The 72,089-nt window shown below is 42.6% G+C and overlaps 7 protein-coding genes across 7 annotated transcripts in view; 4 read left to right on the forward strand and 3 right to left on the reverse strand.

Moving 5' to 3' along the window:
- Window positions 1–299: 299 nt before the first annotated feature.
- LOC311034789 (endonuclease domain-containing 1 protein-like) lies at window positions 300–1,966 on the reverse strand. The gene is made up of 2 exons (XM_084042771.1): window positions 1,487–1,966; window positions 300–1,238 (listed from the first exon to the last, which is right to left on the reverse strand). Exons 1-2 carry the CDS (start codon window positions 1,784–1,786, stop codon window positions 642–644), a joined length of 897 nt encoding a protein of 298 aa, XP_083898897.1. The 5' UTR covers window positions 1,787–1,966; the 3' UTR covers window positions 300–641.
- A 1,265-nt stretch (window positions 1,967–3,231) lies between these two features.
- On the reverse strand, window positions 3,232–4,683 carry LOC311034888 (endonuclease domain-containing 1 protein-like). Its single transcript, XM_084042919.1, has 2 exons — window positions 4,366–4,683; window positions 3,232–4,065 (listed from the first exon to the last, which is right to left on the reverse strand). Exons 1-2 carry the CDS (start codon window positions 4,678–4,680, stop codon window positions 3,484–3,486), a joined length of 897 nt encoding a protein of 298 aa, XP_083899045.1. The 5' UTR covers window positions 4,681–4,683; the 3' UTR covers window positions 3,232–3,483.
- Window positions 4,684–18,864: 14,181 nt separating this feature from the next.
- LOC311034416 (uncharacterized protein) lies at window positions 18,865–30,049 on the forward strand. The gene is made up of 6 exons (XM_084042297.1): window positions 18,865–18,935; window positions 19,948–20,479; window positions 21,113–22,336; window positions 23,780–23,808; window positions 26,718–27,249; window positions 27,926–30,049. The coding sequence occupies exons 2-6, from the start codon at window positions 19,956–19,958 to the stop codon at window positions 29,205–29,207; spliced, it is 3,591 nt and encodes a 1,196-aa protein (XP_083898423.1). The 5' UTR covers window positions 18,865–18,935; window positions 19,948–19,955; the 3' UTR covers window positions 29,208–30,049.
- Window positions 30,050–32,802: 2,753 nt separating this feature from the next.
- Window positions 32,803–50,334, forward strand: LOC311034417 (perforin-1-like; the record flags this gene model as incomplete). Its single annotated transcript, XM_084042298.1, has 3 exons — window positions 32,803–32,899; window positions 33,114–33,645; window positions 48,789–50,334. 3 exons carry the CDS (start codon window positions 32,803–32,805, stop codon window positions 50,068–50,070), a joined length of 1,911 nt encoding a protein of 636 aa, XP_083898424.1. The 3' UTR covers window positions 50,071–50,334.
- A 2,738-nt stretch (window positions 50,335–53,072) lies between these two features.
- On the reverse strand, window positions 53,073–54,994 carry LOC311034418 (endonuclease domain-containing 1 protein-like; the record flags this gene model as incomplete). The annotated part of the gene is made up of 2 exons (XM_084042299.1): window positions 53,073–53,705; window positions 54,701–54,994. The coding sequence occupies 2 exons, from the start codon at window positions 54,992–54,994 to the stop codon at window positions 53,073–53,075; spliced, it is 927 nt and encodes a 308-aa protein (XP_083898425.1).
- Window positions 54,995–59,308: 4,314 nt separating this feature from the next.
- Window positions 59,309–60,801, forward strand: iapp (islet amyloid polypeptide; the record flags this gene model as incomplete). Its single annotated transcript, XM_084042300.1, has 3 exons — window positions 59,309–59,388; window positions 60,019–60,144; window positions 60,633–60,801. 3 exons carry the CDS (start codon window positions 59,309–59,311, stop codon window positions 60,799–60,801), a joined length of 375 nt encoding a protein of 124 aa, XP_083898426.1.
- Window positions 60,802–65,537: 4,736 nt separating this feature from the next.
- Window positions 65,538–72,089, forward strand: part of pyroxd1 (pyridine nucleotide-disulphide oxidoreductase domain 1) — a 19,748-nt gene continuing 13,196 nt past the window's right edge. The window contains exons 1-7 of the mRNA XM_084042920.1: window positions 65,538–65,706; window positions 66,655–66,735; window positions 67,571–67,690; window positions 68,812–68,940; window positions 69,378–69,451; window positions 69,869–70,065; window positions 71,778–71,872. Coding sequence (XP_083899046.1) covers window positions 65,629–65,706; window positions 66,655–66,735; window positions 67,571–67,690; window positions 68,812–68,940; window positions 69,378–69,451; window positions 69,869–70,065; window positions 71,778–71,872 — 774 coding nt within the window. The 5' untranslated portion in view covers window positions 65,538–65,628. The remainder of the gene's footprint in view (window positions 65,707–66,654; window positions 66,736–67,570; window positions 67,691–68,811; window positions 68,941–69,377; window positions 69,452–69,868; window positions 70,066–71,777; window positions 71,873–72,089) is intronic.

Raw genomic sequence — 72,089 nt, forward strand, 5'->3', positions numbered from 1 at the left:
TCATTTGAAACAAGCTCTGTGCTTTTATGAGTCTTCCAGTTTAGTAGACCTTGTATTGTGAATTTGTACTTCCATGTACTGTTGTTCTCATGTCTTACTAAATAAAGTACATCAATCAATCAATCAATGTGATAATAATAATAAATAAAAACAATATTGGTATACATGTATTGGATATATATATTGTATTTTCATCAGAATTTATTTTACTCCAAATATTGACATCTGTATCACACCCAACATTCCTGCATTGGTCAGCTCTAGATTGAATAGAATGAAAAAATACACAATTACAGGGATGAGTAAATCAGCTTTTTATTACTGCAGATGAGGCAAGGCAAGCAGCAGTTAACTCTGATAATTTTGTTGTCTTCAACTCAACTCAAAGTTTATTCATAGATTCATGATTACAGATCATAACATGACATGACACACACATGACACATAGCTGAGAGATATTCTGAAGCTCTGCACATTACTTAACCACTTGACCCCTAGCATCCCTAAACTGGGCATGTCATAATAGGCAAACATTCAGCGAGAATTGGCAAAGAGATTTGGTGTATAGAGGGAGAAAATGAGAGGGCAAAGGATAGACCCCTGGGGTACTCTGCTTAATAATGTATAATGGGTTTAAGTGATTAATGGCCTACACTGATGGATGATGGTGGTACACAGTCATCCATGAAGATCTGAAAGTTTTTCTCCACAAAGGTGTTCTTCTTGAGGAACTCCTCCAGCTTCTGGATGGAGACTTCCAGCACCTGATTGTTCTCCTTCTCGTTCAGGCCGTAGTGTGCGAAGGCTGGGAACTTGTACCGCTCATCATAGGGCGCATTGTGGTCATAGTTTGTACAGCAGTAAGCTGACCACACGTAGGTGGGCACCGCCACACGCTTGATGTTCTGCCGGTGGATCATTTTACCTGAGGTGGTGATTCCTGAGACCACATAGGCCGTCCCACGGCAGTAATTGTTCAACCGCTTGCGAATCACGTGCTCCTGTGCCTTCCAGGCGCCGGCACAAAACTCATGGACCAAAGGGACAACATTGGTCAGGGTGTAAGTCGACGCCTTGTCATCAGGCTCAGCCTGGTGTTCGTCTGGGTTGAGGCTGCCACGTTCATAGAGGATGGCGTTTGCATAGTCGTCTAGGACTGCCTGGGTGTCTTCAAAGTTCATGTGCGTGTAGCCGCGTGGAAATGGCTGCATCTCGCCTGTATCTGAGGAGGTGGATAGCTGTGCAGGAGAGACAGATAGATAGATAGATCAATGGCAATGGTCATCACTAAGGACCTGATATTATATAGGGCCCATGTATTGTATACAGTGGGCCCAACATAATTGAAAAAAAATTGGGACCCTGCCAATTTGCAATACAACGATGAAAACGTACTGTATGCCCTCTGAGAGTTACAGTATTAGGCCTACAACCTTTGGCAAACATGTGTACCTTAAGCTTTTTTCTAGCATCATATTTGTTTTACCTGAGGCTCATACATCCAGGGGACATCCACTCGCTTCTCCCCGTCCGAGCGCTTGAAGGTGTAGGCAGAGTAGACAGGGACACGGTCCACAGTGTTGTACAGTGTCACATAACGTGCCTTGTTGTTGTAACGCTGACAGATGGAGCGCAGTGAATGGTGATCCAGCCCTGATGGCGGGGCTCCCATGTAGACAAACTCTCTACACTCGGGGGACAGCACTTTCTCCGCCGTTCCCTGCACTACTGCTGTTATCATGATGACCAGCAGTACAATTGCCTGTGTCCAGAATGAGTAGGCCATGGGTTGAGATAATGAGGATGGTCTCACCGTCAAGAGGTTACTGCAATTGAATCCCGAATGTGTGTCCAAAACAACAGAGATGTTCTTGAAGCTTCTTGTCTATCTTGGTGGTGCTCTTTGTATAATTCAATGTATTTCTACATTTGCTTCTATGTCTCAAATGCTCACACAGCATTTGTATTGAATATCTGCTCTGTCTAATCGGGACCCAGTATGCAAATCCTTGCTACACACCTCAGCTGGTCCACTCACTCACCATTGGTTTCCTGAACAACCATACAGCCACACCCTGACAACTTTGCATTGACAAGCACTGGCTATAACTGGAAATAAAATAATGGAAGTCATTTCAGCCCTGTGGAGCCCATATAGCTCAATGGTGCATCCCACTTATTTCTGGCCTATTGCATTACGCCTCTTGTGATTGGACAATTTAAACAGCCTGTTGCATTTCCCCCTTTTCTAATGATTGGTCAATAAACAGAACTTGTAGCATTGTCCAGTCACTCCTCAACGTCACCAGATCTCCCCATGCATCCTTCTGCCTGGAAGCTCTGGGTACAAGATAGATACAGCCAATAGCAAGGCTTCATATTGCATATTGAATCAGCATGCTGCTTCATAAAAGAGCAAAGCCAGGCAGGGGACAGAGAATAGAAAAGTTCATTGATGTTAAACTGTTATAGTGGCTGCACAGACAAAGCTGCCTGCTCTATGCTTTGTAAGTGTGGGACACTTTGGAGAAATTCTGCTAACACGCACGCACGCACGCACGCACGCACGCACGCACGCACGCACGCACACACACACACACACACACACACACACACACACTAACACACACATTGTGGGTGGTGAAAATTGCTCAGCGTATCATAGGCTCTTCCTTACCATCAATCGAGTCTATCTACAAACAACGCTGTCAGTCTAAGGCCCTTAGTATTATCAAGAACGTTTCCCACCCCAGCAATAGTCTGTTCCGCCCCCTCCGCTCACAGAGACGAAAGGGCTACAGATATCTCAAGACCTCAACCATGTATATATATATATATATATATATATATATATATGTGTGTGTGTGTGTGTGTTAGTGCGTGTATGTAGGCCTATATATAATTTTATGTATATAAAATTTAAAATTATATATATATATCTATATATATCTATATATATATTACAGTCGAGACAAGGAAGTGGGGAGGAAGTACGACAATGATGGGATGTGGACAACAGTGATAGTCCATGATGATTTATCATTTAAATAACCTATACCCGAAGTATATAAATTATTTTTTAAATCTTATCGTCCACTTATAGCGAATAGTTAGAAATTCCATGCCATTCCCAAGGAAGTTTATTGATTCACAAATGCATGTTCTATAGATACAATTACTGACCTCATTACAAAAAGGACACTCTGTTAAACATAAAATTATTTTCAACTTTACTGTTGAGCAATCACATAAACAGCATTGCATCAAGTCATGGAAAATGTGTACGTGCTTACCCTACCACTGTCTGTCTTCCTGTGGCTACGCCTACACTCTAAAAATTCATCTGTCTTGCTGTGGTTATCACCTCACCTCACCATATCTACATCTCACCATACATCTACTCTAACAAGTCAGATCTGTCTTCCTGTTGTTGTTATCACCTCACCACACATCTACACCTTACCATACATCTAGACTGACAATTCACACCTCAGGAGCACAGTTTCCATCAAACAGTTGAAAGTTTTGATCAACCCCCATTTCTTTCTTCACCAGCGCCTCGATGACCTTTGTCGATGTCTCTGTTACTGTGTTGTCTGTGACATCGTTAAGGCCATACGCTGCATATGATGGGAACTTGTACCGGAGCTCGTACGGTGTGGAAGGGTCAAACTTGGGACAACAGTAGGCCGACCAAAGGTGCTTTGGCACAGACAATCGGTCAACATTGTCTCTGCGTATCATCTGACCCATGGTGGTCATTCCTGTGACGATGTACGCTGTGCCTCTGCAGTAGTTATTGAGCCGCAGGCGGATGTGGTTTAAGAACGGCAGCCAGTGAGAATGTAGGAATTCGCTGGCCAGAGGCACCACGTTGGTCAGGGTGTAGGTAGAGGCCTTGTCCTCCGGGCTCAACTGATGCTGGTCTGGGTTCAGCTGGCCCCGCTGGTTAGAGACTGCATTTGAATAATCGGCCAGCACCGCCTGGCTCTCCTCCAAGCTCTGCAGCGGCACAGCTGCCGTGGGGAAGGTCTGCATGTCACCTACAGCAGAGCCACTGGATAACTGGAGGAGGCAACAGTGATGGAGGGTGTTATTGATCAAAATAGACCCAAGAGTGGGAAAAGGAACATCACTGACATTGTGATTTGACTAAACTAAATGTAGAGCTCTATCTACCACACACAATGGAGTCTATTCTTTACATAGGCAGTGTAAACACCACAGCTATTAAGATCCTAGCAGTAGTAGTCATAGTCAAAGTGTCATTGAGCCTCCATGCAAAGCTGTCATTAGCAGTCTTTTCCACTGACCCGTAGCAGAGGCACAGCCTGACCATTGACACAGACAGAAACACGCATATACCTGTGGTTCATGCATCCAAGGCAGGCCGTCTATGGTGTCCCCTGTGGAGCCCTTGAACGTGTAGGCCGAGTACAGGGGCACCCTGTGGGCGCTGTCGTACAAGGTGGCATAGCGTGGTTTGTTGCCATAGCGCTGGCAGATGCTCCTAAGCCCTGGGATCCTGATACCCGTCGGAGCCTGTTGGCGGTACAGGAAGTGGTCACAGTCCCTGAAAGAAGAGGGGTCAACGCTGGCGGTCGCGGGGTTCACCAAACAGATCAGCAGTGACAGCAACAGATTCAACATGCAGCAGGACAACATGGTGTGCAAGCACATGCTTTTCCTCTCTCTTTCCCGGTAAGGGATCGATGAGAGAGGGAAGGAAGGAGGGAGCAAGAGAGAGTGGGGGGAGGAGCTGGAAGGGAGGTGTTCAGGGTGCAGCGAGTGGTCATGGTAGAGGACATCCTTATCAAATGACCATTCCTGATGCTTTTAATTAACGTTGATTCAAGATTCAAGAGGTTTTATTTGTCACTCATGCATACAGGTACTCGCAGCAGAATGTTGGTGTGGTACGCTCCGATGACTGTGCTAACAATAATTATTATACAGTAAGATATCTATAACACCTAATAAAGTAAATTAAAACAAGATGAGATAGACAATAGTACAGGTATAGAAAGACACGTACTGTAAGGGTAAAAACCTTAGGTAGAACCCTGGGTTAGACAGGTAGCTACAGTATCAGTCCATGATGTACAGTAGTCATCTTTATCTGTTGCTTCTGTGCTGTGAGTGAGGAACCAGTAGTGGTTCCATTCACTCTCATTGTGTGAGAGAATCACACTCACGCACATAAATGAACGCAACCAGTTTCTGACAGCATTGATTACCTATCAATTTTAGTTTTGAGATTTTCCATCAAGGGTAATATATATAACATGAAGGTGGCCATTTCACATTCCCTAAATTAAAGGACCACTTCACCTATTTTCAACCATATCTTCATATAATTGGTCCTCACTAATGCCCATTATAAGATGGCACTATTTCTGTCTGTATACCCACTGAGTCTCAGAGGAGGGCCGTGGACAGTTTATAAGAAACCTGCCTACCAGTGACATCATCGGTAGACTGGTTTGACAATTTCAAATGCAAGAACAATGGCGTCTATTTCAGCATGCTAAATTTCCAGGAAGAGAAAGGCTGTAGTTTCTGTTAGCTTGGAATCCCCATCAATGATGTCACTGGTAGGCAGGTTTATGAACTGTCCATGGCCCACCAATGGGCCACAGAATGAGATGGAAATTGCGCCATCTTATAATGGTCATTAGTGAAGACCAATTTTATGAAGATGAGGTTGAAAACGGGTGAAGTGGTCCTTTAAGTATAACAGGACTCACCCAAAGATGCTCAAGCTAGTTGGATGTCACACTCAACGGACCCTTAGCCAAATTCTCAGGGTCCTTCTCTGGCCTCTGGAACCATGAATCAGTCACATCGCCCACTCCTCATCCCTCAGCCCCTTTGCTTCTATTCCCTCACTCATACTCCATCCATCTCTCCTCCTTTCCTCCCCCCTCATACCACCTTCCCTTCAGGAAGAGGAGAGGAGACCAATCTATAACTGATACAGATGCAAAGTAGTAAGTGAGTAAGGTTCACTGTAATAAATTAAGTCACATGTTTATATTCAGTGGTTACAATTAGTTATTTAGCAGACACTCTCATCCAGAGCAACTTACAAAGTGCAAGATCAGAGTAAATTACATGAACCAGAGTCAACAACTATCTGTCTGGGACACCAGGTAAACATCAAACCGAGTATCTTTCTAATTAACATGTATTCTAAATAGCATACAGTAACATACAGCATTTGTGGACAAGCTAAAAGTATGTATTTTTATACCTATCATATGGGGGGGGGGGGGGGGGGGGGGCTGTTAGGTGTTAAGTGTCTTGCTCAGGGACATTTCGACACATTGCTGGGGGCTGGAAATCGTATCTGGGACCTCCAGGGCCTCCTAGGCGGGCTCACAACCCATTCAGCTATGGCCGTCCCTATATGTCATATATCTATATGTAAATAATATAACATTTATTGACAAGTAACCAACTTACATCTGCATGGTCTAGCTGCTCTTGATGCTGCTAGTGAGCCCAATGTGCACCCTATGTCTTCCATAGGGTGATGGTGACAGGATTTCCTTCCTCCTGGTGCAGCAGTATAGGACATGGTTTTGTGAATAATTGGGACCTTTCAGGTTTATCTTGAGCCTTGGCCTGTATCAGTTGTTCTCTTGTTCCGTTATACAATCGTTTGGCCTTTTACTTGTTTCTGTCTGTTAGTGTTTTCATACAGGACACCTGTAATAGAGTACACTCTTAGAGCTGACGTTGTTTTGTTTATCTTCCAAGAGATTATTATGAGACTTATGTTGAGGGATCCTAGTGGTGATCCCCCTATTATTTAGACCCTGTTTAAACAAAAAACATTTCATGTCCTATACTGTAGCATGTCACTGTGTCTCCCCCCCCTTTTGTCTTTTGAGTACCTATTATATATATTTACTAGAGTTTCGGGGGGCTACGCCCCCCTCAACCCCAGCCGCGCACGGGGCTTTGCGTTTGTTGGTCCCTCCGTGTCCCTGTGTCTGTATCCGTGTAGCTGCAGCACAGAGTGGGCAGTATAGATGGGGATTATGGCTGTTACAGGCATGTACGCGCACGGGGCCCGCGTGGGCGTGTGTATATGGGGGTAGACAAATTGTCTAAGTAACATTTGCAAAAAGGGAAAAAAAAGAAAAAAAATTGTAAGAAAGTGTAATGTAAAAGTTACAAAATGATGAAAAATAAGTAGAAGAAATTATATTTTGTATGTTTCGCGGACCACCAGGGGGTCCGCGGACCCCCTGGTGGTCCGCGCGGAAATCGTGGGATGAAAATTTCCAAAAGGAAAAAAAAAAAAAAAAAAAAAAAAATATGAAGGTGGTTGCTTGTTTTTCTGAAAGCTGGCGAATGGCAGCCCTTTCTGCAAGATGGCGGCCGCCTGGTGTTGTTGTGAGTACGTGTAGTGAGTACTGTAGTTGCTGTGGAGCTACATAGTTCTCCAGAAGACACACACAAACATACACCATCTACAATGGACGAACTGAGCAGCAATATAGACATTCACCACACGAACGTGCATTGTTGACAAAGTGATTGCACAGCCGCTGCAGGCATGACAACCAGGTTAGCGTTAGCGACATGGCAGCTATCACAGCGCCCTGTCCGTCGTGCTGCAACTGCCTGTGATGGCTACAGCAGTAACAGCAAGCTGTCTGCGATGCCATTGTCTGGAGACTGCTCTTAGCGTGACACGACCAATGAGAGTGAGCGCTGTAGTTGTTGCTAAGATACGGTGGCGTCTCTGCCCCATAGCTTGTAGATCTCTCACACATGATTGGCGTAGGCTGCGTTGCCAGGTCTGACTTTGTGTCTAAGCAATGGTCGGCTTATTTTTGCGCGCCTTTGGGCTCGTTTGCATTGTGCGCACGGCAGCGCTTGTTTAGCGTACGTCAGCGCGACGTGGCAACGGACGTGGCAACGTGAAAGGTGATTGGCTGGTGAAAACAAACACCCGACGTTACACCAGAAATGGTGCCTGGAGAAAATGGTGACCAAAAAAAAAGTGTGGAAAAAAAGGAAAAAACCCCCGCAGCGGCTGCCTGCTGTTGTGGTGATGAGGTCGTGCGCACGGTAAACGGTACGAAGCTGCCTCCCCTTCCGTTTTGTCCGACATTTGGTGAGTAGAATTAATTATGTTGCGCGGTGGAAAAGGTGTAGTGAACAGTGAGATGTCCCCTACGCGAGGCGTAAATTCAGTGCGGCCGCCGTGGCGAGTCAGTAGGCGACATGTGGTCTGGCGGTGCGTTGTTTATCCGATAACAGAGCTGTGGGGTGTCACCACCGAGGGTGCAGAAGTTGCTCGCCATTTATATAGTTAGATAATTAAATGTATTAATCTTGGGAAACTTTAAATGTATATTTGTTTATTGCTAGTTTGGATCCTGGGATGGGTGCACACGGTTTATTTCCAGATATTCTTGACTTTATGCATTAGCCAACCTCCTGATTGAGTTGACTGTGACCTCACTTACCCTATTGGGGTGAGCCTATCATTGCATAGTGGTACCCTGTATAAACGTGTGTATGCCCTTTTCCATTATATATGTCCTGATGAAGGTCTGAACAGGCCGAAACGTTGACGAGCAATAAATTACCAAGTGGAGCTTTTTGCAACTTTACCAGTGTGCAGGCTCTATTCTTTTTTTCATGATACTTTGGTTGTCTAGCACCTGGGCCACGGATGTGCGTGCACTACCCTTTTCATACCAAGCTGCTCTTGCACCTTTCAAAAAATAGGCAACAGGAAGTGGTTAAAGATTGACTGGTTTGTTGCAGGGGGGGGGGGGGGGGGTCGGTACTGTTGCTTGCAAAGGGTACAAATAGACATGTCCGTTCGCGACGGAACGAACGGCCGGAAGTCCCATCCACTCCCATGTTAAAAAAAAACGGATAAAACGGACGCGATCCGGTCCGGAAAAAGCACATCCGGTTTCCGCAACACATTTGTATACATAACAAAATTGCCGGATCCGGAACAAGAGCTTCCGTTTCGTAGCGACCCGTTTTCCGCCAGCAAACGGAGATGTCTGTTTGTACCCAAAGCAGACATTTCAGTTCCATTTGCTTGGGTCTTTAACATGATCAAACGGCCAGTTTCAGAAATGGTTTATACATTAATTCAGGAATAACCCTCCAATGTGGATATGGTAGAACATTTAGAGTGGAATTAGGCTACATTTATTTGGGTCAGTTCTGGGATTTATATAGTATCCATATTCAGACTCAGAACTCTGCAAAAACACATGACAGGGTAAATGGTCGAGTGCAAAGAAAACAGTTAAGTTGTACAAAATATTATATAGGATACCAGGTAAACATCAAACCTAGCAAGCGAACACAACAGTATTTATGTCTATCTAAATAACACGCATAGCATGTGTGAACAAGTAACCAACATCTGCATAGTATAACTGGCATCTGGCAAAGTAGACAACAAGAAATGCTAGCAGCTATGGGGCATTAGAAGATACAATAGAAGCCAATTAGAAGTTTCTATCCTGTTTTTGTGCAAGCATGGTGATGCACGCACACAGCTGCAAAATGTAGCACCTTATTTGACACTGAACCCACCCTTCACACCATCCTATGTGGTACGTAGGTGACATGCTATTGTTTCTCATACAGATTTTTCTCAGGTTTGAAAACAAATGCATTTTAGTTCCATTTGTGTGGGTCTCTAACATGATCATGTTCGCAAACGGTTTAAACCAGGAATAACCCTCCAAAGTGGATATGGTAGAACTAGTTCTAGGTTTTATAATAGCCATATTGAGAACTATTTTAGAATTCATCCCAACCATGAAATTAATTTAATTTGTGCTGTGAGTTTGGACTTGGAAGGTTGTCAATATTTGTTACTTTTAAGATTCAAGGTTTCTTTATTCTTATATCTTATGTAGGTACATAACATCATTTTGTTCTGGTTCCTCAGACATTGTAGCAGCATTAAAATAATGATAAAATAAACCTATATTGATTTTGTGGTTCCCAAGCTTATTTTTCTTTTCGCCCAGACAAGATCGACCAGATCGTTCATATGTCTGATGTCCGGGTGAAGAAGCTATTTAGCAATCTACTGCAAGTGGCTACGAAGCCACAAGCCCCTTGGTAGCATCTGTAAAAGTCTGTGTGGTTGGGATGGCTAGAATCTTATATTTTCAGATTTGCTGAACTTAATCTCACATTGCTTTGTGGTTGAGGTCAGTACATTTCCCTGACTAGGCAGTGATGCGGCCTGGTATAAGAGCCTGACATTCACTAAGATGGTGACATACTGTATGTAAAAGGAGTACTTCTCCATTAGAAAGGAGACACAACCTCAAGCAAGTACAGGCTAACTGCAGTCAGGTGAGTAATTAAATCACACAATGTTTCTTCATGAGTGAAAGTAGAATTACTGATTTTAGAGTGCACAAAATGAAGTACATGTAAAAGCTACTGAATTACAGTAACAAGAGTGAAGAATATCAAATGCAAACCTGCACCCTTGAAGACGAATCATATCACAATCCCAATATGAAGGACCGACCTGAAGTCTTTGCATTGGTTCTGCAAGGCAGTTATTTTTTTCCCAATTCCTGTTGGTTTCCATCCAGTTCTAGCCCCTAGATTGTATTTAGATTTCATCCGTAAGCATACATCTCTGATCTTCTGGCTACACGAGAAATCAGACTTTTTATCGTCATTGCACAAGTACAACGAAATTGAAGTAGAAGCAGCTCTCAGACGTAAAAAAAAGCTCCTTATAAAAACATAGCAAAAACACAGTTAAAACATACAAATTTAAAAACTATGAAAACAACACCATAATATGGTGTTGTTTTCATAGTTTATATATACTAGAAGTTCGGGCCGCTGCGCGGCCCTCACATCTAGCGTCCGCGCGACGTCGCACTGTGTAGGTGTGTACATGTAGTGTGCAAGGAAGTAGTAGTGTTGAGTAATGTGATTGAGGCAAGAGAAGTATTGGGTATGAATGTAGGCGGGTTGTTGTTGATTGAAATGAGATTGCATTGTTTGTTAGATAGCATGGTTTATTGGCATGGTGTGATGTCGGACAGTGTTGGTGGCAACATGTAAATGTGAGAAAGGCAAAATAGCAGTGAAATGAAATGACATCCAGAATAACATTAACAGTGAAGCATTAATCAGGAGCAGGTGTACAGTATGTTGCATTGGGGGGAGAATACAAACAAAGGCAATGGCAATTATGTTGAAGAATGAAGGTCATTTGTCACTATGCAATCAGGGAGTAGCAGCACATGCAAAGTGTTTGAATGAGCATGTTTGGATTAATAAAAGAGTTCGGGATAAACAACGTTGTCAGTAATTCCCTCATCATTGTTCACAATGAAAACTTTGACGGCGCTGGCTCTCTTTCCCCTGGAGAAGGCTGTGTAGAGTTGGCCATGAGCGAACACAGGTTGAGGCAAGTAGATGCCAACTCGTTCGTTCTCTTGCCCCTGCCCCTTATTGATGGTAACAGAGAAAGCTAAGCGGATAGGGAACTGTCGTCTGATGAAGGTGAAGGGAAGCTCCTCATCTCTGTCATAGTGAGGTATCCTTGGGAGGAAGATTTTTTCACCCCTGTTTGTGCCAGCTGCAATCTCACACTCAATGATTTTGTCCATCATCTGCAGTACCACCATTCTGGTGCCATTCTTGAGAGTGCGGTCGGGACCTGCTTGCAGGTTTCTCAGCAGCATGACTGGGGCTCCTACTTTCAACTTGAGGTTATGATCAGGCATTCCAGAGGGTGTCAGTGAATTGAGGAATTCCACAGGCATGGAGTCCTTGTGGTCGTCCTCCAGAAGTTTTGATGTTTCCCAGGGGAACATGACGGCCTTGCATGAAGTGCAGATACAATCCATTGCAGGTGTGGGAAAGGCAACTATTTCTGTGAGTTGTTGTGGCTGTGTCCACGCTCTTCTGAAGTGTTTATCCTTTGGTTTTGTCCTTTGTGATGGATGAGAGTGTGTTGTGTATTGATGGTCCTCATAGCGGCGTTCTGCGAAGAGAGAGATGGACAGCATGCATGATTAGGCAGTTGTGAAATGTGTGCGTAACATAGTAATTGTAATATTCTGTGTAGATGTAAGGAAAAGGAATGTGAGAGATTGGGTGATAGAATGCATTGGAGGGATTATGGGGTAAATCAAAGCACTTACTTTTGGCGGGGGGCGTCTGTAAGGAGCGAGTTGTCCTTCTGCTGGCGCGGTTGCTGTCACTGCGGTTAGCTGAGAAGTGGAGACAGTTGTGTGTGGGCAAAAAGGAATTAGCCGGGATGTTGTGGTATGCAGTTTGTGGTTGAGAGTATTTGTGACATTGAAGAGCGTTTGCGGCTGCATTTGGGCAACAACACGTGGACGTGTGTGGCATTGGTAGCGTCGCTGAGGACACTGGCATTGGCCAGGGCATCCAGGTCCTTTATAGTGATGGCTGTGCCCCTGTCATTATGGTGATGTCAGATAGTGTCAGACATCTCCATATATGGAGCTGCCTAATATCAGTTATGCCCAAATATGGGACCGTGATGGCTGTGCCCCTGTCATTATGGTGATGTCAGATAGTGTCAGACATCTCCATATATGGAGCTGCCTATATCAGTTATGCCCAAATATGTGGGTTCTCTGATGTCAGACCAAAATAAGCACCCGGAAGTGAATTTCGCGCTGGGGAAGAGATTTGCATAGTATTGGGGCATAATGCGTTTCATATTTATTGTACATCATGGAAGTAGAGTAACGGTATGGGAAGCAGCCGGTTCAGAGGCAGAATATTGAGGAATTTTGGGGTAAAATGTGGAGTTAGTTGGGCCATGTGTGTGCGTGGAGACCGCGCACACACACATGTGTAGCCCCATGAGTTTGGCCGTCAATTATAGGTGCAAGATATATATACTAGAGGGTCGGGGCGCTGCGCGCCCCTCCCCCCTAGCCGCTGCGCGGGGCTTTGTGTTTGTTGGTCTCTATAATATATAAAGCCATAATAGGAGATGTTCCCAATGGAGCTATGCCCAAATATGGAGTGTGTTGTCTGACCTCACTTGGGTCTCGTTGGGCGGTTATATAAAGCCATAATAGGAGATGTTCCCAATGGAGCTATGCCCAAATATGGAGTGTGTTGTCTGACCTCACTTGGGTCTCGTTGGGCGGTGGTCGGCGATGACGCTAAGGAACAACATGGCCGACTGTAATGTTGTGAGTTTGTGTTGGCCGCAATTAATTATGCTGCGAGGGGGCAGATGTGTGCTGAGCAGTATGAAGTGGCCTACAGACTGCGCGTAGTAATTCTGCACGTTGTGGCGTGTCTTGTTAGTGACATTGATATGTTGTTTTTGTGTTTAGTCCCACACAGTGGCAGGGTTTTTTTGGGGGTTTTGGGTTTAGAAATGTATATATATAGTGGGTGACCATTGACTTTGTCGTTTTTTTTCATTCTTCTCATGCGTTTCATGCAGGGCATGTATGATTTCCACTCTGTGCCACTAGGGGCAGCAGCGGTCTACTGCCTACAGCTGCCTACAGCCCACAGCAGACAGCAAGAATATATTTGTTACTAGTTACTGTATATCCTCTCCAAACTGTACATACATTACTTTACACTTTTGTATTATGTTTTGACACTTGCTTTGGAAAATGTAAACGTATGTTTTATCATGCCAATAGCTCATTTGAATAGCAAAATTGTTTGTTTTGGGGTTTTTAGGCACTGTTTTTCCTAGAAAGACAGAGAAAGATCCTGTCTGTTGCTTACAGTACAAGATGTGACATTTATATTAAGCAAAATATTAAGCAAATAAAGTTAGATAGCATGATGCTGCGCTTAACATTAGTTTAATTTTAACGTCTTAATTGATAAAACGAGACGGGAAAATAAACGTATTTTTTTCTCTTGCCAATAGCTCATTTGAATTGACAAATTGTATTTCTGTGGTGGTGGTGGTTCAGTGGCACTATATATATATATATATATATATATATATATATATATATATATATATATATATATATATATATATATATATATATATATATATATATATATATATATATAATATGTACTGGGGTCATACGTTCTGTGCTTTCTGTGTGTGCACTTATGCCGTGTGTCTCTTTCTTTGAGCGGGGGGGGGGGGGTCTATCAAGGCAGGCTATTTGTTCAGATGCAATTTCAGCGTGGCTATTAAATAGGCAAAAAAAAAGCTGATCTACAAGCTCACAAAGAGTCGCGATGCAACTCTATTTTCTAACATTTTAGTCTATTTTTGAGAGAGAGAGAGAGAGAGAGAGAGAGAGAGAGAGAGAGAGAGAGAGAGAGAGAGAGAGAGAGAGAGAGAGAGAGAGAGAGAGAGAGAAATTAATATAATATAGGCCTACTATATATACTTTAGGTACTCGTAACAGAGTAGGCTACTTCTACATTGCAGTATTGCTATTTTTACTTAAGTAAACTGCAAACCAAAAAACTCTTCAACGACATGTGCTCTTTGTCCAGTCTATTCATCGCTAAACCGGTTATGTTAATTATCTCTCTCTCTCTCTATACAAAGACAAAGTCTCTTTTTTTATCCAGATGCGCTCTCTCTCTCTCTGTACAAAGACAAGGTCTCTCAGAGAGAGAGAGAGAGAGAGAGAGAGAGATGCATCAAAGTAGGGGTTCTCAATTTTTTTCAGGCCATGACCCCCCAAAATAACCATATTGGGGACCCCCATTTTGCGTGTGCGGCTTTCATCATCAATTTAAAAATAAAGATGATCGGATCATCTGTGAAGCATTTTATGAACATTGAACCTCATAATAACATCACTCCGTTCGCGACTGCATACAGAACGTGTGTCGGCTCTGATGTTTATTAGACAGCATGGACCTCCGCTCATGGACCTCCGCTCAGGTCCTGGAATCCAGAGCCTTATGTCAAGACTTGGCTGCGAGCACATCGCACGGCAGAAAGCACAAAAACCAAAGTGGCACAGCCTGTCATGTCAGATAACCCCGACCCATTTTGGCAGTTTTTATAAGACAGGGGTTATTGGCGTCTTTTTGGTTTGTTTTATTTTATTTCCTCGTTTATACTTATTTCCTCCTCAATATTGTTTAAGAATTAATGTGCTATCCATGACATGCTGTCACCAACCAGTTCACTGTCTGTTATTTAATGATGATCGAATATTGGCTAAATGTTTACAATTTCTGCGGTCCAAACAATGAAAAGCACTAAGAAAAGGCAAGTGAGTCTCTCTTTAATTAAGCATGATGAGCCATGTGTTTTCCACAAAACAATTGAATATCATTGAATATAATTGCACCCTTGTCATACTACTATGTTATTATAGCTTTCAGTTGGCCACCACAGGCACAGACAGTGCGTTTTAGCGCAGCGCGGCCTGGCGCAGTGCAGCGGAGTGGTTGCGTGCGGGGGGTCGGGGGGCTTTCGTGGGAGGGGGGGACGGGTGGATCAGAGCTTAACCCTAAAACCGAAATAAAGTAACAACAAAAAAACTCCAATCCGCTCAAGAACCGCGCTCCCCCACTTCCAAAATTAGCACTAGCCTACAACACTGGCCCAGTCTCTTGCCAAACCGGTTATGTTAATGAAATGCAGCCTATTCCAAATAAGCCAAGTGAGGAACTCTGCTATCAGGTTCCCCCTCCCCCTACAGTACCTCTGTAGGCCTATCTCTTCTATCAAAGTATTTGTTCAGATACAAATTCAGAGCGGCCAATTTTGATATTTTTAATGCGCCTACATGAAGTTAGATGGGCAGAAATGGTGTAGGCCAGTGGTTTTCAACCTTATTCCCATCAGGACCCCCAAATTGACACATATTAGCCCAGGGACCCCTATTTGAAAAGATATGCCAGGGACTCAACCATTTAGATTTCTTGGGCGTCCCAATCTACACTGTATCATCATCATCAGTGTTCATTTAACTCTGAGAGTGTACAAATGGAACCAAATGGACCCTGACGGGTCCATTTGGTTCCATTTGTACATTAAGAGTTACAGACACATAAGGGTCAATTTGGTTGCTAACTATTAATTTGGCTGGGGACCCCCTGGAACCCCCTCAAGGACCACTGGTGGTCCCCGGACCACTGGTTGAAAACCTCTGGTGTAGGCTATTTTCAACTGTTAATGGGTTTTTCTTTCTTCACAAATGAATTCTACTTTGTTGTAACAGTGTCCCATAAAAGTAGCGAAAATAGCCGATCTACAAGCTCACAAAGTGTTGCATCATGATTTGAATTCCGACTGAAAACGCCACCCTTGCGTCTCCGTGTGTACAACCAAATACGCATCTTTCCTGCACCGATGACGCTTGGGGCTTTTACAGCGCTGCTCCTACACTACCACCGTCAGCAACAAGTGGACATGGAGTAAATGTACTTAGTTACTTTCCGCTTAGTTACTTTCACGTGCATATAAATGAGCCACGCGGTCTTATAAGAATGAAAACAAACGCCTCGCTGTTGGCCATGGATCACATGACGGTCGTCTGTTACGGTCATGGATGAACTCAAAATGTTACTTGAGTTCAATCAAAGTAAAAGTACAAAAGTATTGGCAAATACACTTAAAGTACTGAAATGTTTGAAAATAGCTGATCTACAAGCTCACAATGCGTCGCAATGCGTTGTGAGCTTGTAGATCAGCCATTTTCAAATAGACTATGTGAAATAGGGCAAATAATGTATGTTTTATAATGTAATGATTTATATCTGCAAAGTAACTAGTAACTAAAGCGTTCAAATAATGGTAGTGGAGTAAAAGTACAATATTTTCCTCTGAGATGTAGTGGAGTAGAAGTAAAAGTAAAAATAACAAGTCAACATGTTCATAGCGTGGGATTCGAACCCGGGTCGTAAAATCACCAGACTTCAGTTTTAACCGCTACACTAACTGCACTATTACATTTATAGAGGAAAGAGGTAGAATCCTACTATACAGAAATTGATGCGAGAAAAAAAAAACATATAAGACGTCTGTCTGTCTGTCTCTCTCCACGGACTTTTGAGACAGACAGACAGACAGACAGACAGACAGACAGACAGACAGACAGACAGACAGACAGAAACCAATGTGTGTCTGAACATTTTAAAATGACAGAGATGCGTTCCTGACTGCCCGACGCTGAACAGAAAACCCAATTTAAACGCTCTAAGCACACGTAATTATTGCTAGTTATTATTATTATTATTAATAATAATATAAGACATCTATCTGTCTGTCTGTCTGTCTGTCTGTCTGTATGTCTGTCTGTCTGTCTGTCTCTCTGTCACAAAAAAAGTGACTCCAAAGCGGCACCTTGTGGTAGTATTTGGAACTTAAATTTACTGCAAAGCGGGTGAGGCAAATGAGTGAAGTGATTCTCTTATGAAAAGCGACAAAGTCAATGGTCACCCACTGTGTATATATATATATATATATATATATATATATATATATATATATATATATATATATATATATATTGCACAGGCTATGCGTGTATTGCACTTCACCTCATTATCATATTGAACCAAGTCAGGTAAAAATAAATGTTTTCAGGTTTGTGCAATAACAGCTCTGGGGTAGAAACTATTTTTTAGTCTGTTTGTTTTGGCCTAAAGCACATCCCTGGGGGCAGCAGTTCAAAGAAGGTAGTGACCTGCTGCGTGGGATGATGTGGGATGAGGAATCCTTTTGGCTCTTCTGAAACTATGTTTCTTGCAGACGTCCTCGAGATATGGAAGAGGGCATACAATGATTCCTTGGGCTGTATTTATGACACCCTGAAGTGCCTAAGTAATAAAATAATAATTCTAAAAATAACAAACTTTGGTACTCAACAACCTTTTCTCCATAGGGTTGTACAGTACATGATGCTTGCTGCACTGTGGCTGTTGCTGGCAGTGTGGCCACCCACTGCCCAGCTCGCCTGCACCAAAGGCCATGCAGACCAGTGCAAAGCTGCTATTAAAGGAGGCACCCGGCACCAATCTGGCCAGCAAGGGCTTTCATGTGGTCACCATGGAACGCAAACAGGCCTACGTCATCGACATGGACACCTGGCAGCAGCAGAACGACTCCTGCACCCTCTGTACAAATCCCTTTATGGGTCCTAAACCCCAGAGGCTGCCTGTGGCCGTGGTGGACTGGAGAGCCGTGCACATGCGCAACATGCAACTGACGAGTAAAGTGTATGACTCCAGTGAGGCCTTCATCAAGGAGAGTCACACAGAAGTGGAAGCCAGCTGGAAATCTACATCGACTACTGATGATACTTTTTTGAGTACCTGGGATCTAACTGTCATTGTTTTTTTTTTTTAAAGTGAATATCTGTCATCACAAATGGAATTGCATTTTGCACAAAATTGTGGGCATTTTGTGTATTTTCACCTTTGATCATGTTCACTATGTTGGGATGTACTGTAGGTACGGATAAGCAGGAAACATAAAGCATAAATACATACAACAAGCATAAAAAGGTGGCAGGTTCCACCAACTCTATAGTCTCCTACTGTATGTCTAGGCAGTTAAACTTAATTCATCATATTGATTGGAAATGGGGGGAAACAGCCTCACTCTTTACAAAGATAACAAAAGCTCAAAAACAAGAGTTACAACTTGTGTGTGTTATGGATTTGGGGAAGGGATTATCAATCTTACAAATGAAACTCAGAACTCACCATCAAAAGGCTGAGAGCCTGTGTTGTTTCCTGGTGGCATAAATGAGGTTGGGGGAACGTAGCTCTGGCTATGAATCAGAGCAAGGGGGAACATAGCTGTGTCAGGTGAAAGTGAAAGGGTTTATACTCCCCCCACCCACACCCTTTAAGAGCCTGACATTCACTCTGATGGTGACATTTGTAAAAGGGGTACTTCGCCATCAGAAAGGAGACACAACCTCAAACGAATACAGGCTGACTGCAGTCAGGTGAGCTATTAAATCACACAAATATTTCTTCACGAGGGAAAATAGAATTACTGATTTTAGAATGCACAAAACTAAGAACAAAAACTGAAGTACTGAATTACAGTAACAAGAGTGAGGAATTTAGCAAATCTTGTCTGTCTGCCTGTATCATAGACTGTATAAGGTCTGTATTATGTATTATTGACACAGCTTGTGTTTTAGCAAAATGCATCTGCTGTAAATGTAAATGCTGTACACTGAATGCCAACACCTCATTTATCATGAGCAGTGGTGTAATGGTGATTTTTTTCCCAGTGGAACGGTATTTTAATGATGTCACATGCACGAGTGCACACACGCATGCACTTTGGTGGAGGCATTCTCGTTGCGTGTAGACAGGATACCACCACAACAGAACTGAAGCCATAATGCTGTGTTGCTTTTATACCGTGTATAAGGAGGACGCTCGACGCCACCGGTAAACCTGTTATGCATAGTAGCCATTTGGGTAGCCTACTTGGCTGGTAAATGAATCACACGGAGTACCCCCCGTGGTGCTCCGTGTGGCCCCCATGACACCACTGATCGTGAGTGATTAAAAAATATAAAACAGGAAATGGGCCCACTTCTCCCTGCCAATCATTCCCAGTTCTTTTTTTTCCTAGCTTTTCTGCCTTTAATTGATAGTGTACAGTGGATATGGACAGGAAACAGGTAGAGAGAGATGGGGAGAGACATGCAGCAAAGTTTGTTAGGGAACGTAGTCAAACCTGCAATGCGCTGTCAGGCTAAACGACAGCCTAAGTGCCCAGACACGCTGGGCCAGTGGTCCGGGCTAGTTTTTTTTTTTTGTGCCCAGTTATCCAGTTGTACCTTGTACCATTGTCACTTTCTACACCTGGATATTAAATAACATTATGATTGTTGAAAGTGCTGTCCTGGACTTTGTTTATAGCTTTCTATGGGCTGTATTCATGACACCCTGAAGTGCCTAAGTAATCAAACTCAAAACTCAACAACCTTTTCTCCATAGAGTTCTACATGATGCTTGCTGCACTGTGGCTGTTGCTGGCAGTGTGGCCACCCACTGCACAGCTTGCCTGCACCAAAGGCCATGCAGACCAGTGCAAAGCTGCTAAGGAGGCACCCGGCACCAATCTGGCTGGCGAGGGCTTTGATGTGGTCACCATGGAACGCAAACAGGCCTACGTCATCGACATGGACACCTGGCAGCAACAGAACGACTCCTGCACCCTCTGTACAAATCCCTTTATGGGTCCTAAACCCCAGAGGCTGCCTGTGGCCGTGGTGGACTGGAGAGCCGTGCACATGTGCAACATGCAACTGACGAGCAAAGTGTATGACTCCAGTGAGGCCTTCATCAAGGAGAGTCACACAGAAGTGGAAGCCAGCTGGAAAGTTAACCTTAACATAGAAACCAAAAAAGCTAAAGCATCAGTCACTGTGGGAGGAACACACTCTCGTGATGCCCAGAATGTCATGGAAAAGTCCAAGAAGGACAAATACAGCTTTATTAAACAAGAGGTGGACTGCTCCTACTACAGGTATGAAACAATTACCTATGAGTATACTGAATGGCTGGTTCAGGATCAGTAGCCAAGGAGCAGTGACCAATCACCAGGTGCTCGTTGAGTAGGTGGCGCATGGCGATTGGTCACTGCTCAAGTACAACTTCAGCCTTTTGTACAATACCTCTTTAATGACCAATTAACATATAGCCTGTCTAGTAAAAGCTCAGGGCAATAATATAATTTGGCAGCTCAAGTATTACAAGTAGGATGATAACAATTACAGTACAATAATTTTAAAATATCATATCTGACCTTGGTAATTAGGACATAAGAATAACATACCAGAATGCTAATTTCTTTCAGAAAAAAAGTTAAAAGGTCTGGAGTGCAAGAAAGTGTCATAAATGCCCAAAAGTACTGCAAAAAAAAAAACAACAACAACAAGGCACTCTTCTGGTAATAAAGTTTAAAAAGCCTTTATCGGAGTGGCCTTCTTTAGGGTGTCAAACCCTGAAGAAGGTTGTTGTTCTATTACGTGTGGGTTGTAGCCCTTTTACCATGCATTGTTTTTAATATTTTTAAACTTTTTCACCAGAAGAGTGCTTTGGATTTTTTTTTCTTTTTTGTGTTTTTCCATATTAATTTCTTTGTCTTCTTTTCCCTTAGTTATCGTCTTAGAGGCGATCCTCCACTGCATCCTGAGTTTATTCATGCTGTAAACGCACTCTCCCCCATGTACACCGATCAGACCAGAGATGTTTACAGGAATCTCTTGACCACGTTTGGCACCCATTACATCCACAAGGCTCGTCTGGGCGGCAGGGTGAAGAGTGTCACCTCTGTGCGCGTGTGCCAGGCATCGCTGGAGGGCTACACCGAGACACAGGTGAAAGATTGCCTGGACGCTGAGGTGACTGCGGGGACACACACAAATACTGTGGATTCCAGGGCTGAGGGACATTATTGCAAGAACGAGCTTGAGAAACGCCGCGACAAGCAGAGCTTCAGCAATATGTTCCGCGAGAGGCTCACCCAGGTGGTGGGAGGCCGGACCGAAGGCACGGCCGACCTCCTCTTCACGGCCAAGATTGACCCCACTGCCATCCAAGAGTGGAAGAAAACCCTGATAACCACACCGGACATCAACAACTATGCTCTGCAACCTCTCCACATGTTGGTGAAACACCCTGAGAAGAGACAGGGACTGAAGAAGGCCATCGAGGACTACATCCTCGAACAAGCTCTCATCCAGCGCTGCTCCAGCAAGTGCCCCGGAGGTTCCACCCGTAGCTCCCACGATGTCTGCAACTGTGTGTGCCAGTCCAGTGCACAGATGACCAGCCAGTGTTGTCCTCAGCAACGGGGCCAGGCTCGCCTCAAAGTGACTGTCAGACATGCCAAAGGACTTTGGGGGGACAAACACTCCAAAACTGACGGATTTGTAAAAGTGCTTTTTAAAGACCAGGCCCATCAGACAAGAGTCATCTACGACAATGATAACCCTAACTGGAACATGCAGTTTGACATGGGCTTTATCACACTGTCCCAAGGCAGCACACTGACGCTGGAGGTGTGGGACGAAGATAAGCAGTGGTATAAGTCATGGAACGACCTTCTGGGAAAGTGCAACAAGCCAATTACATTTGGGAAACATGATAATGTAATGTGCCCCTTGAATCATGGCACCTTGTTCATCTCCTATGAGGTGAGCTGTGCCCCGGGGCTGACAGGCACCACCTGCACCACCTATGCCCCCTCCGTCATGAGTCCTGACCTCCGTGACCTCTACGTCTCCAGGAACAGCCTGAATGTCACCCAGGAGTTGCTGGCTCACCTCAGGATGGGCCATCATGTGGAAGACCCCCTGACCTTTGTCCTTAAGCATGAGAAGTAAAGAAGCAAGTGGGAGAGAGGCAAGGTCAAGGGTAACGCTTAGCCGCCTGACTGACTTATAACCTCCAATGCATCAGCAATTATGTTTTAGCAAATACATAACTATGTCAGCATTCTATCATTTATACAGACATACTGTATTGTAACCTAATAAAATGTCTATCCTTATTCCTTTTCAATACACGTCTAAAGCATGGACCAGTTTGTATGTGTTATTTCTAGTTATTTTCAACTTTTACCTCTGCAACTGTGCTTTATGGCAATTAGAAAATAAAGTTAACAGCAGAACAAACGTCTACTGATGTCACTTTTTTGAGAACCTGGGAACTTAGTGTTATTGTTTTAAAAAACGTATTGTAAAATACGCAACAAGATGTTATACGAGGATGAGGACTTCAGTGCTACCAGCTATTAGGGGCCTTAGAAGCTTCTATCCTTGTACTGCATTATGGTCATGCACACGCACAGCCACTAGATGTAGCAGGCTTTGACACTCGACCTCAACCATGCTTCACACGTAGGCTACCACACATTCTTTATGACAGGTCTATAGCGGAAATCAGCTAGGTGTGATGTTGTTTCTCACAGATGCTCACAAACCATTTTAACATTAAGTGACATTTGCAAACCAATCAGACATTTAGTTCAATATATTTGGATCTCTTACATGATCAAAGGGCCAGTTTCTGAAACGGTTTACATTAATCCAGGACAACCCCTCCAAAGTTTATATGATAGAACATTTATTGCATGGTTTGAATGTAGTTGGTGATGAAACGATCGATAACTACTTACAGCTCATGTTGTTATTGTATGCGGACGACACGATCGTCATGTCAAATACGAAGGAGGGTTTACAGAAGGCAATTGACCACATGTGTGGCTTCTGTGAAAAGTGGAAACTAAAGATCAACAGTGAAAAAACAAAGGTAACAGTATTTGGAGGTAGAAAGGCTGACTCCAGCAGATTAAAGTTTTCCTGTAATGGAGACAATCTAGAAGTCGTCCATAGCTTTAAGTATCTCGGAATCACTATGAATTATAATGGTTCATTTAAGATTGCTATTGAAGAGCTGCATAAGCAGGCCTCACGTGCCATGTATTCCCTCCTTTGTAAATGTAGAAATTTTGATTTACCAGTAAATGTTGCACTAGATCTTTTTGACAAGTTGGTTTCACCAGTCATGTTGTACACTTGTGAAGTCTGGGGGTTCGAAAAAATTGAAATATTAGAAAAATGACATCTTAAATTCCTTAAGTATATCCTAAAAGTAAAAACAACCACATGTAGTAATATGGTGTATGGAGAGCTGGGGAGGTACCCAATTTGTATTCTAGTTAAAAAAAGACTCATTGGCTATTGGGCCCGGTTGCTTGAAGGGAAAGAGAGCAAATTGAGTCGTATAATGTATGACTGTCTGCTTAACCTGTTTAATACAGGTGTATACACGTCACCATGGGTTTCGCAGGTAAAGCACATATTGGACGACTGTGGTATGTCTTACATATGGCTGACACAGAATTGTAATAACAGTGAATGGTTGAAACGAACAGTCGAACAAAGGTTGAAAGACCAGTTCCTGCAAAAGTGGCAAAGTGAACTTAATAATATGACATCATGTGACATTTATGTTGAGTATAAGCAATAGTTTAAGTTGGAAAAATATCTGTTGTGTGACAACCAGAAGAATAGACAGGCCATTTGTAATTTCAGGGTGAACAACACAAGAATCCCAAAGATCATTGGTAGATATAGAGGACTTGAAAGAAGCCAGAGGCTATGCAATCTATGCAATGGAAATCAAGTTGGAGATGAGTTTCATGTTATATTTGAGTGTAAAAACACTACCATTATGAGTCTCAGACAAAAATATCTGCCAAAGTACTATAACTCGCCCATCTATGCAGAAATTAATTCTACTATTGCAATGTGATAAGCAAAGAGTTATTTATAAATTAGGTGCTTTTCTGAAAAATGTTCTACCTCTGTTTAAGTAAGGCTCGCCTTTTGCTATGTATGTATGTATGAATATTATGAAATGAAAATGTATGATATCTGTGCTCCATACCATGTGAACATGGTCGTGAGTTAAATAAATGATGATGATGATGATGGGGTTAGTTCTGGGATTTAACAATAGGCCTATTCAGAATCAAACATGGAATATTTCTTCCATACCTTGAAATGAATTTAAACAAACGGGTAATTTGTTTTGCTTCAGTGAGTTTGAACTTGGAAGAACTGACAATAAGAAAAGGAGCATCATTGACATGGTGATATTAGTAGGGGCTGCTAAGTGAAAAATCGTTACGCGGCGGATAAAAGCATGACATTTGCTACAGATGTCCCTTGGGTCATCCCAAAACATCCTAGAAGGGGTGCCCAAAAAAGTCTTAAACAGGAAGTGAGTTATGGACAAAATCCAAAATTAATCAGAATATGTACCAGTTTGCATTTAGATCTAAATGGAGCATGTGTTATCTGTCTTTGCTTAGTAGCCTATTTTCACCTTTTACCCCCACAACTGTGTTTTTTGTCAATCAGAAAATAAAGTCAACAGCAGAACAAACATCTACTGATGCAACTTTTTTGAGTACCTGGGACCTAACTGTTATTGTTAAAAAAATGAAGAAAAAGAAATGCTGTGAATATCTGTCATCACAAATGGAATTGCATTTTGTGGTTAAGATAAAGACATGTTTGGTGCAGTGGCGTCCCCAGGAATTACATTTAGGGCAGGCGAGAGTTTTTTTTTTGCCCCCCCCCCCCTATTATCCCCATAAAAGGAATTTCAACTCAATCTAAAATTGGCGATCGAAAACCGGCGAAAGTGGCCGTTTTCAAGATGTTTTGGCCAATATCGCTTGAACGAAAGGTCCAATATGCTCAGTTAAAAGCTTGTTGGATGCATGACTTTGAGGACATTAAGCACGCTATGACACCTTTTCGGGTTATTTGGGTTTTCTAGGGGAGGCGAGATCTTAGTTGGGCGCCACTGTTTGGTGATGTCACAATGACATTGACCTTTGACCTTTTCGACACTTATCAAGTGGATGTTTGAGCCAAATGTCATGAAATTCCCTCAAGACATTCCTGAGATATTGCGTTCAAATGATTGGGATAGACAACAGGCCATAGCGACCTTGACCTTTGATCATGTTCACAATGTTGGGGTGTACTGTATGTGGATAAGCAGGAAACACAAAGCATAAATACATACAACAAGCATAAAAAGGTGGCATGTTCCACCTACTCTATAGTCTCCTATATAGGCAGTTAAACATAATTTATCATATTGATTGGAAATGGGGGAAAACAGCCTGACACTTTACAAAGATAACAAAAGCTCAAAACGAGATACAACTTGTGTATGTCATGGATTTGGGGGAGGGATTATCAATCATACAAATGAAACTCAGAACTCACCATCAAAAGGCTGAGTGCCTGTTGTTTTCTGATGGCATACATGTGGTTGGGGGGAACATAACTGTTTCAGGTGAAAGTGAAAGGACTTATACTCCCCCCACGGCACCCACATCCCCTATAAGAGCCTGGCATTCACTCAGATGGGGACATTTGTGAAAGGTTTACTTCACCATCAGAAAGGAGACACAACCTCAACCTCAAGCGAATACAGGCTGACTGCAGTCAGGTGAGTTATTAAATCACACAAATATTTCTTCATGAGTGAAAGTAGAATTACTGATTTTAGAATGCACAAAATTAAGTACAAAAACTGAAGTACTGATTTACAGTAACATGAATGAGGAATTCAGCAAATCTTGTCTGTCTGTCTGTCTGTCTGTATCATAGACTGTAAAAGGTCTGTATTACGTATTATTGACACAGCTTGTGTTTTAGCAAAATGCATCTGCTGTAAATGCAGATACTGTACACTGCACCTCATTTATGAGTGATTAAAAATATAAAACAGGAAAAGGGCCCACTTTTCCCTGCCAAACATTCCCAGTTTTTCTTCTTTTTTTGGGGGGCTTTTCTGCTTTTAATTGATAGTGTACAGTGGAGATGGACAGGAAACCGGTAGAGAGAGATGGGAAGAGACATATAGCAAAGTTTGTTAGGGAATGGGACTCGAACCCGCAGTGCGCTGTCAGGCTACACCAGAGCCTAAATGCCCGGACCGCTAGGTCAGTGGTCCGGGTCAGTTATTTTTTAATTTTTTATTATTTGTGCCCAGTTATCCAGTTCACCTTGTACCCTTGTCACTTTCTACACCTGGATATTAAATAACATTATTATTGTTGAAAGTGCTGTCCTGGACTTTGTTTATAGCTTTCTATGGGCTGCATTCATGACACCCTGAAGTGCCTAAGTAATCAAACTCAACACTCAACATCAACAACCTTTTCTCCATAGGGTTCTACATGATGCTTGCTGCACTGTGGCTGTTGCTGGCAGTGTGGCCACCCACTGCCCAGCTCGCCTGCACCAAAGGCCATGCAGACCAGTGCAAAGCTGCTAAGGAGGCACCCGGCACCAATCTGGCTGGCGAGGGCTTTGATGTGGTCACCATGGAACGCAAACAGGCCTACGTCATCGACATGGACACCTGGCAGCAACAGAACGGCTCCTGCACCCTCTGTACAAATCCCTTTATGGGTCCTAAACCCCAGAGGCTGCCTGTGGCCGTGGTGGACTGGAGAGCCGTGCACATGTGCAACATGCAACTGACAAGCAAAGTGTATGACTCCAGTGAGGCCTTCATCAAGGAGAGTCACACAGAAGTGGAAGCCAGCTGGAAAGTTAACCTTAACATAGCAACTCCAAAAGCTAAAGCATCACTCACTGTAGGAGGATCACACTCTCGTGCTGCCCAGAATGTCATGGCGATGTCCAAGAAGGACAAATACAGCTTTATTAAACAAGAGGTGGACTGCTCCTACTACAGGTATGAAACAATTACCTATGAGTAAGTATACTGAGTGGCTGGTTCAGGATCAGTAGCCAAAAAGCAGTGACCAATCACCAGGTGCTCGTTGAGTAGGTGGCGATTGGTCACTGCTTGAGTACAACTTGAGCCTTTTGTACAATACCTCTTTAATGACCAATTAACATATAGCCTGTCTAGTAAAAGCTCAGGGCAATAATATAATTTGGCAGCTCAACTATTACAAGTAGGATGATCAATCTTGCAACAATTACAGTAAAATAATTTTAAAATATCATATCTGACCTTGGTAATTAGGACATAAGAATAACATACCAGAATGTTAATTACTTTCAAGTTAAAAGGTCTGGAGTGCTCGGAAGTACAAGAAAGTGTCGTAAATGCCCCCCCCCAAAAAAATGCAAAAAAACAAAAAAAACAAGGCACTCTTCTGGTAATAAAGTTTAAAAAGCCTTTATCAGGAGTGGCCTTCTTTAGGGTGTCAAACCCTGAAAAGGTTGTTGTTCTGCTACGTGTGGGTTGTATCCCTTTTACCATGCATTGTTTTTAAACATTTCCATTATGAAATAGCCACTGAATAAAGGCTTTTTAAACTGTGTTGCCAGAAGAGTGCTTTGGATTTTTTTTCCTTTTTTGTCTTTTGCCATATTAATTTCTTTGTCTTCTTTTCCCTTAGTTATCGTCTTAGAAGCGATCCTCCACTGCATCCTGAGTTTATTCAAGCTGTAAACGCACTCTCCCCCATATACACCGACCAGACCAGAGTTGTTTACAGGAATCTCTTGACCACGTTTGGCACCCATTACATCCACAAGGCTCGTCTGGGCGGCAGGGTGAAGAGTGTCACCTCTGTGCGCGTGTGCCAGGCATCACTGGAGGGCTACACCGAGACACAGGTGAAAGATTGCCTGGACGTTGAGGTGACTGCGGGGACACACACAAATACTGTGGATTCCAAGGCTGAGGCACATTATTGCAAGAAGGAGCTTGAGAAACGCCGCGACAAGCAGAGCTTCAGCAATATGTTCAACGAGAGGCGCAACGAGGTGGTGGGAGGCCGGACCGAAGGCACGGCCGACCTCCTCTTCACGGCCAAGATTGACCCCACTGCCATCCAAGAGTGGAAGAAAACCCTGATAACCACACCGGACATCAACAATTACGCTCTGCAACCTCTCCACATGCTGGTGAAACACCCTGGGAAGAGACAGGGACTGAAGAAGGCCATCGAGGACTACATCCTCGAACAAGCTCTCATCCAGCGCTGCTCCAGCAAGTGCCCCGGAGGTTCCACCCGTAGCACCCACGATGTCTGCAACTGTGTGTGCCAGTCCAGTGCACAGATGACCAGCCAGTGTTGTCCTCAGCAACGGGGCCAGGCTCGCCTCAAAGTCACTGTCAGACATGCCACAGGACTGTGGGGGGACACAACCTCCAAAACTGACGGATTTGTAAAAGTGCTTTTTAAAGACCAGGCCCATCAGACAAGAGTCATCTACGACAACGATAACCCTACCTGGAACAGGGAGCTTGACATGGGCTTTATCACACTGTCCCAAGGCAGCACACTGACGCTGGAGGTGTTTGACGAAGATAAGCAGTGGTGGAAATGGTGGAACGACGATCTGGGAAAGTGCAACAAGCCAATTACATCTGGGAAACATGATAAGGAAATGTGCCCCTTGAATCATGGCACCTTGTTCTTCTCCTACGAGGTCAGCTGTGCCCCGGGGCTGACAGGCACCACCTGCACCACCTATGCCCCCTCCGTCATGAGTCCTGACCTCCGTGACCTCTACGTCTCTAGGGACAGCCTGAATGTCACCCAGGAGTTGCTGGCTCACCTCAGGATGGGCCATCGTGTGGAAGACCCCCTGACCTTTGTCCTTAAGCACGAGAAGGAAAGAAGCAAGCAGGAGAGAGGCAAGGTCAAGGATGACACTTATCTCCCTGACTGACATGTAACCTCCAATGCATCAGCAATTATGTTTCAGCAAATATATAACTATGTCAGCATTCTATCATTTATACAGACATACTCTATTATAACATAATAGAATGTCTATCCTTATTCCTTTTAAACACACGTCTAAAGCATGTACCAGTTTGTATTTAGGTCTACATGGAGCTTGTGTTATCTCCTTTGCTTAGTAGCCTATTTTTAGTTATTTCTAGTAATTTTCTACTTTTACCTCTGCAACTGTGCTTTATGGCAATTAGAAAATAAAGTTAACAGCAGAACAAACGTCTACTGATGTCACTTTTTTGAGCATGTGCAAGTGTTATTGTTTAAAAAAACGTATTGTAAAATACGCAAAACAAGAAATTATACTAGGATGAGGACTTCAGTGCTACCAGCTATTAGGGGCCTTAGAAGCTTCTATCCTTGTACTGCATTATGGTCATGCACACGTACAGCCACTAGATTTAGCAGGCTTTGACACTCGACCTCAACCATGCTTCACACGTAGGCTACCACACATTCTTTATGACAGGTGTATAGCGGATATCAGCTAGGTGTGATGTTGTTTCTCACAGATGCTCACAATCCAATCAGACATTTAGTTCATGTATTTGGAGCAAAGGGCCAGTTTCTGAAACGGTTTACATTAATCCAGGACAACCCCTCGAAAGTGGATATAGTAGAACATTTATTGCATGGTTTGAATTTAGTTGGTTTAGTTAGTTCTGGGATTTAACAATAAGCCTATTCATAATCAAACATGGAAGGTTTCTTCCAAACCTTGAAATGAATTTAAACAAACGGGTAATTTCTGTTGCTTCAGTGAGTTTGAACTTGGAAAAATCTGAAAAGGATATTTTCAACTTTTACCCCTGCAACTGTGCTTTATGGCAATTAGAAAATAAAGTTAACAGCAGAATAAACATCTACTGATGCAACTTGTTTGAGTACCTGGGACCTAACTGTTATTGTTTAAAAAAACAACAACAATAACTGCTGTGAATATCTGTCATCACAAATGGAATTGCATTTTGTGGTTAAGATAAAGACATCTTTGGTGATGTCACAATGACATTGACCTTTGACCTTTTCGACACCTTTTCGACACACCAAATGTCATGAAATTCCCTCAAGACATTCCTGAGATATTGAGTTCACATGACTGGGATAGACAACAGGCCATAGGGACCTTGACCTTTGATCATGTTCACAATGTTGGGGTGTACTGTATGTATGGTTAAGCAGGAAACATAAAGCATAGATACATACAACAAGCATAAAAAGGTGGCAGGTTCCACCTACTCTATAGTCTCCTATATCTAGGCAGTTAAACTTAATCTATCATATTGATTGGAAATGGGGGAAAACAGCCTGACACTTTACAAAGATAACAAAAGCTCAAAAACAAGAGTTACAACTTGTGTGTGTGTGTGTTATGGATTTGGGGGAGGGATTATCAATCATACAAATGAAACTCAGAACTCACCATCAAAAGGCTGAGTGCCTGTGTTGTTTCCTGGTGGCCTGAATGAGGTTGGGGGGAACATACTGTAACTGTGTCAGTGAAAGGGCTTATACCCCCCCCCCCCACCCACCCACATCCCCTATAAGAGCCTGACATTCACTCAGATGGGGACATTTGTAAAAGGTTTACTTCACCATCAGAAAAGAGACACAACCTCAAGTGAGTACAGGCTGACTGCAGTCAGGTGAGTTATTAAATCACACAAATATTTCTTCATGAGTGAAAATAGAATTACTGATTTTAGAATGCAAAAAATTAAGTACAAAAGTACTGAATTACAGTAACAAGAATGAGGAATTCAGCAAATCTTTTCTGTCTGTCTGTCTGTATCATAGAATGTAAAATATCTGTATTATGTATTATTGACACAGCTTGTATTTTAGCAAAATGCATCTGCTGTAAATGCAAATGCTGTACACGGCACCTCATTTATGAGTGATTAAAACATAAAACAGGAAAAGGGCCCATTTCTCCCTGCCAAACATTTCCAATTATTATTTTTCTTCTTTTTTTGGAGGGGCTTTGCTGCCTTTAATTGATAGTGTACAGTGGAGATGGACAGGAACCAGGTAGAGAGAGATGGGAAGAGACATACAGCAACGTTTGTTAGGGAACGGGACTCGAACCAGCAATGCGCTGTCAGGCTACACCAGAGCCTAAGGGCGGTTTCACACTATGGTCCCGGGTGCGCACTCGAGACCCCTCCGTTCCCGAGTGCGCTTGGCTGGCCAGCATTCACACTGGCCAAGGCTCTAACGCGCCCGAATACACTTGCATATATACCCCCGATCCTATAGGTGGCGGCATGCACATAGTGCTTCGCCAGTGGACACAGACGTCATCAACTATGCGACAATGTTTGTGCTGGTCGCGCATAAATATAGGGTTGCCGCTGGGGAGAGAGTCAGGAGCGCACTGAGCGCACAGAAGTCAAGGCACAGACTGCTGTGTTGTTGACAGACAACGGATGCACGCTTATGAGAAACAACACAAATAAAACCTGGTGAAACACTTGTGTGCATTAGCGCAAGATGAGGATACAGGAAACATTCAGTCTAAATGTCCAGTTTGCTAACCTTCACAACCACTACTACTTTTGTATTTGAAACTTTACATTTCTCTAAATATTATAAACTTTCACGACAGCTTAAGTACAAAAATATATCATTTATGAAAAGGCAACTAGCCTATACAGTGAAGTCGGACTGAATGACTGAAACCTTGTATTGTGAATTGTACTTCCATGTACTGTTTCTGATGTCTTACTAAATAAAGTAACGTCTTTTCTTTTTTTACTCTCTTTGTGTGGGGATTATCTGGCACATGTATGCATCTGTTATGAAAGAGAAATTGCATCATGAGTGAAACGGCTATAGTCCTTGGGAAACCATAAACCTACGTAGGCCTACATCTAAATGAGTTACCATATTTACTTATACATTTCAAATTACAAAGCCTTATAAGCTATATATTTCTGGGATGCATAGTAGCTGAAACTCCACAAGATATCCATATATATATATATATATATATATATATATATATATATATATATGGCCTCTCTCTCTATATATATATATATATATATTGCTGCTGTCATTATATGGCCGTGACACGGCCTCTCTTTCTATCTCGCGCTCTCATTCTATTTCTGTATGTAATGTTTTATATAAATAAATAAAAAAGTTTTATATATAAATATTGCGGGTTTTAGCGCATCATCCCGCGGGTTCATTTGGTCATTTAATGATAAAATTAACCCGCGGGATGATGCGGTACTAAATCTTTCATCATCCCGCGGGTTCATTTTATAATTTAATGATGAAATTAACCCGCGGGATCCGGCCATGGTTGAACCCCTGTGGATTGATCTGCGACGTGTTTTTGTTGACTGTCTTTGTCGAGTTTACATACCGTCACCTATTACAAATAGCGGGCCACTTCCGTCAAACGATACGCTTGCTTTCACATTGCAGTGTACCGTAACCGAGGACGCAAGAATCGCACCCGAGACTACCTCTCGAGGTGGTTTCGGGTACGGAGCGGCGATCCGTTTCGGGGAACGATGCGCAACATTCACACTAGCGCGACACCTGCCAAGCGGCCTGGAGTGCGCACCCGGGACCATAGTGTGAAACCGCTATGCGTCCCCGGAACACTAGGCAAGTGGTCCGGGCCAGTTCTTTTTCTTTTTTGTGTCCAGTTATCCAGTTCACCTTGTACCCTTGTCACTTTCTACACCTGGATATTAAATAACATTATTATTGTTGAAAGTGCTGTCCTGGACTTTGTTTATAGCTTTCTTTGGGCTGTATTCATGACACCCTGAAGTGCCTAAGTAATCAAACTCAACACTCAACAATCGTTTCTCCATAGGGTTCTACATGATGCTTGCTGCACTGTGGCTGTTGCTGGCAGTGTGGCCACCCACTGCCCATTTTGCCTGCACCCATGCCCATGCAGACCAGTGCAAAGCTGCTAAGGAGACACCCGGCACCAATCTGGCTGGCGAGGGCTTTGATGTGGTCACCATGGAACGCAAACAGGCCTACGTCATCGACATGGACACCTGGCAGCAACAGAACGACTCCTGCACCCTCTGTACAAATCCCTTTATGGGTCCTAAACCACAGAGACTGCCTGTGGCCGTGGTGGACTGGAGAGCCGTGCACAAGTGCAACATGCAACTGACGAGCAAAGTGTATGACTCCAGTGAGGCTTTCATCAAGGAGAGTCACACAGAAGTGGAAGCCAGCTGGAAAGTTAACCTTAACATAGCAACCCCAAAAGCTAAAGGATCAGTCACTGTAGGAGGAACACACTCTCGTGCTGCCCAGAATGTCATGGCGAAGTCCAAGAAGGACAAATACAGCTTTATTAAACAAGAGGTGGACTGCTCCTACTACAGGTATGAAACAATTACCTATGAGTATACTGAATGGCTGGTTCAGTATACTCATGACCAATTAACATATAGCCTGTCTAGTAAAAGCTGATCAATCTTACAACAATTACAGTAAAATGATTTTAAAATATCATATCTGACCTTGGTAATTAGGACATAAGAATAACATACCAGAATGTTAATTTCTTTCAGAAAAAAAGTTAAAAGGTCTGGAGTGCTCGAAAGTACAAAAAAGTGTCATAAATGCCCAAAAGTACTGCAAAAAAACAAAAACAAAAAACAAGGCACTCATCTAGTGCCCACGGCAACATTTTTGCCAGTTTTTCACTGGATTTACTTTTCATCTTCATCCTTCTGTGGACAACGGATTCATTCCTCGAATCTCCACAGAATCTACATCCGATGGAGACAGAAAAGGAGAATCCACGGGAAATTAAAAATGAAAAACACTCGGACTTTTACCTGCTCGACGCCACAGAATCAACTAAACATCTGGGATTCGCGGCTGGAGCTCTCCATACGCTCCTAGCCATGGGTTCGGCTAGAAAGAACGCGCCCCCGACAGGACGCATGGACCGAAGAATTTTAATCATCCTTTTTCTTCTCCTGTCGCGTGATATCCACGTTAATCCAGGCCCAGTTAACACCAGGCAAACTTCTGCCCGTCTGGCAAGAGAGGCAAACTTGGCCAACGATGCTAGCGCTGCTAACGTTGCTATCATTGCCAACGGCAACATCGCACGATAACAACAACTCCACGCCGCTAGCTCTCGGTCCCAGCAAGCCAATGCACCCTCGGACGGGTGCAGTACGTTAGTCCGACAGCGCATTCCTCCGACAGCGCAGCGCTCCGACGTTTCCAATACTAAACCCGAACCAAACCCGCACCCTAACCCTAACCGCACGCGGATGCCACATAGTCGGAGAAAAGGTCTGTCGGATTAACGCTTTGCTCCCCCCTCGGACTACATCGACACCGCAGCTGCCAGCTGTCCTCGACGCACCACGATGTTCGACGGAGAGACGCTGCGCGACCGAAGAAGCCTATCCACGGACACATCTGGCGGTTCCAGGCGGCACAAGGACCAGGATGGACCTCCGTGAACACAGACGAAGGCCCCCCTCAACCCCCCAACCCCCCATCCCCCAAGCCCCACAGCTGGTTGCTTACCACCAAGAACCAGACGATGCCCAACCCCCCACCGCCCCCCCCCCCCCCCCCAAGCCCCAAAGCTGGTTGCTTACCACCAAGAACCAGACGATGGGGGTGGCGTATGCATGTATGTACATAAAGGCAATGTCTGCATCCTTCGCGAAGACCTGAAAGATGCAGACATTGAAGCTGTGTGGGTTGAGATCATTTTTGAACATGCTAAACCTGTGCTAGTCGGTACCATATACAGACCTCCTAACCAGACTGACTTCTATGATAGACTTGATGAATGTTTAGCTAAAGTGGACCATGAGTAGACGATACTTCTTGGTGACTTTAACACTGACATGCTCCGTAAGGAAGCGTCAGTGTTTAAGTCATTCAGGGGGTTTTGTGATCGGCACTCACTCCACCAGCTGATCACTCAGCCCACAAGGCTGTGTGTTTCCACTCAAACTATCATAGATCTCATTCTAACAACGGGCAAGGACAAAATCCTCAATAGTGGTGTTTCTACCTGTGGCATATCTGATCATAACATGATCTTCTGCACCAGAAAGAAACGTAAACCTAAGACCGGTTACCACAAAACAGTCACGATCAGAGACCTCAAAAACTACAAGAGTGAGGACTTAGATCACAGACTAGAGGAACAGGATTGGTCCGACGTACTAAACAGCACACAGGTACACGAATCTTGGCTTGGTTTCAAAACCAAATTCATTCACCAAATTTTGGATAGTGTGGCTCCCATGAAAACCATCAGGGTCAAAACCCGCTCGGTACCATGGATGAATTCGGACATCCTTACTGCCATAAAAGTCAGAGACAAAAAGTGTTCTGAGTTTCATAAAAGTAGGATCAAACTTGCCAAACGCTACAACAAAGGTCTCGAATATACTCTTGGTTGCTTGTTTTTGCAGGAAATGCACTTAAGACTTCTGGTGATTACTAGTTTTCGTTCCCTACCTATGTTGAATACACTTATTGTAAGTCGCTTTGGATAAAAGCGTCTGCTAAATGACTGTAATGTAATGTAATGTAATGTAATGTAATGTAGCTAAACTCAAAAAAGAGAAAAACATGCTAAGAAACAAGGTAAATGGCATGCTCTTGTTAGCAGAAAAAAAGCTACCTCGATGGCAAAATTGAGGAAAATCAAAGCAAACCACGTGATATTTGGAAGCTATTCAACAACCTACTAGGCTGCAGCAAGAAATTGAAAACCAGGTTTACAAACATAAACCTCAAGGTGAATGACACTCTCATTTCCAACCCTGTCTCCCCCCAAACACGTACAAATAGCACGGATTCACCAAAATAAATCCGTGCATAGATTAAAAGAAACTCCGAAACTCCGTGCATAGGAGACCCATTATCCCCTCCATTCACTTCAATGCGAGGCGGAGACAGTCACGTGACTCTCTACGCTCTCCCCACCACGTATAAATAACACGGATTTCAATTCCGAAAATACACAACTAGAAAGGTCCGGTACTACCCCCCCCCCCCCCCCCCCAACCTCTCTACACTCTCCCCACCACGGTCAGTTAATGTACAAGTAGATGGAATTACCTGCTTGGCATTGCTGCCTGTCGCACCTCCTCCGGTGCCCACGGGTCAGCTGCAGGGTCATCAGCTAGGAACCACCATTCCTCAACGTTTCGCTCCTTTAATCACTAGAACGTCTCCTGGTGGCGGAGCAGTGACAGGGACGTCTCCCTGTCACCCCCTGCAGCTGACAGTTGTTACCCCCTGCGGCTGTTGTCGGGGTTAGTTGTTCTTTCCCCAGCTCCTATCCTTCCTCCTCAACCAGAGCCAAAAGCTTCCTTTCTCGGCCTCTTCTGCCAGGTCTTTTATGGCCTTCCTCAGCTTCCCTCCTGTCACTCCTGCATCCCTCAGGAGGCGTGTGACTGACTGCCCCACGTAGCCTCGGCAGCCAACCTCCACTGGGTAGATGGTGGCCTTCCAGCCGGCCTCCCGGCACTCAGCAGCCAGCTCTGAGTACTTGGCCTTCTTGCGCTCGAAGGCGGCCTCAATCCCCTCCTCTGATAGGACTGTCAGTTCGATGAGGTGCACCGCTCTTGCCTTGGTGGACCACACCACGATGTCAGGGCGGAGAGATGTAATTGTGATCTCCGTGGGGAACCGGAGCTGCGTCTTGAGATCAACTCTCATGTCCCACTCCTGGTCGGGGGAGAAGGGCCTCGATGTCTCTCTTGGCCTGTTGTTTCTTCGTCCACCCCCTTCCATGACAAAGCTGGTGTGGTTCTCTGCTGGTGATTCTTTGCTGCCCCGTCGGCGCTCCTCCAGCACCTCAGCCAGTTTCCCCAGGACTTGGTCGTGGCGCCATCTATAGCGCCCCTGGGAGAGTGCGATCTTGCAGCCTGACAAGATGTGCTGGAGGCTTGCGTTGGGAGCACTGCAGAGTGAGCAGCATTCCTCATTCCCGAACCATTGATGCAGGTTACGAGGACAGGGAAGCGTGTCATAAGTAGCACGAATGAGGAAGCTGATCCTTGCCTGTGGAATCTTCCACAGGTCAGACCAACTGATCTTCCGGTTGACAACTCCCTCCCAGGTTGTCCAACTTCCTTGTCGGCTCTGTGACACGGCCTTGATCTTGTAGCGCTCTTCCTCTATCCTTGACACCTCTGCCACCACCATCTCCTTCCTCTCCTTACGGTTAGCCTTGGACCAGAACCGTGGCGCTTCTCCCCATCCTAGCCCTGTTCTTCCTGCTTGGACTCTACCCATGATCTCTCTGTGCTGCAGCCTACTGACGGCTTGGTCAACCTCTGCTTGGGCGTTCCACTTTCTGCCAGTGGGAACCCTGGCGTTGGCGTTCCTCACTGACTGGTCTGTGGACTCTCTTAGCTCGAGGACCAGCCTGGACTTCTCCTGCATGTAGCCGAGACTGATGCACGTATAAATAACACGGATTTCAATTCCGTAAATACACAAAGGCCCCCAACCGCATTGCCCCGACCGCTGGCATAGCGGTCCGGGCACCTAGGCTCCAAAGCAGCCTGACAGCGTTTGTGAACGGCGCTCTCTCACAAATGCAAAATATAAGATTGCCCCAAATATTAACTAGGTGTCCGAAGTATTTGTGCAATATATTAGTCCACGTTTTTCAATAAAGAAGTGTTTTAATCCTGTCTGTGGCCGAACGCCATTTCCCCCCTCGTTTACTTTCTGTTTACATTGAGTGTAATTTCGGCTTTCACCGGATGCGCCCCGTCTCAGAATCGGCCACAGACGGGATTAAAACACTTTTTAATTGAAAAATATGGATTTAGACATTGCACAAATTCTCCGGACACCTAGATAACATTTGGGGCAAGCGGGTAAGCACCTTATATTTTACATTTGTACATGTTTGGAGAATTACGGTTTTTACTGGTGACATTACAGGGCAAACTGCGGGGGTTATAAAAAATAGCACGGATTCACTCCGTGCATGGGAGACCCATTATCCCCTCCATTAACTTCGATAGCGCGTATGCAAATTAGCCATGTGGTCTTACCAAAATTTTAAGACCAAAATTGTACATAAGTACGACTTAAGTTCAATTTTGAGGTATTTGTTATACTTTTTTGGAGTATTTCCAATTTTCAGTACTTTTACTTCTACTCCACTACATGTCAGAAGCAAATATTATACTTTTATATATATTATATTATACTAATATATATATAAATATTATACTGTTAAAACTACAAGTTACTTTGTAGATTTTGATTATTATTACTCTCCGCAGGAGAGTATTGTTTTCACTTTCTAAATATGACACACCGATTGGTCAAGCCTCACGTGACACGTGACAATACGGTGAAATACTGTATAAATACATGGCGTCACTTTGACAGTGTCTCTGCCACTGTCAAAGTGAGGTAAGACAGGAACCATCACGAAATGGCTGCATGGCTGATACATAATTGGCAGATAGGACAGATAGGACACTTATATAGACAGGAGGGATATGACACTTACACAAACGGATAGGACACTTACAGTACACAGACAGGACGGATAGGACACTTATACAGACAGGACGGATAGGACACTTATACAGACAGGACGGATAGGACACTTATACAGACAGGACGGAATGAACACTTACACAGACAGGACGGATAGGACACTTACAGTATACAGACAGGACGGATAGGACACTTATACAGACAGGAGGGATAGGACACTTACACAGACAGGAGGGATAGGACACTTACATAGACAGGACGGATAGGACACTTATACAGACGGATAGGACACTTATACAGACAGGACGGATCGGACACTTATACAGACAGGATGGATAGGACAGTTAGAACATAAGAATTAGAACATTCCCAACATTCCCAACACAAGTCAGGTAAGAGTGAGTTAAGACAGGAACAATCACGAAATGGTTGAGAAATGGCGGATACTGTAACAATTGGATAGGACACTTACACAGACAGGACGGATAGGACACTTACACAGACAGGACGGATAGGACACTTACATAGACAGGACGGATAGGACACTTATACAGACAGGAGGGATAGGACACTTATACAGACAGGACGGATAGGACACTTATACAGATAGAACATTCCCAACATTCCCAACAGCGGAGAGTTGTGCTCCGAGGAGCACTTTTTCTAGTTATTATTATTATTATAGAACATACATTATCCACTTCAGCATACATTTCAGCCATTTAAAAATAGCAGATCTACAAGCTGACAATGAGCTTGTAGATCTGCAATTTTCAAAGGATTTGTTTACATTTGCTAGTTCATTTTAAACGGTGTAAACTGAACTTTGAACTACACCGTGCGTATTCTATTCTAAAAACAATAATTATTAATATCAACAAAAAATATTATTTTCATTTTCACTTTCTTTAGCTCTGGTCTGGTAAACCGAAATCTGGTGTTGGTCAGGCCATCGCATGTATTTATGAATTATCATATAATTTGTGCCAATGGGTTGTAGGCTCTTATTGATTTCAAAATAAAAAAGTGAATCTAATAAAGTTTAGTAGCGCGTCGCAGAAGTGAATCCGGTTTGGAACGAACCGGAAGCAGTACTGTCATCGCCTGAAAGTGAGGTCGCTTGCTGTCTTTTGCGGGATACGTAGGTAAGATTATAATATTTTTTTGTAACGAAATCACGGTATCAATGGAATTATTGTCGTTGTGTCAGTGTTATAATTGTTTTGCATCACGTTACATGATGTGTTGGAATCATTGCATTGTCCTCGTAACAGCTTATATGAATGAGGTTAGCTTAGCTTAGCATATTAGCTGCCTGCTAGCTAACATGGGCCTAGCAGTAGATATAAAAGTTACCTGTTTTCTTAATGTGCAATTTGTTTTAATAAGTAGCAAATCTTGGTGCGACATGTTGTACGACTGTAGAGCAGGGGTCTTCAACGTTTTCAGGCCAAGGACCCCCTAGCTGAGAGAGATATGAAGCAGGGACCCCCTCTATATTGTATTACATTTTCCCTCGACACATATGTCCCAGTGTCAAAAATAGCAGATCTACAAGTTCACAGAGCTTGTAGATCTGCTATTTTTGGTTAAGTTCTCCCCAGAATAGGGATGCTAGGGTTCAATTGATTAATGTAAAAAAGAAAAATCATACCACACAAAGATTTTGCGGTCCCCCTGTAGTAACTCTGAGGAACCCCCTAGGGGTCCCGGACCCCCTGTTGAAGACCCTGTAGACTCTACAGGGTCTTATTTACGTATCTAATATATATAGAGCAACCAAATAAACACACACTTTATATTAGATACGTAAATACAAAATTAGTAAAAGCGAAATACATTGTAAAGCTGTTCTGCATCTAATGCAGGGGTATAAAAAAATGTACTCCAGTGATGTTGCTAGGTTTTCAATGTAATGGGTCCCGGGACCCACAGGTTGTCATTCAAATGGGTCCCAGAAACATTTTATGGTTCCCCAATTACACTTCTTTGATCTCCAATCTCCATATCTTTTATGCGTGTGTGACTGTGTACATTATATCCTGATGCAGTGGATCTCAACCTTTTCAGGCAGTGACCCCCCAAAATAATCATATTTTAACTGGGGACCCCCCACCCTGAGGAATTAGGAGTTGAGGCACTTAATTTAGTTTGATTCAGTTCCACAGATACATATTGTGAAAATAGCAGATCTAGATCAGTGCGACCCGTTCCTGCTTTTCAAGACCGATACCGATATATATACATATATTAAAAAATCATAAATATATTTTTTCAAATCTATATGAATCTTTAGTATTAGCACACCTTATGGTAAGAAATACTAGTAGTGGGCAACAGGTGGATTTAACATACCTTTGACCAATAGAATACATTTAATCATAGAACCTTTTAATCATTATTATTATTTTATTTTGTATTTATGAATGTAGAATTTATTTTTACTATTTTTTGTGTAGCAATAAAAGACTGAAAACACTGGCTTACAGTGGAAGTATTGGCAAATAAAGAAATAGGAATTCAAGAAATAATGAAGACAAATACTGACAATGCCTATGAACATTGGCTTGCAGTTATTGCACATAGCCAACATGCAATAATAATATTAGGCTTATCATTGAGAAAGGAAAATAAAGTTGTCTTTGAGGAGAAGTGGAACCTTATAAGTCACTTTAAGTTTAGCATGAGGGAGAGGGTCTACCCTCTTCAGGGAATTAATTGATATGATATCTCTAGGCTACAGAAAACATCCAGTTGCCTATTAAACATACACAAGACACAGACGATTGACAACTGGTTACTTACAGCTGCCATTAATTAGTGCTTTTGATTGCCTTTGTGGTCAAATCAGGGTCAAATGCATAGGCTCAACAAGCCATCGTTAACCTGCTAATGTTACACAGCTGATTGGCAACATTAATCCACCACATCACTCTGATCTCCAAGCAAGTTGGAGAACACTCTAAAATCGGGGATTTTACTTTGGCTGGTCAATTTAAGATGACAACAGCAACAAAGATTAGTTGTAGACCTGTATGTATGATGATCAGTTATTATTCCAGACAGTTTTTTATTTAGCGAATGCAAAGTCCTTAAGCCAAGCAGTTGCCTCCTGGTCTGCTGTATGGAGGGTGACTAATCCTCCTTTCAGTCTTTGGAGAGGACAAACTTCTATGATGTGCTCCATAGTTTGCTCCTCACCACAAGCACACAGTGGGCTTGGGCTACTGCCCCACTTGTGAAGGCTGGCTATTGCAGCTGCCATACCCTGGCTCCAGGGAAGAAAAAAAAAAGAAGTACTTTTTTGATAATAAATCGGGAAAATCAGGCAAAAATAAGAATTAAATAACATAACCCTAACCTAACCCGAATCCTAACCCTAAAACCGAAATAAAGTAACCAGAAACTGGAAAAAAACGAACCCAACCCGCCCAGAACCGCACAAAAAATTCGCGCGCGCGCGGGGTGACCTCATGCACGCGCGCTGCGCGCGCGTGCATGAGGCCGCGTGCATGCTGCCATACCTTAGCTTTTGCTGAACTGACGCCACTGATGTCCAGTCCTGAATCGATTGAGTGTCGACCATTGTCTCCTTGGGAGGTTGGTGCCAGGGACCTGTTGGTTGGGGTCTGACACCAGATGTTTGTTTGGGACCTCCTTGGACTCCCATTCATTTCTCCAAGCTGATTGGATGGTGAAGTCAGCTGGTGGGGTGTTCTTCCAAATTGGCCGTCTGGATGGAAGTCGAGCAGTGGGTGGGTTGTAGATGTCTGCATGGATTGGTAGATGGGGGGAGTCTTTGGACTTTTGAAGCATCCTTTGAGTAAATGCTGCTCGCCGGATATGTGGAGGAGCTATGTTTGATAAGACAGGGAGCCAGGGGAATAGTCCCGGTTATGGTTCTCATGGTTGTGTTGAGCTGGGTGTCCACGTGGTGTGTATGAGATGACCTGGACCAGACAGGGGCACAATATTCTGCTGCAGAATATGCAAGGGCCAGTGCTGAGGTGCGCAGTGTGCAGGCTGCCGCCCCCCATTTTGCACCAGCGAGCTTGCAGAGCAGGTTGTTTCTTGACTTCACCTTAGCTGCCGTCCCTTTTAGATGTTCCTTGAAGGATAGGGTCCTGTCAAGGGTCACTCCAAGGTAGGTTGGATTAGAGGCATGCTTCAGCTTGAGTCCGCTCAGGTGGATGTTTAGTTCTCTGGCAGCTTTTGCATTGTGGAGATGGAATACACTGGAGACAGTTTTAGCTGGGCTTGGTTTTAGGCGCCAGGTTTTGCAGAACTGGTCCAGTTTAGCCAGGTCTTCATTGAGCACCTGTTCCAGTGGGTCAAAGTCTGGTGCTTGGAATGCCAAACAGATGTCATCTGCATAGATGAATTTGCGGGATTTGGTGGTGGGTAGGTCGTTTGTGTAGAGGTTGAACAGGGTTGGAGCTAGAACTGAGCCTTGCGGGAGACCATTCGTCTGCGTTCTCCATGCGCTCGTGTTCTGTCCGAGGTGAACTCTGAACCTCCGGTTGGTCAGCAGAGTTTGGATTATTGCTGTTGCCCAGGCAGGGAGCGCCTTTGTGAGTTTCAGTATGAGGCCCTTGTGCCAGACAGTGCCAGACAGTTAACATCAGGGGACCCTGAGATAGCAGACCATCTCATTGAATCGCTAACTACAGCCCGGCGAAAGAAATGGGAGGAGACAGTCGCTGACCTGAATTTTACCCACTCTAGCAGGAAATGTTGGAGCCTCATACGCCGCCTAGGAGCTGCACAGAAGCCCCCTAGCCAAAGCCGAGCATCTGTCACACCCAACCAAGTTGCATCCCACCTACTGTCTATTGCAAAAGCAACCCAGGACAAACACACCAGAAGAGCAGTTACAACTGAGCTAAAGAAACATCGAAAAACGCCCTGAGAGGAAAGAAACCCTGAGCCTTTTGAGGTTGCTGAACTGGAGAAAGTCCTGCAGGGCCTGAAATGTGGAAAGGCAGCAGGATATGACAACATCTCTCCAGAGTTCATGAAACACCTTGGTCCCCGAGCCCTAACCTGGCTGAAACAATTCTACACCAGGATCACACAGACAAACTTGATCCCAAAGAAATGGCGGACAGCAAAGGTTATTGCCATACCAAAACCTGGCAAAGACCACAAATTACCAGCAAGCTACCGCCCAATCTCCCTACTCAGCGTTCCCTTCAAAATCCTGGAACGCCTAATACTGCAACGTATTTCTTCAGGGGTAGAGGATATTCTCTGCGTGGATCAAGCAGGTTTCCGCAAGGACCGCAGCACAGGAGAACAAGTACTGGCCCTTACCACCTTCATCGAAATTGGCTTCGAGAGCAGACTAAAGACAGGGACTGTGTTCCTCACAACACGTTGCAACGCTTGTGAGCTTGTAGATCGGCTATTTTCAAAAGTTTAAATAGGGCTGAAGTGGTTTATGTATGTTTTGTCAAAGCTGCAAAGGCAAAGAAACATAGTAGGCTAACTAAAGTTTTCAAATAATTGTAGTGGAATAAAAGTAGGCTATAATATTTGCCTCTGAGATGCAGTGGAGTAGAAGTAAAAGTAATGCAAATCGGAAATACTCCAGTCAAGTAAAAATACCTTAGAATTATACTTGAGTACAGTACATGTACTTAGTTTTGATTGATTGATTAATTACTTACTCACCTTCTGCAAAGATGACGAAAGAGAACACACTTTTGTTCCATAGGCATATTGGTTTCAGAGAGCATGGTGGGGTAAATATGAACTTTTACCCTAAAGTATTTGTATTCCATAATGTCCGACGTTCACGTCTGTTGTTTACGTTTACTGATGGGACTCATGGGAGAACCGGAGAACGGAGGCTTGACGCACGTCGTCAAGGGGCCTTCGTGGAAATCTGTTTCCTTTCAAAATGATGCACATTTCAAAATAAGATGTTTTTTTATCTATACTTGTAATGTTATAATTCCACATACGTTTTATTTTGATACATACTACTGGAAATAGAAGTAGCCAGGTAGCCTAGTTGAAACTACAAACTACAAAAGTACTTTTTAATTATCCTAAATTACTTGGGGGGTCCAATCTGACTTGGGGGGGTCCAATCTGGGGGGGGGGTCCAATCTGACTTGGGGGGGTCCAATCTGAAGCTAGGGGGGGGGACAAAACCCCCCCGTCCCCCCCGGGATTGACGCGCATGGAAACATGGACTCATTTTACGAAAAACAAGGTGTACGCAATGATGATTTTAAACTCTCCCCTGTGACAACAGATGAGGTGTTTAAAAAATTGAGTGCACTTCAACAACACAGAGCCACAGGACTCGACAACATCCCCTCCAAATTTCTAAAAGACTCAGCCGCTTCCATCGCTCCAATCATAACTCACATAATAAACCTCTCCATCATACAGGGACAGGTCCCTAACGACTTCAAAAAAGCAAGGGTGACCCCTCTGTACAAAAAAGGAAACCAATTAGACCCTGGCAACTACCGCCCTATTTCTATTCTTAGCTCCATCTCGAAAGTCATGGAAAAAATAGTCTATGAACAGGTCGATAAGTACCTTGCCGAGAACAATCTAATTTACAAATTCCAATCTGGTTTCAGAACAAACCACTCCACTGACACATGCCTTCTCTATTTGAACGACTCTATCAAACAAGATGTCGACAATGGCAAATATTGCGGCATGGTCATGCTGGACCTCCAGAAGGCCTTTGACACCGTTAATCACCCAATTATGATCAATAAGCTCAAAGCAATAGGCTTTGATGACACGTCAGTGAACTGGATGAGATCCTACCTGGAAGGGAGGGAGCAAGTGGTGGAAGTAAACGGCACCCAGTCCCCTCCCCTCCCAGTGACTTGTGGTGTTCCTCAAGGAAGTATACTAGGACCTCTACTGTTCCTAATATATGTGAATGATATGTCTTCAGCTTGCGACTGCAAACTGTTCCTGTTCGCAGATGACTCGGCTCTGCTGGTCTCGGACAGGGACAGGCTGCAGGTTGAGAAAACTCTCAGCACAGAACTCAACAAGATCTGCATCTGGCTCTCCAACAACAAACTTTCATTACACCTGGGTAAAACTGAATCCATCCTCTTTGGGTCCAGTCCTAACCTTAGCAAGGCTGAGAGTTTCACGATCAAAGTGGGTGAAAATATTATCACAAGAAAGGAGGAAATTACCTACCTGGGTTCCATCTTGGAGGCAAACCTCTCCGGTAACAAAAACGCTGAAAAAACGATCAAAAAGGCCCACAAAATAACACGCTATTTGTGGAGGATTGATCGTCTAGTCAGTAAGAATACTCTGAAGATTCTTGCAGGGGCCCTCATACAAGGTCATTATGATTATGCATGCACTTCATGGTATCACAACACCTCCAAGGCCTTAAAAACAAGGCTCCAAACATCCCAAAACAAACTTGTAAGGCTACTTCTTGGCCTCAATCACAACACCCATCTAACCCATGCTCATTTTGCTAGGATTGGATGGCTTAGGGTTGAGGACAGTGTACAGCAACTTGCTATAGGCCTGGTCTTCAAGATACACCACAACATTGGGATCCCCCTGTATTTGTCAAAATACTTCCAAAATATTAATCAAGTCCATGATCATAACACCAGAGGAAGCTCCACAAATCATGTTCAACCCAGATTTGGCTCAACAAAGGGAATGAACTCGTTTTCATGCTATTCATCAAAAATGTGGAATGCCCTACCAAAAGGAGATAAGGAGTGTAAAACCCTACTCACATTCAAAACTGCCCTAAAGATACACCTTCAGGAGGCTGCAATCCAAAAATGGCCCCTGTCCAAGTCTTAACCTACCCCATGTCCTAACCTAACCTACCCCCTACCCCCCCCCTCTCTCTTTCTTCTTTTGTACATATTTTTCACTCTTCATACCAGTAACCTGTAAACTGATTGTATGACATTTTGTATAGTAGTGTGTATATCTGTCTGTCTCTTATATGTCATCATGATTTGTGTGCATGGTAGTGATGCGCGGGTCGGGTTTTTTCATGACTCGGCCAGCCCCGCCCCGCCACGGAACCCAACCCGCCTCAACCCGCCCCGCGAACCCATATATAAATCTATGGCTCAACCCGCCCCGCGACCGCGATTTTTTTTTAATTCTGTAAAATCATGGTTAGAAAATAATCCCCAAGTGTATTCAAACTGTTTTATTGTTATTATTCTTATTCTTATTAGGAATAAAGACAAAACAAGAGCATGTTATTATTTTTATTTTTTTTGCGTGTGAGAGCGCGTGACCCGCTCACCCGCAGCCCGCATAATTTTCTCCGAAATTCTGACTTGACCCACCCGCGCTGCGGGTTGACCCGCGCATCACTAGTGCATGGGGATCTCATCTTAAACAAGCTAAGTGCTTAATGAGCTATCCAGTTTAGTAGACCTTGTATTGTGAATTTGTACTTCCATGTACTGTTATGTACTGTCATGTACTGTTCTCATGTCTTACTAAATAAAGTACATCAATCAATCTAATAAAGTTTTAAAAGCCTTTATCAGAGTGGCCTTCTTTAGGGTGTCAAACCCTGAAGAAGGTTGTTGTTCTATTACGTGTGGGTTGTATCCCTTTTACCATGCATTGATTTAAACATTTCCATTATGAAATAGCCACTGAATAAAGTATTTTTAAACTTTATCACCAGAAGAGTGCTTTGGATTTTTTTTCTTTTGTGTCTTTTGCCATATCGTCACCTTGCTAAACTAATGGCCTAAGTAATTTTTTGAAGAAAATGATATTTTTGCCTAAGTCAGCTCCTCATGACACTGGCCACCTCTGGTAAAATCGCCCATATCCTAATTGAAAAGGATCATGCTGTTCACTCCCCTTTTTGTGACTTAGGCCAAAAAATATGCCTTTTTAGCAGCTGCAAAGCTGCTCTACAAACAGACAGAGACATCGTCATTCGCGACACCTATGTGACACCTATTTGTCATTGGCTGTCCTGGCTGTCCTTCACTACTTTAAGCCAATGGGGACACTTCCCCGTTTAAGCCAATGGGGAGATGGTCCGTCCTCCTTAGTACCACCCCTCCCCTCCCCCTCCATGAGGAAATCAAGGCTCCTTAGTTTCTTCAACAACAGTATTCTGCAAGTGCAACGTAGCTTGTTAGCTCAAATGCTAGCGTGCTTCCTCAGACCTAGTTGAACTATTAAGTTATTATTTGGCCATGTTCACCCTGACTTTAATCTTCGCTATTGTTGGGAAGACCCGTGTGTTGTCTAAGAAGGTTGCCAACACTTATATAAAAAACATAATTCGCGTTTAGCGGCGCACATTCAATGTCGCCAGGTTTGGCGAGAAGTCAGGCTATAGAGTTAGCCTAAATGCTAGCGTGCTTCCTCAGACCTAGTTGGCCTATTAAGTTATTATTTGGCCATGTTCACCGTTACTTTAATCTTCGCTATTGTTAGGAAGACCTGTGTGGTGTCTATGATAACAATCACACACACGCTGACAAGCCACACACACGCTGACAAGCCACACACACACACACACACACACACACACACACACACACACACACACACACACACACACACACACACACACACACACACACACACACGCACGCACACACACACACACACACACACACACACAATGCAGCTGCTAATAATATGACTGTCAAGTCATATTTATTCTTGTTTTTGTGACTTAAGCCAAATTATTTACTGATTTAGGCCATTTTGTAAAAATGTTTTGCTTTTTTTTTTGGCCTACAGTAAGTCAGATTTAATCCTATTTAAACCTATTTAAATCTCTTATGTTACATAACTGACAGACAGTGTTATTTCTATTTAAATAGTCATAATTTGTTTTTTCATTTTCATTTTGGGTGAAATGATTAAGAAATATCATATAGTTTTGTTTTTGGATCAGTTTTTTATTTTTCCTGAAAAACTTAAAAAAATGATTTAGGCCATTAGTTTAGCAAGGCGACGATATTCATTTCTTTGTCTTCTTTTCCCTTAGTTATCGTCTTAGAAGCGATCCTCCACTGCATCCTGAGTTTATTCAAGCTGTAAACGCACTCTCCCCCATGTACACTGATCAGACCAGAGATGTTTACAGGAATCTCTTGACCACGTTTGGCACCCATTACATCCACAAGGCTCGTCTGGGCGGCAGGGTGAAGAGTGTCACCTCTGTGCGCGTGTGCCAGGCATCACTGGAGGGCTACACCGAGACACAGGTGAAAGATTGCCTGGACGCTGAGGCGACTGCGGGGACACACACAAATACTGTGGATTCCAAGGCTGAGGCACATTATTGCAAGAAGTTGCTTGAGAAACGCCGCGACAAGCAGAGCTTCAGCAATATGTTCCGCGAGAGGCGCATCGAGGTGGTGGGAGGCCGGACCGAAGGCACGGCCGACCTCCTCTTCTCGGCCAAGATTGACCCCACTGCCATCCAAGAGTGGAAGAAAACCCTGATAGCCACACCGGACATCAACAACTATGCTCTGCAACCTCTCCACATGCTGGTGAAACACCCTGAGAAGAGACAGGGACTGAAGAAGGCCATCGAGGACTACATCCTCGAACAAGCTCTCATCCAGCGCTGCTCCAGCAAGTGCCCCGGAGGTTCCACCCGTAGCGCCCACGATGTCTGCAACTGTGTGTGCCAGCCCAGTGCACAGATGACCAGCCAGTGTTGTCCTCAGCAACGGGGCCAGGCTCGCCTCAAAGTAACTGTCAGACATGCCACAGGACTGTGGGGGGACAAACGCTCCAAAACTGACGGATTTGTAAAAGTGCTTTTTAAAGACAAGACCCATCAGACAAGAGTCATCTACGACAACGATTACCCTAAGTGGAACAGGCAGTTTGACATGGGCTTTGTCTCACTGTCCCAAGGCAGCGCACTAACACTGGAGGTGTTTGACGAAGATAAGCATTGGTATAAGTCATCGAACGATCTTCTGGGAAAGTGCAACAAGCCAATTAAATCTGGGAAACATGATAATGTAATGTGCCCCTTGAATCACGGCAACTTGTTCTTCTCCTACGAGGTCAGCTGTGCCCCGGGGCTGACAGGCGACACCTGCACCACCTATGCCCCCTCCGTCATGAGTCCTGACCTCCGTGACCTCTACGTCTCCAGGAACAGCCTGAATGTCACCCAGGAGTTGCTGGCTCACCTCAGGATGGGCCATCATGTGGAAGACCCCCTGACCTTTTTCCTTAAGCACGAGAAGGAAAGAAGCAAGCAGGAGAGAGGCAAGGTCAAGGGTGACACTTATCTCCCTGACTGACATGTAACCTCCAATGCATCAGCAATTAGGTTTCAGCAAATATATAACTATGTCAGCATTCTATCATTTATACAGACATACTGTATTATAACCTAATAAAATGTCTACCCTTATTCCTTTTAAACACACGTCTAAAGCATGGACCAGTTTGCATTTAGGTCTACATGGAGCATGTGTTATCTCCTTTGCATAGTAGCCTATTTTTAGTTATTTCTAGTTATTTTCAACTTACCCCTGCAACTGTGCTTTATGGCAATTAGAAAATAAAGTTAACAGCAGAACAAACGTCTACTGATGTCTCTTTTTTTTTGAGTACCTGGGACCTGTTATTGTTTAAAAAAATGTATTGTAAAATACGCAACAAGAAATTATACAAGGATGAGGACTTGAGCGCTACCAGGGGCTTTAGAAGCTTCTATCCTTGTACTACATTATGGTCATGCACACGTACTGTACAGCCACTAGATATAGCAGGCTTTGACACTCGACCTCTACCATGCTTCACACGTAGGCTACCACACATTCTTTATGACAGGTGTATAGTGGAAATCAGCTAGGTGTGATGTTGTTTCTCACAGATGCTCACAAACCATTTTAACAAGGACATTTGCAAACAATCAGACATTTAGTTCAATGTATTTGGATCTCTTACATGATCAAAGGGCCAGTTTCTGAAACAGTTTACATGAATCCAGGACAACCCCTCCAAAGTGGATATGGTAGAACATTTATTGCATGGTTTGAAATGAGTTGGGTTAGTTCTGGGATTTAACAATAGGCCTATTCATAATCAAACATGGAAGGTTTCTTCCAAACCTTGAAATTAATTCAAACAAACAGGTCATTTATGTTGCTTCAGTGAGTTTGAACTTGAAAAACTGACTATCAGAAAAGGAACATCATTGACATGTTGATTTGGCTAAGTTGCGGGTGTAGCTCTATCTCACACACACAATGCATCTCATTCTTTGCATGGGCAATTTAAATGCCGTAGCCTGTGGTTATCAAGATATATCCTTGAAGCGGTAGTCATAAACTCTCCGTTCAACCAAAGTACCACAGAGCCACTCTGCAAAGCTGCCCTGGTCAGCAGCTTTCTCCATTGCCCAGTACCAGAGGCACAGCCTGGCTGTTGACACATACAGAAACATGAATATTCAATGCATATACCCAGTGGTGTAAAGTAACTAAGTAGATTTACTCAAGTACTGTACTTAAATACAATTTTGAGGTATTTTTTACTTTATTGGAGTATTTCCACATTTCAATACTTTTACTTCTACTCCACTACATCTCAGAGGCAAATATTATACTTTTACTCCTATACAATTAATTTAAAACTTACTAGTTACTTACTAGTTACTTTGTAGATTTTGATTATTATTACAAAACATACATTACTCACTTCAGCCATATACACATTTTGGCCATTTGAAAATAGCCGATCTACAAGCACACAATGTGTCGCGATGCGACCCATTGTGAGCTTGTAGTTCTGCTATTTTCAAAAGATTTTAATACATTTTATACATTTGAAAACTTGTGAAGGACATTCTGCATAATACGTACTTTCTACTTTTGGTACTTTTACTCAAGTCAATTTTGAATTCCGGACTTTTACTTGTAAAACAAGAGTATTTCTACATTACAGTATTGATACTTTTACTTAAGTAAAATATGTGGGTTTTTTTTATGCTCCTTGGTATGCCTTTGGGGTATTTTTTGTACATTTGCACATAATGTGAAATTTGTCTTCTACCTATCTTAACTATTAAGAGCAGTGGGAAAGTGCCATTGATACAGCGCCCGGGGAGCACTTATGGGTTAAATGTCTTGCTGAGGGACACTTGACACATAGGCAGGCAGGCAGGCTCTCTACCCACTCAGCTATAGCCACCAAAATGGCAAAAGCAACAACAAAAAACACTGCAGACTACTGATTGGTCGGAGAGTATCGCTATACTAGCACGATTGAGTCTTTGACATCGCTTGACGAATGGAGTTCCTGGTGCCAAAAGCCAGCTAGAGTCAAGAACAGTCGTTGAATTGAGGCGGTACCATGCGATGGAAAAGCACCATAAAAGGGCTCATAAAGTACTCATACAATCATGAGTATGGTTCACTGTAATAAATGAAGCCTGAAGTTTGCTGGTGGCAGCTTACAATTACAGTTTACAATTTAGGCATTTATCATGAATCATGATCAGAGGTCAGAAATTGCATGAACTCAACAGATGACAGGGTAAATGCCGGTCATAGAGTGCAAAGAAAACAGTTAAGTTGTTTAAAGTAACTAGGATTACCAGGTAAACATCAAACCTAACATGCTCTATAAATAACATACATAGCATTTGTGGACAAGCAAACAGTATTTATGTCTATCTAAATAACACGCATAGCATGTGAACAAGTAACCAACATATCTGCATAGTACTAGCGTCTGGCAAAGTAGGCAACAAGAAATGCTTGCAGCCTTGGAAGCTTCTATTCTGTTTGTGGTGCATGTCGATGCACGCACACAGCTGCAAAAAGCAGCACCTTATTAGACAGACACTAAACCAACACTTCACACCTTCCAATGTGGTAGGTGACATCGTTTCTCACAGATACTCACACTCCACATTTAGGTGACATTTGAAAACTAGTAAACTACTCATACATTTTAGTTCCATTTGTGTGGGTCTCTAACATGGTCATGTTCAGAAACGGTTTACATTAATAACCCTTCAAAGAGGACATCATAGAACATTTAAAGCTTGGTTTGAAATATTTAAGATTTCGTCCAAACCATGAAATGAATTTAATTTGTACTGCTTCTTTGGACTTGGAAGAACTGACATTCACAAACAATATTAAATGACATAAAAAATTATACGACACTCATTAAAATCATGAATCCAACTCAGGCAAAATCTATAAGTATTTTAGGCAATTTATATATATAAAATCTGATTTTGCTGAGTTCAGTTGAAAAGGCCATTTTGATGTAGGACCAGCTCAGGTCATGTCTCTGCCACCAGAGAAACATTGCTCAAGTCTCTCTTCTTCTTGATGGGGTTCTCTGACACACAGCCCTTGTAGAAAATAGCCATGTTGCTGTCCATGTCTGTCTGGCGCTTCAGGAAGTCCTCCAGTGTCTTGAGAGGGACCTCCACCACACTGTGGCCAGTCTGCTCATTTAGTGCATAGCCCCCGTAGCTTGGGAACATAAATCTCACCTCATATGGGGAGTTACGGTCAAACCGTGGGCAGCAGTATGCTAGCCACAGGTGTTTCGGAATAGCTAACCGACCCTTGTTTCCTCGCTGAATGGTCTCCCCTGAAGCGGTCACTCCGGTGACCATGAAGGACTTCCCGCGGCAAAAGTTGTTGAGGCGTTGGCGGACACTGCCCAAATATGGGTTCCAGGAAGTGTCCAGGAACTCTGTTTCCTGCGGTACCACGTTGGTGAGTGTATAAGTGGAGGATTTGTCGTCAGGCTCTGCTTGATGCTGATCAGGGTTCAATGATCCACGTTCATATTTGACAGCGTCTGCATAGTCCTCGAGCACAGCCTGGTTCTCTTCAATCAGAGGGTCAGTGTCATCACTAAGCGGAAGTACTTTCATGTTGCCGGTTTCATCCTCAGACACTAGCTGTAGGCATGTGGGGAGAAAGACAGATGATATCAGTCATTCAAAATGTGACACTAGCTTGCCTTAGAACATCTACCAGCACACTGTGGTTTTGAATAGAAAGCATGAAAGGTTGATTTCTATTTCCTTAGAATCCTTAATATATAAATATTAACACGATTTGGTCAAGACCTTGTATATGACTGGACCACAATTTTTATAATAATAATAGCTTGAATTTATATAGCGCCTTTCATAAACCCAAGGACGCTTTACATCAAAAACAATTTTAGTCACAGTACTCTGTCTGAAATGCAGGACTGGGGTGCTTGATACTGCAAGCTTGGCCCAAAACATGAACAAGCAAAACGAGCTCGACCAATGGGCTTTACTCACGAGGTTGCGCATGGAGGTAATTTGTGACGTGAACGCCTAAAGAACGCTAATGTGCATGCTTATGTGTCCATGATGTCATCAAACTCATTGGCCCAAAACAAGAAGGAGAGGTATACTTCCGGGCGAGGGGTATGCGCTGGGTGGGTGAGCAACTTTCATTTAAATGAGTGGGTATAGATTTTCAGTCCTTCTTCCAGTTATTATATACTGTAGCTCTATGGACATTCGTGAGAGCTTTTAATTTGAAATTATGGACAGATGCATTGACACTCTGCCACTGTTTGGGTGGCAGCCACAAAAACAAATATTTGAAGTGACATGGCAGCAACCATGTAGTAACCGTTTCCTCTATGGAAACTCTTGAATACAAACTTTTAAACTAGCCACTACGTTAATGAGGCACACTTTTGGGGCACCCCCAAGAACTAGGGGTTCACTCAGCTTTGAGGCTTCCATCTCACATGGAACCTGTTTTCAGGAAATATTGTAATATTTGACCATGTGTCTTGCAGGGAAAGTTTGCCATTTGCATTGCTCCAAAATATTTCCCTCGTTTATACTGGCATGTAGTGCCATTATATTTCAAACAAAGTGGAACATCCCTTTCTTATTCTCTTTACCTGGGGTTCATACATCCAGGGGGTATCCACCCTCCTCTTCCCATCAGACTTCTTGAAGATGTAAGCAGAGTAAAGAGGGAGCCGACGGCTGGTGTCATACATGGTGGCGTAGCGTGGTTTGTCTTTGTACCGCTGGCAGAGCCTCTTCAGGCTGGCTCCCCGTATGCCCACGGGTGGTGTGTGCATGTAGAAGAACTGGTTGCAGTCTCTGAAGCTGTCAGACACGCTGGCACTCACCAGACTGGACACCATCAGCAGGGGCAAGACCAGGGGCAAGCCCCCTGACAGATGCATCCCTCACACAGCAGGATCGGACGGCAGCAATAATACCAAAAATTGCAAATAGTTTGCAGAAGGTTAAGAAACAGCAGGCATTATTTTACTAATAGGAAGTTCAGCACAGGTGCTGATAATCACAACGGCTGCTCTACTTGGATGGTATGCAAATCGATGGTGATGGACAATGGAGCCCATAGGCTGGATGCTTATCTGGTGTCACATGGCTGCATGACACTGTGTCATCAAAGGCTTCTTCAACCTTCCTGACTGCCTTTAGTTACAACCTTTAGGGCATGCTGCTGAAATATGGGCTGCATTGCATGCATTGTGCTGTTTTTGACTACCTATTGTATACGCTTATTTCTAGGAGAGGCAAATCAAATATACAGATATGTTAATCCATGAACATCATTACAAGTTCAAACCAAAAGAAATGATGATGAAAAAATGCAAAAATTGATTAGTTGCTGTGCACTATCAACCAGATTATCATCAGTGTCGCCAGAAACCTCATAGCTCTATATTTAGTTCTTTTTTAGATCAATTATATTGGTCACACTTTACGTCTCTCTGTGGGTTTTATAAATATTTAACCATTTACCTCCAGGAGGTCCCCAGCTAAATTTGTTAATGCAGCATCACAATCATTTTAACCACTTTATCCATATTTTATACGTTGGATATTCAAAATGAGCAGATATACAAGCTCACAGCGCGTGACTTTGTGCTGCGCTTGGAGCTTGTACATCATCTATCTCTCTCTCTCTATCTATCTCTCTCTATCTATCTCTATGTATCTATCTCTATCTATCTATCTCTATCTATCTATATCTCTCTATCTATATCTCTCTATCTCTCTATCTAGTCCAATACTTTTTTTTCAAATGGCAGTGTATCCAGGTGTTAAAAGGTCACTACAAATTTGTTTAAATTAAATAAAAATAGCCTTTCTTTCACATCGTATGAAGGAAACAATGTAAGGAACAAGCAGTTAGGAATCCTTACAAATTCTACTGAGAAATAGCCTATCTGCCCAGGTTAATTAAAAAAATAAACGTCAATGTATGAATTTCATATGACTATCCTGGTGGGTCATAAATAATACATTTAAGGAAGCAAGCTGTGGTGCGGGCCATTTAAAATATACACTCGAGTCGTGCCCCGACTATCCCCTGGGCCGGACTTTGGACATGTCTGTACTATGCTGTGAAACAGCAGTGTAAATCATGTGATGGCTGTTCTTAAAGAAGAATGGTCCTACACTTCAGTATAACGCAAATGCAAACTCCACCAACCAAATTTCTGTCCGATGTCTAAAGCCCTGTAATGCTTCAATCATTGTACAATTTACTACAATATCTTACTTATATAAAAAAGTAAGATATTATAACCTGTAATGCATTAGCGATGATACAAAAACAATAACTTGGAAGCTGAGACATAGGGAGAGACTTCAGTACCATGGACAGCGTGTAGACTTTGGCCTCCCTCTTGTATAATGATTTATCCTCTGTGCTTTTATGTAGGCGATATAGACGAAGAGTAAAGCTGGAAATACCCTGATCCGGACAGAAGTTGTGTTAACCCCTGTTTATACCTATTCACCCAGCCTTTGTTAAAATCCCCCTTAATAAACTGTTAACTTCCTCTTCTTCTTTTACTTTTATTATTCAAAAATATATATATATTAAAGGGGCTACACCATCAATTTCATTTTTTTTTTGGTTTTTAATATTTTTTGGGCTCCCCAGTGTCTCTTGTACCCCAAAAAATATTTTTTTTTAACATTCAGTCATTCATGCTCATTTCATGGATTTCCTGAATGGGCGTGTCTGAACCAAGGGGCAAGGCTTGGATATTTACGATGAGGCCAACACGGAAGCTTATGAATGGCCAGAGTGGCGCTGTTTTACCCTGCGCCGACCTGAAGTGTCAGAAAGAATTTATTTTAGCGCAAGTGAATGGGTTTTTGACAAACTTTAGACTAGATTTTCTTACCGTAATAAAAATTGTCATAAATTCTATATGCTTCCAGTTGCTAGTTTAAAGTCTCCTTTCAATCATCATGATATGCGTTTTGCTAAATTATGGTCCCATTTATTCTAAAATTGACGATAAAGTAGGCTATGCTCCAGGAGGGGCGGGATGATTTGATTGACAACCTACACAACCAATAGCATTCATTCCCCGCCCCCGCTCTTGATTGACAAGCTACCCAACCAATAGCATTTTTGGGGGTGTTTTCCGGTTCGCTGGTCACGTGTCTGGTCTCAACCAATAGCGTTTGAGTTCCGGACGTGGCCAACTGTATATATTAACGATGGAGGAATGCATGTTCCTGAACTATCGGCTTCATTTTCGTTCTGTAGAAAGCAGGGGAGTGGCTTTGTCCATTCTTTTTTACAGTCTATGGTCTGAACAGGCCATTTCAGAATGGCAGGGCAAGTGATGTCACTTGCCCTGATTTTGCATTGATGATGGCCAGACAGAATTGCTCAGTAGCTCCCCCCTGCCCAATAGGACGTTTTGGTATTGCAGCTGAAAAAGCTTGGAATGACAGACAGTCAGATTGTGAGAAAAAATATCTGGATGTTTTTTAGGCTTACAACCTGTTTAAAACGTATTAGGGGGCAATATTTATATATAATATATATTTTTTTAATTCATGGTGTAGCCCCTTTAAGATATTTTCTTCCCCTTCGTCCCTTTACATTCTGAAATGGACTCTCCAAGGCTACCTCTTCATCCACCCACGACGTTCATCTTCCTTTCTTCTTTGCCTTGTCCTACTCCTCACCCCTCTCAAGATTCTACACATTAACCTCTCTCAGTAGCTATCCTCCTTACCCTGAAGAAGAGCACAATTATGCAGTGGATTCTTATAAAACTGGGCAGTTATTGTGCAGATTCTTTCAATATTTAATTTAAACCAATTTCTCAATAACCAATAAGTCACTTGACCATTATTTACTGAAGGATTCTTACATTTATTGTTGAGTGAGCGTAATATCTAGAATATCTAAATTGTATCTAGTGCAAAAATCGAGCCATGCATACATGACAAGGCAGTGAAAGGTAATGATCTAATTTACAGTGTATGGTCAACCTCTCATATACAGTATAATAATATAAGTACTATTCTATTTAAATGGCATGTCATATAATGAATAAAGAGACAAAAAGATGACTTGGTTGTACAAATCTCATGTTTTACTGCTACTTAGGAGAATCGTGTCTAATGTTTGACAATGGACCCACAGGGCCCTGTATCCAGCCGTGCTACCCGATATTGAGTCATCATGAAACACTTTATTAATTATGGTAATTCATATTCATATAACTTTAAACATCCATTATTCATTAATGATGGGACCCTAGAGGGTGGAAGAGGGGCCAGAGTTCATTTCAAACTTGTCATATTTTGATGTAGAAGGTCAGTCCGGTCTCCTGTTTGACAGGGTTCCTCTCCCTTGGTGGGGGTTTGCTGTGGGTCAGTCCCACCACGGACGCAGATGACGATGATGATGACGAAGGTGATGACGAAAAGGGTGATGGGTGTATTTGCATGTGTTATGGTGAGGTGTGCTATGGTATGGGTTTGTGCGTGCATTAACAATGACTCCCACATCTGCAAGTGAACCTCCTGCACATCCACAGAGATGCTCCCCCACCCCACTCTGTGTCAAATGGAAAGGCAGGACTATTATTCAGAGAGACGGTGATGTCACAAATGATTTGATGTGTGGAGACTATAAGTGTTTGACAGCCTGAGAAACTTGCACTGCAGCATTGTATACCACTGACTGACTGTATAGCATTGACTGACTGCACAGTGTACACTACTGACTGACTGGTTACCCCTGGCTACTGGTCCAACATCTGAAGGTGAGTGGTTTGTTTATCTCTCCTGAGGTGCAATGTTGAAGCCTTGCAGTCATTTAGTCTTTGGTGTTAAGAACAGAAATGTACCCTTTTCACTCATTTCTCTGTAGTTACTGTATGGAAGAATTCGATAACATTTTTTCCAAAGAAGGGGCAATAATGGGGCATATTTTGTCCTATTAAATTATTAAGATAGATAGAAGCTATCCAACATGTGACAGACAACATTATGAGTGACATTTACATTTTTGCAAGTCAGTTGAACAAAAGCTTTGTTTTAAATGCAATCTGTAAAATAATATACCGGTACTCTATATTATGTGCATACAATTCTGATTACAATGCTGTAATCATCTAATCTTTTATTGACAAATGTGACTTGAAAGTAGTTCAGTAAGTTTGTTATGAAAGGACAATGTATTTTTACAGTGACTACTGCTGCCCATCATGTATCACCTGAGGCTGGCCGTGTTTCTCTCAATGCTGCTTGTATTGGTTCACTGCGTTGCTACAGCTCCCAGCCACAGGTGAGTTGACACCACAACAATGCATTGTACACTTGAGAGTGTTGTAGTATTCTACGTTTCTCAATAGAAGAGCAGGGAGACCACCGCCAACCACCACAGTTATGTGTTGTTGTATTAAATAACATACTCTACCATACAGACTGGTTTCAATAATGTTTTAGACACACACACACACACACACACACACACACACACACACACACACACACACACACACACACACACACACACACACACACACACACACACACACACACACACACACACACACACACACACACACAGTTATGAAGCATTGCAGCTTTTAAAGGTTACATCGTGGCGATAGTGTTACATACAGGGGTTTCATTTATCACTCAGATCAGTTAGCATATGTCATTGAGATGGGTCTTCAAAGGCAAGAGAGCATTATGCCAAGGGTGAGCCTGAACTCAGTGGAGGATGGATATCAAGGCCACAGTGAGAAAAGATGCTTCTGTTTTAGTAGAGGAGCAGCAAGGTGGAAGCTGAGCTATAGCACGCAAGTGGATGTTTCCACTCGTAGCCCTTGGGGTTAACAGCAAGGTTTTGAAGTAGGTATTATGGCATGTCAACATGAAACATTTTGCTACTTGCCCCTGTGTCATCCAGGTACTTCAAACCCTCCTCATCCAGCGAGCAGGAAGATGCACTCTCTTTGAGCGAAAACTGGCTCACAACCGAACTCCTTAACCTAATGTCTGCACAGGTCCGAAGTTGGCCGAAAGCTAGCAATAGGTAAGAGTGATAAAATGCAATGTGTAGGTGCATTACATCTTTATTGCAAATGATTGCACATGTATTCATATTTGTACATACATGTCAACTGCATAAAACACAATAAAGCTTGAGAGCTTACTTCCATTGTGGTCCTTTCTGATGTTAACTGTTGTAGAGGCAGTTTTTCAATATCGTACCAAGAAACGAACTTATGCAATATTATACCGTGTTGATTGCTTCACACTGACGTTCTATTGTTATTGTGTCAATAGCTTAAGCTTGAGACCTATGTACCGGACATCACAATGCGCTAGCCTGTGAGCTTGTAGACCTGAATTTTTTTGAAGATTTAAGACATTTTGGGGGGAAAATGTTGAAGACATTTGCCTATAATGACTTACCCAAAATAGGGGTGCCATGTTTAACGTGTTTAAATTGATTGACTGACCATGTGACTGTCCGGGATGGAAACTCCCACTTCCTCTGCTCTCCTCTCTCCCTCCCAGCCACTACAGAGAGAGAAGGGGCTGCAACACGGCTACCTGCATGACCCAAAGACTAGCAGACGTCCTGGTCCGTTCCAGTAATATTATGGGAACCGTCTATGTCCCGACCAACGTGGGCTCTGGTACCTATGGCAGAAGAGAGCTACCGCAGGGCTTTCTAACCCTCTAGTACTTGGAACAGACAAACACCATGTTGTGCAGCTGACTGACTGGACTACAATATAGTAGTTATACTAGTTTTAATTCCTTATAATAATTTCTCTGTCAGAAAAACAAAAATATTTTTTTCATATAGATTTAGCTTCAAAACAGTGCCTTTTGCTAACATCACGGAAGAGGTATTAATGACATAATTTATTTTGAAGCTGACCAAATGTGATTTTTCTCTCTTTATTTCTTCATGACTTCATGACATTACTCAAAGAACATTACTCTGGCATGTGTATTAAAAAATGTTTTGATAATAAACCTTTTAAAATGTATGGCTGTCTTTATTTTATTTTATTTTTTGTAATGAACATTAGGGAAAATGAAATACATTTTCAGTAAAATCTAAAGGTTTAAGCTCTTATTCATCTGCTACAGAGACTGAGAAATCATTTATTTTAGTGAATGTTTAACATTCTGTAAATGTTTTCAATAAACACAGGAAGGGAAGGCCTGTTTAGAAGAATGGGGTCTAAATAGATCCAGCCTTCCTCCCCAAGTCAATAATATAGCTCTTTGGTTTTACTTACATCACCTCTGATTCTGTAATCAAACAAACCAAGGTTTTCTGGTGAGTCTGTTTTATAAGCAGTAGGGGATTTCCATTTCTATTTACCTGTTCACCAGGACATGTGGCTGAATAGAGTTAGACACTCAGGAGGGACATATATGTCTTTAGTAGCTGTGTGGCACTGGTCTCCCCTCAAGGTTGGTGTGTAAATTGTAACGGGCCTTTACAGACTAAATGTCTAACTAAATGTTATGCAATATCACAGGCTCAAAAACATTCATAATCAATTATGTTAAAGTTACTTTCTATAGTCTGTAGTCTAAGTTGTCTAATGCCAGCTTCTTTCGCACTAGTGGGACAAAGCAAAATGTTTTTTTATTAGGATGACTAGAGGTACTGTAGATAATGACACTGAACATGAAATATAACTAATCAGAAATGAAGTTAGCTATGCTTATCAATTAAAAAAAAAGTTCAATTCATTGGCATATGGGCAATGCTCCAACATTGAATAGATCCTATATTATAATTTGGCAAAGCTCTCAAAACAACTCCGGAAGAGTTCCACAGTAGGCTACTTGGCAAGTTATTTTTAATGCGTAAATAAAAAAGTTATGAAATGTTTCATATCCCTGTTTAGAATGAAATGTTGTTGCAGGTGTCATATGAGGCAGTGTAATGAAAATGAAGAGGGGTATATGACGCACAACATGAACCCTTGTCATCATGACTCCCCTTAACCCCGGCAAGAATGCTTGTCCGGAAATAGCATGAAAGACGACTTTTGCTGATGGCTCCAAAAAACATAACAGCCATTATCTACCAAACAGAATGATGAATGGGGACGAGTCAACACCAGTGTTAATCACTTAATGTAAAATCACATTATGTATCTGCAGTACTTCAACTGCTGTCATTCAAATTGCTGCGTGTTGTTTATCCACTGCAGTAATGATGGCTGATGAATGTTTTTGATGAAAATGTTCTCGTTTACAGTCCTGCTAAAGTGGAACGAGCATGAACAAAAAATGGGGCTTATCATTTAAAGCGGCACTATGTAACTTTTTCTTATGAATACATTTAAATGTTGTCCAATCTGTATGGTAGAGCATGTTTATACAAAATAACTTATATCGAGGTGGTTGTATTTTGTCTCCCTGCTCTTCTATTGAGACATTTAGATCAAAGGTCATGTCTCACCTAGACACAGGATCTGACACGAATTTTGACCTGATGGTCAAGATTTGATTTATCCCCTGAGCAACCCCTCTATATTAGCTCAATGGTAAAAATGTCAGCACTTGCGTAGGAAACCATGTTCAATTCTGGGTTAGAAGATGAAAGTTACATAGTGCAGCTATGAAAGCAGGTAATGCAGGATAAAACACATCTAGTGTTGGTGATTCTATTCCGAATGTATGATGGAATAGAATCCTTACAATTATGAATAGAAGCTCATTTAATAATTTAATATGACACAGATGATTGGCCTTGAAAGAAGAATACTCACTTGCAAGGACCTAATGTAACATGTTGAACATTACGTATGGAGTCAAGAATAGTTGAATATAGTATATAGTTTGTTTGTCAACAAAATGTGCATGTATTTAAAGTGAAATACTATACAGTGAAAGGAAAGGGGCAGTTCTCTCACCAACACCCGGTTTCCTGGCTGCTAACTGTATACCTATTTATATAGAGTACTTGAATTTAAAGAGGAAGTGAGTTTAATTCTGATCAGGTAACTGCAACATATTATAACTCTATGGGTAACTGTGTGTGCAGAACTAGCTCAATGATTAATGAATGAACAATATAATAATAATAATAATAATAATAATAATAATAATACTTCGCTAATAATAATAATAATATATAGATAATCAGTACTCAAGATGACTATATTTTATTTTCGGTTCAGGTGAACCAATATGAAATGAATGATTGTGACTCTGACTGGGCACTGTCATTACAGGGGCACAGATGTAATGACATTTTTCCCAGGTAGCGTGCCTTTGCGTCCGCGTTCAGCTTCTCTCTGTATGGTAATGTCATGCATTGCCCGGTCCATCTTCTGTCCTTTAATGTGTTGTAGACTTTACACAGACTGTGCGTTCAGGACACGTTGTGAGTAACTGTCAATGTTGTTATTGATACGAGGCTAAGTAAGATGGCTGCCGAAATACGTCACTGGTAGCTAGGCTCCGCCTCGACTCCTCCCTATGCCCGTTCCCTATAGCAATTCTCTTGTGCACTCACAATGCGTAGTAGAGGAAGTTAATCACAAATTTAAATTTCAAATGAACTAGTATTAAATCTACTCCTTTGGCTTCTCCCTGGTTGACCATCTCTTAGTCAACATTGTGGCCTACATGTGTATCCCTTTTGTTTTCCTGTCTCATTCCTGTCTCCTGTTTTGTAAACTGTTGGCAAATTAATATGGTGTATCTGACACAGCAATATTTTAATTGCGAACGCGGAAGGAGGCGCGCCGAAGGCGCGCGGAGCTTACTATGAAATCCTGCTCGGCTTGTGTGTGTGTCTGTCTGTCTGTCTGTCTGTCTGTCTGTCTGTCTGTCTGTCTGTGTGCGTGCACTGCCTGTGTGCAGCCTCCAGAGTGCGCCAGAGTGCCGAGCAGGGTTTCTCTCACACACACACACACACACACACACACACACACACACACACACACACACACACACACACACACACACACAGACGCCTGCACTACAGTGTGGCCATGAAGAACGCAGGAATGTAGACAATGCTCTGATTAAAATGCACACACCTGCAACATATTTCGAGCTGCGTTCGCTTCCAGCGTTTGCGCGTCTTACTTGTTAATAATAATTTCCTTCAAGCAATGCCTGCTTAACCACTTCATCTGTTTCATAATTCCCCATGCGCTGCAGAGCCCCCCCCCCCTCTGTCTGTCTGTCTGTCTGTCTGTCTGTCTGTTTGATAGGCTATTATGTATTCTTGACACACAGCATATTGAGATTATAGGAACCATTATGGCGGGCAAATGCATCTCATGTAAACATGTTGTACAGTGAATGCAGGGTTTCATTTTATTTTCATTGGAGGATGATTGGCACTAATTCACACTGAGCCTCATATTTGTTCATGAATGATTCATGGATTCTAAAATGTAAAGGCCCAGTTCTCCCCAAATAGTGCCCAGTTCTGCCAAAACCCCAGTAGCCTACCAGTTCTCTCAAGTGCCCAGTTCTATCAAAATAAATTACCCAATTCTCTCAACTGCCCAGTTGTTCGGTTAGCCTTCCAGTCCATTTACTCTATTCCATCAAGCACTACGGTGTTCAACAGGATTATTCACATCACATTCTTTCTTACAAGAGAGGCTGAAATGTAGCTGTATAATAAAAAAATATATATATAAACCTTTGGAACAATCCTCTACATCACTGGTGGTTCCCAAACCTTTTAGCTCGAGACCCAACCAACCTAGTGAAATTATCAGATCTACAAGCTCACAAAGCGTTGCATCGTGACACGTTGTGAGCTTGTAGATCTACTATTTTGACTACTTCTTAAACATTTGTTTTCTAATTTATGGAATTTCTTTGCTTTATATATTTATTTCATTCATGAAATCTTTGAAAAATCTAAGAATGTGTTTGTAATTCATGAAACACTTTGCATTCTTTTGAATTTATTATTTTGAAAATGTTTTGAAATAATAATAATAAAAAACTAAATGCAGGAAATAAAAATCTAAATGGGGTATTTATAGACCCCTTAACAGACGACGTCACACTGATAAGAACCAGTATGCGTGCAACCAGTATGCGCGCAATGAAACCCATTCTGTCAGGTCTCGCTATAGGGCGCCTCACTGGCCAACACACAAGAGGGGGTTGGTTGGGGTGTGCTGAAACCAGCGCACCCCAAAACAACAGGTTCGGAATTGATTGCGTGAAACAATCACCTGTGCGTCCAGTCTCAATGTTGGTAAACAAATAATTGGTCTATTCGTGACCCATAAAAGTTGGTCCACGACTCATGGGTCCCGACCTTATTTTTAACTCTATGGTCCCGATCCACTGTTTGGGAAACAGTGCTCTACATCAACAGTAGGTGGCAGTAATGCTACATAAAGATCTCTGAGATGACCCCTGTGACTTGCCGTAGAGTAGAGAAGAGTAAACATGGTGGTGGCAGGATCATGAACTCAACATAAACACTTTACAAAACACTTTTATATGACTCTCTGGATCATGCCTTGGTAGCTGTGACGCTAATAGTTAACACACAATGGCAGATGAAAAGCAGAACATGTATCAGTTTGTGGTCGTAGGAGGTGGCATCGCAGGCGTAACATGCACTGAGCAGGTGAAACAGTCTGTATGAATTAATTATTGGTTATTAGTTAGCTCCGACGGAATCTCTCCCTCCGCTGTATAGCAGCGTACAGCGGAGGGAGAGGTTCCGTAGGGGCTAGTTATTAGTATTACCTTGTGGTCTGTAAAGGCAAAGGCAATGCCTTGTTAGTGTATAAGAGTGGAAACGGTGGTGTTGGGGTTAGCTCTGGTCCATAGCGTTAGAAGGAGTTCTCCTTCTAACGCTATGGACCAGAGCTAGCCATGGTATGACAGTCATGTTTCAGGGCTGGACCAGAGCTATTGGGGTTCTGGATTGTTGGACTTTGTTGTCTCTGATTAGCTATATTCTAATTCTGATGACGTTTGGTCACTCATACATTTCGCTCTAACTGATCATCTGTCAACGTTAGGTCACCAATGTTGCTGTAACAACAGTTGCGGATTTTGAGGATTTTTTTTTTACTTTACTGGAGTATTTCCAATTTCCAATACTTTATACTTCTACTCCACTACATCTCAGGGGCAAATATTGTGCTTTTACTCCACTGCAATAATTTGAAGACTTTAGTTGCTTTGTAGATTTTGATTATTATTACAAAACATGCATTAACCACTTCAGCCACATACATTTCGGCCATTTCAAAATAGTTGCATCAGCTTAGATCTGCTATTTTCAAAAGATTTGTATACATTTGAAAACGTGTGAAACGAATTCTGCTTAATACTTTCTACCTTTGGTACTTTAAGTACATTTTGATACCAATACCTTTATACTTTTACTCAAGTACATTTTGAATTCTGGACTTTTACTTGTAACAGAGTATTTCTACATTGCAGCATTGATACTTTTACTTAAATAAAACATGCGAGTACTTTTTCCACCACTGCTGTTAACGTTAGGTCACCTATGTCGCTGTAACAACTGTTGCTGATCAAATTGTTTCCATGTGACTGACAGCTACTGTCCCGGTTTCCATCTGCTGGCATTGCTCTGGTCACAGCAGCTCCTCAAATCAAAACGGTGGAGAACTTCAAGCAGGTGAGGATGATGATGATGATGATGGTCTGGTGGTCCCTGATAATCCTGATCCACACTAAAACATCATGTCTATTCGTCATAGCACTTAAGTTGGAGGTCAAGTATGTTTATTATTTAGACCTGATGAAGACCATTTGCGGTCGAATAACGTTGCCTAACTATAATAGAAAGGTTCTAATGGGAGCTTAAACGGTGTGCGGACTTCCCCTCTTTCCCTATTATTTAGCCCTGCTCAATCTTCCACCAATCTGGGAACCCATTCGGTAAAAAACTAAACACAAAGCAACAAACAAACAAACAAAAAGCTCTTCCACTGACTCATCAAGCATACATGTCACTACACATTATATCAGTTCCTTGCTATAACACTGGGTAACTGTTCATATCACATTTCTTGGAGTGGTATTTTGATTGATTGAATACTTTATTTAGTCTGAAATGTAAACAGCACAAGGTACATTCAGACATTAAGGCTAAAAGGATAGCACAAAAAAGTCCTGGGGACTTGTTTCCATTGTGGTCCTATGTATTCAATTCATCAACATAGTACAACTTAATAATACACTAATACATGTCATCTACAAACACAAAAACACTAAGGAGAAGAGGAGAATACAAAGGAGAAAAGGGAAAAACGTCAGCAGTGAATGACATCTCCTTCCTATGGGAAATAGCATTTACCCCTTGTGGTCTCCTATTAGATAGTTTCTCAGGCTAGGTTTGAAAGAACAATATATAACCTCAGCCTTTTGATTTCATTTGAATTGTGTAAGGGAGAATTGAATGGCCGTTGAGTATTCAAAATAGACAAAACCACTTGTGTGTTTTTTGTCAGGTTTCCAGGACGCTGGAAGAGTTTGACGTTGCTGAATGTCCATCCAGTGTTCTGGAGGAGAAATATCCCAACCTTACTGTAATCCAATCTGCTGTCATAGCCCTCCACGCACACAACCATGTGAGTAGCTTTTCATTCATGGCGGATGGAGGATAGTCAATGCCATGTTCCTATTAAGCTTTCATGCTAATCTTTGCAGACAGCTGTGCCAAATGCTTCTTATGTTAAAAAAAAAGTCATACTATAAAGTATTTTGGATAAAAGACACATCCAATAAAATGTAAAAGCATCCACCAAATGGTATGTTATATTGATAACGTTAAAGTCTGTTGTTTTTGTTTTCAAAGTTAAGCCATGTCTTCCTACTTGTTTTCCTATGGTAAACAATTAATCCATAATACACAATAATAATAGTCCTAATATAAGGTCATTTTTATTCACGCTGCAGACTGTTGTCTAGAGTAACGAGCAATTTACCTGAGACACTTGCAAGGAGAATTCAGTATTGAAAATATTGTTTGGCATACTTTTGTTGGATGAAGGATATCCAAGGATCAAATATAACATAACAAATACTGGCCAATGTGTGAAATATAATTGCATTCATGCAGGCCTAGTTGAAGTGTTATCGTTATTGTGTTTTAAACATGTTGGGTTCAGATTTGTACATCCATGATGGAATGGAGCATCCGGTATGTGAAGTTCTACACCTGACTGAAGTGACCAATGTTATCAGAACCCATGTGTTTGATGCAACTAGGAAAATATGGTCCAGGTTGAAAAACCAAAACAAACAACTTTACTATTTAGTACATATTTGTAAATAATCCTACATACTGTAGCACTGACTGTCATGCAACACATTTCATCAGAGCCACAGTAGGGTCCATTATTACCAGATTATTACCTGTCCACTACTGCCACCCTGTGGACGTTTGATTGCACTATGCAACTGCTGTTCAAAGCTACCCCACACATTCTGAGGAAAGTGGTTGCTGTTGTATGAGTTCCAGACCTACTTTGCAGTTTTCTATACATCTTTATAGTTTTTATCGTTACTTTTACTTTCATTTGTTATCTGCACTCACATATGATAGGCCAACACTTTTAGACATTACATTGTCGATTGCTCACCATATTCCAACACTTTCTGACTCAAACACTCTTCTTGAGAACATTTTTACGTTGATATCGTTTTGATTTGATATGTTTTTTCCCCCTTTGATTGTCTTGATTGTCAGACACTACAGACCTTGGATGGACTGGAGGTGGGTTATGAGAAGCTGTGCATCTGCAGTGGGGCCAGACCAAAACTCCTGACCAAGGACAACCCTTTTGTGCTGGGGATACGGGACACAGACAGTGCTCAGGTAGGACACAACATCCCTCGTCTGTTACCCCTAGCACAGACAACCAAGTGTCTCTTCCGATATACACTTGATGTATCCTCCTCTCTGGAGGTGGTTATGTCATAATAACATACATACAGTATATCAGGAATTAGAGTAGAATATTGATTGATGATGGATATCATGGTATTGATTGAAATGTTTTGGTTCAAGCCAGCGTACAAAACGTGCAAAAGCGCACATATGATAATTGTGTGTGTGTGCGTGTGTGTGTGTGTGTGTGTGTGTCTGTGTGCGTGTGTGTGTGTGTGTGTGTGTGTGTGTGTGTGTGTGTGTGTGTATGTATATATATATATATGTATGTATATATATATATATATATATATATATATATATAAAATACCTGACAGCTGTAAGAAAAATTATGTGATTGCTTTCCACTTCCATTGTGCTTGCAGGAGTTGCAGAAGCGGCTATCCAAGGCAAAGAGGATTGTGGTTGTGGGAAATGGAGGGATTGCCTTGGAATTAGTGTGAGTATACCTACAGTAAAGCCTGATTCATACTCAGTTGTGCGCGGTGTCGCATATTTTTTATCACATTTTCTCAATATTTACACTATCAGAATAGTGCGTAGTGGTATATTTATTTTGATTTATGGACCATAACAATGTATATTATGGTATATCATTAATTTCTCATAAGGTCAGTAAAAGATGCTTTAAAAGGAGAACAAACCAGTTCTGGGATAGTAACTATAGCAACCACTGTAGTTAACTATTAGCTTATTAACTAACTATTAGTTGGCCAACGATGCAACGCAATGTCTAGATTGGCTGTTTTTGTTACTTGTGTTGTTTATACTTTTTTTGTTGCTTTCCACCTATGATGATATGCCCAAAATAGAGACGGTTAATGTTGTTCATAGACAGTGTTGCTGTGTTTTTTAGGTATGAAGTGCAGGGCGTTGAGGTGATCTGGGCTGTGAAGGACAAGGCCATAGGGAACGCCTTCTTTGATGCCGGAGCTGCACAGTTTCTGATCCCCTCACTGGAGGCAGACAGACCAGAGGGGGCCGCAACCTGTAAGAGAGCCCGTTACACTACAGAGGAGGCCAGGCCTGGATCTTCACACACCTACACTGCAGGTGTACACAGAACCTTCTGCACCTTCCCATAATACCTTGCCCATTGACTACTCCTCTTGGAGGCGTTTAACAATAAACTCAACAAGCCCTTTTTATGAAATGTTCCAAAGTTCTAATCACTCCATGGTAATTTGCTATATCTGTATTTAACACCTTTGAAATTGTATTTGACACTGTAATGTGTGAATGCATGGTTACATTTGAATGAGAAACATGGCTTGTGCCTCACTGAGGATGTTTGTACTCTATACTATTGGTGGCAGGAAAGTAACTGCAGTGATCAGACAGTGTTACTGTATGGCAATATTTCAGTTTGATCATTGCATAAAAGGATGCCTCATGCTTCACATAAACAAATACATTTAATGGCTTTAGCTTAGTGTAGAGAGGCTGTTTGGAAGATTGCTGCCCCCCTGTCCACCCAGCCTGTGTGTTGAAGTGTCCTTGAGCAAGGCACTTAACCCCTAACTGCTCCACACGCACTGCATTTATGAGTCTGTCCAGGAATTGTGCTTGTACATTTATTTGTGATAGTTTAACATGCTGGCTAGAATTCTGGAAAGTTTTGATTTTAAATGTAATTATTGAATAGTTGCAGTTTAAATGTGCCTGATTTCATTATGGACACAAAGTCAGTGGTGACTTTGTCAAGTTCAATTTAATCAGAAGAGCCCTAGTGGCCCTATTCTGGGCATGTCATAATGATAGGCAAACAGTCTGTGAAAATAGGTGAAGATTCTGCCAAAAAAAAAGAGGCGGGACTAAGTATAGACCCTGGGAGACCCCAGTCAGCAACTGATTTTAAGTGTTTAAACAAGGGGGGCATTTATGTAACACAGATGGAGTACTGTTTTTTTTAAGCATCTAGGCACTAGGAATTCAATAGGAATGGAGAGCATTTAATGCTCAGCATCCTATAGTGCCTTTTTTCATAGTGCTTTACGATTCACACACGGCAACGGTGGAGATAACTGTACTTCATTCAACCAGGAGGAGCCACAGATCAAACCATCTGGCTCCCAGACGGCTGAGCCATTTCCCTGCATTTGCACTATTGATTTCACTGCAAACTGCATTGGGAAACATTACAGTACAGTAAAGGTGCCATGTATTATAGCAGTTGATGATAAATGGGCCCATGAATGTGGTGTCACGTTGTTACATCTGATCTACTTTGGTCACAATGTGAAGCTAATTACTATTTTCCCTGAAATGCACTGATTTAACTGCAGTACCTTTAACCACTTAAAGGATAGACGTATACCCTTATACAGGTTGACTGGGATCCATCTACACCAAATCTTTTCGCCAAAAATAGCAGATCTGCAGGCTCACAACGTGTCACGCTGGGACGTGTTGTGAGCTTGTAGATATGCTCTTTTCTGCGACTGTTCGCTTATTATGACATGCACAGAGTTGAGGTGCTAGAGTTCATGTGGTTAACATGCAAAGTCCTCTGAGATCAAAGCGGGTCAATGCCTATTCGCAAAATATTATGGGAATGCAGTACAACAGAAATCTGGTCGATATGGACCAGATTTCTGTTGTCCTCTATTTATTCTGCTGTATTCTCCTCTGATCTGCTCTACTCTGTCATACATTTTTAATCAGAAAACATACCTAAGATTGTGTTTGTTTGTTCTGTTTTTTAACATACTGTACTAACTAATGCGTGTGTGTGCGACTATGCGTGTGCATGTTTGTGTATGTAGGAGACAGACGAGAGAGTGGTCCTGGCTCTGCAGAGCCTGGCAGTGCTCTGGGACCAGACTGGCATGAAGGCATCACTCTGAGAGGAGCGCAAGAGGTGATGATTTGTTGAGTGTAGTGTTGCTGTTGTGCAGAAACCTTGTACAGTATCTCCATGTTTTGTCTTTTTATATTTTTGCCCTATTTTATACTTTGTCGTATGACAAAGTTAGTGAAAATAGCCAATCTACAAGCTTACAGTAAGCTTGCTAACAGTAACTGTGGCAGTCACAAATTCCATAGTTGGGAAGTGGAAAGGACTGTGAGCATACAAG

This window comes from Gymnoscopelus microlampas, assembly GCF_963454915.1.
Source record: "Gymnoscopelus microlampas genome assembly, chromosome: 19".
Lineage (NCBI taxonomy): Eukaryota > Metazoa > Chordata > Actinopteri > Myctophiformes > Myctophidae > Gymnoscopelus > Gymnoscopelus microlampas.

Coding starts and splice junctions, on each gene's coding strand:
- LOC311034416 (XM_084042297.1), top strand. CDS start 19,956: ATGATGCTTGCTGCACTGTGGCTGTTGCTGGCAGTGTGGCCACCCACT. Junction 20,480..21,112: donor GTGGACTGCTCCTACTACAG/GTATGAAACAAT, acceptor CTTTTCCCTTAG/TTATCGTCTTAGAGGCGATC. Junction 22,337..23,779: donor TTTGTCCTTAAGCATGAGAA/GTAAAGAAGCAA, acceptor TGTTTAATACAG/GTGTATACACGTCACCATGG.
- LOC311034789 (XM_084042771.1), bottom strand. CDS start 1,786: ATGGCCTACTCATTCTGGACACAGGCAATTGTACTGCTGGTCATCATG. Junction 1,239..1,486: donor CCTGGATGTATGAGCCTCAG/GTAAAACAAATA, acceptor TCTCCTGCACAG/CTATCCACCTCCTCAGATAC.
- LOC311034888 (XM_084042919.1), bottom strand. CDS start 4,680: ATGTGCTTGCACACCATGTTGTCCTGCTGCATGTTGAATCTGTTGCTG. Junction 4,066..4,365: donor CTTGGATGCATGAACCACAG/GTATATGCGTGT, acceptor TGCCTCCTCCAG/TTATCCAGTGGCTCTGCTGT.